Raw genomic sequence first — 69,492 nt, forward strand, 5'->3', positions numbered from 1 at the left:
TCCCATTATCTTAGGACGACCTTTCCTAGCTACGGCGAATGCATGCATCAATTGTAGGACAGGAGTCATGGACGTATCGTTTGGGAATAAGAAACTGAGACTGAATGTGTTTGGTGCTTCCCAAGGACCATCAATGGATAGTTGCTTCAAAGTAGATACACTAGAAGATATTATAGAAGATGCAACACCCACAATTCTAGCACCTGAACCCTTAGATACTTGCTTGGCTCACTTTGGAGTGTATGACTTTAAGGGATATATGAAAGAAGTTAACATATTGTTGGATACACCACATGATAAAACCACTCCTCCATGGACAATCAAGTATGAGCCATTACCCATCTTTTGTTGGTTTTATCGCATATGACGTCTGGCTGAAGACGTAAAACTTAGCGCTTTTTGGGAGGCAACCCAAATTTCGTCTATTTTGTTTTAACTGATCATCATTTTTTTTAAAAGAATAAAGGACCACTCTGTATGGAAGAGTCTGTTAATAAACTTGACGTCTGGCTGAAGACATAAAACTTAGCGTTTGTTGGGAGGCAACCCAACGATTTCATATTTTTTTTTTACTTTATCGCAGCTGCAGGAATTTAGAACAAGAGCCTATTAATCAATGAAGTTATCTTCAACTTCCGAAGCACAATTATCCCAGGTGCACTCTCTCCTTTTATTTTCTTTGCTTTCCTACTCCATTGAGGACAATGTAGATTAAGTTGGGGGGGGAAGGAAATTAATCAAATCCTCGAGTATGGTCAGAAATAATTAGTTTTGTGTATTCAAATTTTATTTTGATTAAGAGTCAATTAGGCATCCTAATAAATGAATGATTAACGGTCAAGATAATTTTAGAGATACTGAGAAATAAATTATTAAGAAAACCCAATGAATGGTAGGGTTTAAACTAGACCAAATTTTAGGAGTGATTCTATAACCCTCTTCTTACTGATCTCAATAAAGAATCTGCTTCATGAGAAATTGGGTAAAGATCGAGGTATTAAAAAAAAAAAAAAAAAAAAAAAAAAAAAAAAAAACATTGGTCTCCTACTGAGTAACCGGACCCTTTCGCCTAAGTAAGCGTTGTGGTTCGCGTAAAAAGGTAGGCAATGTTATATATATATATATATATATATATATATATATATTATATATATTATATATATATATTATATATATATATATATATATATAAACTCTTTCCCATTAAGTTAGAGAATTTAAAGAGTAAAGTGGGGAGTTGGTGAAAGAAAAGCTCTGAAATTTCTTTAGTTAATACTCAGCCACTAATTGGGTCAAATTGATAATCCAATGAAATATCTCTTTAATGGTCTAACCAAGTATCATCTACCTTTTGGAATGCCTAAACTAATTTTTGATTCAAAACCGAATTGGTACACAATGCTGATATATCTATTTTACTCGAGGACGAGCAAAATTCAAGTTCGGGGGTGTGATAAACACTTAATTTAAGTATTTTAAATTAAAAAATTATATTTAATTTATCTTATTTATTAAGAATTTGATGTTTCTTTCTATGTTTTACAGGAAAGGTGATCGCCGATACAAAGAGTCCGATTCATAGATCAAAAAGACTCAAGTTTGAAGAAAATTGGACTTAAAATAAAATTAAAATAAAAGAAAGACGCATCCGGTATTATAGAAAATGAAGATACTATGCAAGGAATCCAAAAAGGATATAGATGTCATTATGATGGAACTTTTGTTTCTTTTTGGAATATAAGAAAAAGGATTCACGTGAATTTGATCTGGGCGGTTTCACGTGATTCAAATGCTTTGGCGCGCGTAAATTCTTTGGCGCGTGAACACCCGCGCGCGGGATGCGGCGTGGACGCGCGGGACGCGGCGTGGACGCACGGGGACGGGCGTGGACGCGCGGGGAGGGCGCGGATGCGGGACGGGCGCTGATGCGGGCACGGGTGCAGCATCTCGCGGGTGTGGGCGCACTGCAGACAAATTCAAAATAAGGAAAAAAATAATATTTAGAAATGTTTTGAAAGATTTGTATTTTTTTAGTCCCACATCGAAAAATCATGTAAAACTCCTCCCTCCTAACACCTATAAAAAACTTTTGTACTCTCATTGAAGGGGGAGCCCAGAAATTCTTCTAAAGCCTTGCATAGAGGAACAGAAAGGGACTACTTCATGAGCAGCTAGGCTAGCAGTCTCGGGAGTGGAGAAGAAATTTTGTAACGACACAGAGATGGTTTATTGTTCTAAACTTTTCTATATTTCTTTATATGCAATAAAGATTATGCTTTTTATTTAAATTGTCATGAGTTCTTTATTTGCTCCCTATCATATGCTTTTATTTATGCTTTCTTGTTAGATTAATATTAGGAACAACTTTTACTTTTCGGAGACGCGTCGTGATCTACGGATACGGGGCGTGCCGAGGAAAGAAAAGTTGTGTACCTAGTCTTTCCGGAGACGCACCGTGATCTACGGGTACGGAGCGTGCCGAGGAAAGATAGGTATTTTTCCTAAGATTAATCACATCTATTTAGTTAAAAAAGAGATACAACTCTGCTAGTGCAAATTAATTCAAAACTCCCGAGCTCTTTTTATTTTTTAATTACCTCAATTTTACGATAATTTATTTTCTAAATCAAAAACAACGCTTCTTTCTTTTACCTTGCAATTTCAATTTAGCCCAAGATCCCTGAGGATACGATCTCGACTCATCCTACCTACATAGTGAGTAGAGTTACTTTTGGTGCTATCAACGACTACGCACCAGTTCTCCCTCATGATGCAAAAGAAGCTCGAAAGCTCAGAAATCAAGCCTCCCGATACATCCTTTATGAGGATAAGTTGTACAAGAGATCATACTCTTTGTCCCTCCTAAAATACCTCCGGCCTTCGGAAGCTGAATACGCCTTGTGGGAGGTGCATGAAGGAATCTGCGGAAGCCATCTGGGGCTAGATCTTTATCTCATAAGTTGCTCCACCAAAGATATTACTGGCCGACAATGCATCATAACTCGATTGGATACGTCAGAAAGTGTGATCGATGTCAGAGATATGCCAACATCTAGAGACAGCCCGCCACCAAGCTTACACCCTTGAGTGCCCCATGGCCTTTTGCGCAATGGGGGATGGATATCCTTGGACCCTTTCCTGTGGCATCGGGGCAGAGGAAGTTCCTCCTGGTAGCGATTGACTACTTCACCAAGTGGGTTGAAGCCGAACCACTGGCGAAAATCACAGAAGCTAAAGTGCAAGATTTCGTCTGGAAGTCAATCGTTTGCAGGTTCGGCTGCCAAGAATCCTAATCACTGATAATGGGCGGTAGTTTGCGGGAGCAAGATTCACCGAATTTTGTGAATATCTAAACATCTTCCACAACTTCACATCAGTAGCCCATCCTCAGGCGAACGGCGAAGCTGAAGTGACCAACAGAACCCTGCTGCAAGGGATCAAGACAAAGCTCGAAAAGGCAAAGGGAACTTGGGCAGACGAACTTTATCATGTACTGTGGGCGTACCGAACCACCCAAAGACTGCCCACGGGGAAGATCCCCTTCGCTCTAGCCTTCGAAACGGAGGCTGTTATCCCCATTGAGCTTAAACTCCTGTCGGCATGAGTCGTAGCATTCAACGAACATCACAATTCGCAAGGTCTTAAAGCCAACCTCGACTTACTGGAAGAAAAGCGGAAGGTAGCTCAAGTTCGGATAGCAGCCTACAGATAGAAAGTCACCTGCTATTACAATTCTCGGGTCAAGAATAAAGTCTTCAGAGCAGGAGATCTAGTGCTTCGACGAGCCGCTATCTCGCAACCTCAGGATCGAGGGAAGCTCGCCCCAAATTGGGAAGGCCCGTACGAAATCAAAGTAGTCCGGCCCAAAACTTATTACCTCAGGGAGCTCGAAGGATCAGACCTCCCGCGACCATGGAGCTCGAAAAACTTACGAATGTATTATCGATAACTTTATTTGAAATAAAAGTTTCATATCTACATGTCTCCTCTCTTGGCACGAGCCTATATCGACAGGACAGCCAAAATAAACCGTGTCGGGAGCAGGAGGAGAACTTCGTCTCGACAAAATCGAAGGTCCGATTCTCCTTAGATCGGATGGGGGGAGAGGCCAAACAGTGTCCATATGTACCCCCACAGCCCTGTTAGGGACAGGAGGAGGACCTCGCCCTAACTTGAGCAAAGTCGAAGGCCCGGTTCTCCTTAGATCGGATGGGGGGAGAGGCCAAACAGCACCCATATGTGCCCCCACAGTCCTGTTAGGGACAGGAGGAGGACCTCGTCCTAACTTGAGCAAAGTCGAAGGCCCGGTTCTCCTTAGATCGGATGGGGGGAGAGGCCAAACAGCGCCCATATGTGCCCCCACAGCCCTGTTAGGGACAGGAGGAGGACCTCGTCCTAACTTGAGCAAAGTCGAAGGCCCGGTTCTCCTTAGACCGGATAGGGGGAGAGGCCAAACAGCACCCATATGTGTCCCCACAGCCCTGTTAGGGACAGGAGGAGAACCTCGCCCTAACTTGAGCAAAGTCGAAGGCCCGGTTCTCCTTAGATCGGATGGGGGGAGAGGCCAAACAGTGCCCATATGTGCCCCCACAGCCCTGTTAGGGATAGGAGGAGGACCTCGCCCTAACTTGAGCTAGGTCGAAGGCCCGATCACACTTAGACTGGATGGGGGGAGAGGCCCCACAATGCCCATACATGCCCCCATAGCCCCGTTAGCGACAAGAGGAGGACCTCGTCCTAACCTGAGCTAAAATCGATTACGTCAGAAATAGGGGAAGAACCCCATCCTGACACCAATTAAGGTCTGGTCATTCAAAATTGGATGGAAAAAAGGGGACCTTCTCAGTGGCCCCTTCGCGCTCCCGCAACCCCATCAAGAGCAGAGGGAAAACCCCCACTCGAAAAAGAAAAAGGAGAAAGGGGAGGGGAGTTAAAAAGGAAAGCGACGGACTGCGTCAGTGATGAATGGAAAACAAACGGCATCAAAGATGCAGGAAACCTCGTCCCAGCAAGGATTGGGGTTCTTATCAAAAATCTCGGCCTTCAAGAAAGCCCTCAGTGCAAGCCCGAGATAAGACGACTTCCTCGGGGTGACGAGGAGCTCGGACCTCTGAGCTCGAACTCCGAAAGAGGGCGTTAAACCCGAGTGGCCCCAAGCAAATCTGCGGCCATGGATGAAAGGACGGGACAATACGACGGCAATCGGATACCTCCGAACGGCATCAATTTCAAGCAAGGCAAAAGCCGAAAGAAGCTCGACAAACGACAATTCAACACATGAGTAAAAGAGATAGCAGAAGATTCCCTTCTCTTGTTATTTATTAAATATGCATTACAGAGCCATTAAGACTGAAGAAGAAGGATGACTGGAAAAGCGAGCCGATGCGGCAACGATCAGTGACCTCTGAACGACGTCGAAAAGAAGAAAAAAAAGGGGAGAGAGAAAAAAAAAAGGGAATACAACAATTACAATGGTAAATGAAAGAAGTTCGGCAGGCAGCAATTCAACGCAAAATGCGGACGAAGTAACAAAATCTCCTTCTCATTCTTGATTAACAAAGGTGTACGTTACAAGGCCCTGGGGGGCCAGAAAAAAAAATACATTACTACAAGACTCAAAAGGGACACGTTGGAGACCACTTCGAGCCCCCAACTTCTCCTTCCGGTTCTATCCTTCTCGACAGTATTTTTTAGTGCGTGTGATAAATCCCTCAGCTCTCGCCCCCCGCCTCGTTCCACTCCATCGTCGAAACTCCAGCCCTAGGAGGAAAAGGGGGGGATAGAATTCAAGGGGCAGCGACGGCAACAGCAGCGACAACGACGACCTGCATCAAGAAGAATCGGAGGCACCCGGGAGGCCGCGATGGCGCCAGAGGCATGCACCACCATCGTGTGCTCCACGACAACCACCGTCCTAGGTACTCCGGCAAGGTCGGCATGCGCTACTTCCACCGTCCCCGCAACAAGTTCTACTGCCCCACCGTCAGTGCCAACCGCTTCTGGTCCATCGGCCCCGACGACATCGGGAATCCCGCCGCAGCTTATGACGACAACTCTGCCCCCTTGACCGGTGTCCCCCTGTTCAACTACTCCAAAATTCTCGGGTGGGGTGCGCTCACCGGTTGTCTCCGTTATTAAATCCCTATTGTTGAAAAAATTCTTCCTCGAGCCCCCTTTGAGGTGGTGGGGACCCTCAGTACCGGTTCGACGGTCGGAAGATTCGCAGGCCGCTATTTTCCCCCTCTTACTCCTTTTAATCTGTGGCATCCTCCCAAGGTTGGCCTCCGAAGCAGGGGCCCCGGTGGGAGACCCCCTCGAAGGGACTCGGAGGGCTGAAGGCGGCGGGGTGCCGACGGAGGTGGCGAAGACTGGTGCGAAGAATGCTTAGAAGGGCACCGAGGGAGTGGCTAAACCCTCAGGCAGAAGAAAGATATCGACTCTCAGGTGAAGTGAAACCCCTGGAGGGCAGGAGGGGGGCTTAAATAGGCGACGGGGCCTAGCGCAATTATGGCGGCAGATATCCCTAAATCAACTGGTGCCCGCCACGTGTCCCACTCACTGTGGCGTAAGGTTGATCGCTGGTGGAACCATTATGGTGCGGCGCTTGGGACTATGCTCCGGTGGGAATTTCGAAAGGACCCTTCGGATCGTTCCGATTCGAAAAGACTCCAGCACGCGCGCATTAAATGCCAAAATATCTGAGGACAATCGCGCACAGGATTCGAGGGAACGACTTCGACTGTGAGAATCTTTCTGTACTTCCTTCGTTCGAAATTCGAACTCGGAAGTAGGGGGACTGGTGTTGGGTATAAAACCTCCCTAGCCGAAGTTCGTGACAGGAGTGACCCTTCGGAGATTCTACCTGTGTCCGACTTCAAGTGCAGCCGGACTCCATCCGGACTCCTACGAGAGTCAGACTTTGCCCTCGACTTCAAGTGCAGCCGGACTTCGTCCTCGACCTCAAGTGCAGCCAGACTCCATCCGGACTCCTACGGGAGTCGGACTTCATCCTCGACCTCAAGTGCAGCCAGACTCCGTCCGGACCCCTACGGGAGCCGGACTTCGCCCTCGACTTCAACTGAGGCAGACTCCGTCCGGACTCCCACGGGAGTCGGACTCCATCCCCGACTTCAACTACGGGTAGACTCCGTCCGGACTCCTACGGGAGTCGGACTTCGCCCCCGGCTACAACTGGAGGAAGACTATGTCCGGGCTCCTACGGGAGCCAGACTCCATCTCCGACTTCAATTGCGGGCAGACTCCGTCCGGACTCCCACGGGAGCCGGACTCCATCCCCGACTTCAACTGCAGGCAGACTCCGTCCGGACTCCCATGGGAGCCGGACTCCGTCCCCGACTTCAACTGCAGGCAGACTCCGTCCGGACTCCCACGAGAGCCGGACTCCATCCCCGACTTCAACTGCAGGCAGACTCCGTCCGGACTCCCACGAAAGCCAGACTCCGTCCCCGACTTCAACTGCAGGCAGACTCCGTCCGGACTCCCACGGGAGCCGGACTCCATCCCCGACTTCAACTGCAGGCAAACTCCGTCCGGACTCCCATGGGAGCCGGACTCCATCTCCGACTTCAACTACAGGCAGACTCCGTCCGGACTCCCACGGGAGCCGGACTCCATCCCCGACTTCAATTGCAGACAGACTCCGTCCGGACTCCCACGGGAGTCGGACTCCGTCCCCGACTTCAACTGCAGGTAGACTCCGTCTGAACTCCTACGGGAGCCGGACTTCGCCCCCAGCTACAACTGGAGGAAGACTCTGTCCGGGCTCCTACAGGAGCCGGACTTCGTCCCCGACTTCAACTGGAGGAAGACTCAGCCTGGACTCCTACGAGAGTCGGACTTCGCCCCGACTCCGGCTACGGGAAGACTTCATCCGGGCTCCTACGGGAGCCGGACTTCGAGCTTCTACGGTAAGTGGTCCTCGCTTGCCGCCTTAGCGCCTAAGGCGCTCAATAGGATTTGCAGCATCCAAGCCCCTCTCAGGTGGGTAGCTAGCCACCCCTCTCCGCCAGACACCCTGACCGAACTTCGACCGACATGCCTGGACCCCCTGACAGGCCGCAGTAACGGCCACGACTCTGCTCCACTTTCTGCGACGGATTTCATGCGGCTCCATCACTCCCTGGCAGGCCGCAGTGACAGCAACGACTCTGCTCCACTTCCTGCGACGGATTTCGTGCAGCTCCATCACTCCCTGGCAGGCCGCAGCAACGGCCACGACTCTGCTCCACTTCTTGCGACGGATACCGCGCAGTCTCTCCACCCTCTGGCAAGTCGTGACAACGGACGCCATCCCACTCCCCACGACAGGCTCCATGTGGTAGGCCGCAGTAATGGCCACGATTCCGCTCCACTACCCTTCATAATAAACTTCTCCTGGCCCCGAACGGCCCACTGCCAGGCGGTTACAAAACGTCACCATCAGTCTATTGCACCCTCCGCCTATAAAAAGGGAAACCCCAGATACATTATTCTCTAAGCTCTCATTTTCTACCTAAAAACTCTACTAAAATTTTATTCGAGCACTCCATTCTTGTTGAGGCAGAGAACTGACTTGAGCATCAGAGGGTCTTGCCGGAGCAACCCCAACTCCGGTTTAGACTTTCTTTGCAGGTCCCGACGGCGACCGCGACTCCCTCGACTCCAACTTCTCCGGTGCAGGCGGATTTTTGCACCAACAGGGACATTAGATCATCAAATTTAATGTCGTATAATACAAAGCCAAGAAACATAAGATCAACATGTCGTTTGGCATAATTTTTATTTTTTTTCCAAATATAGAACATCAAAAATTCTATATCTATTTTTTTATACTATGTAAAAATATAAATACTTATGCTTAATATAGTCAATTTATTAAAAAATAAATATTTCAGTTATGATGGACATGACAGTAGTTGCAATAGAGATAGTAGTGACAATGATAATATTGCTAGTAAATATGATATTGATATGGCAAAGATAGGGATGATAGTAGTGGTGGTGTTGTGGAGGTGAGGCAGTGGCGGTGGAGATAGTGGTGGTTATGATGGCACTAATGATATCGTAAAGATGATGGCTATGGTGGGGGTGGTGTGTTGGATGCAATAATGGTAGTTTAGGTGATGGTGATGATAGTAGTGGTAAAAGTGTTAGAGAAACGGTGGAGGTAACAATGATGGTAGTGTAAGGATAGTAGCAAGAACAACGGTATTGGGAGCAGTGATGATAGCTAAGGTGATGGTGGGTGATTTAACTACAGTGATTAATTGGATTAAGATATAGCGTAGACATTTCTATGCCCATCCATTTTGATGGTGGGTGACTTAGCCTAAGAGCTCCCTCCGTTTTGATAGTGGGTGCCTTAACCATAGTGATTAGTTAGATTAAGATGCAGTATAGACCGATGCCCACCTATTCCTAAAGGATATCTGATGGATGGTGAGAGAGAGAATCTCATTCCTTGTCGGGCATACCTACGACAAGGTAAATGGCGTTACTAATTGAGTAGTATCCTATATTGTTGAGCACTTCGTCAATATTGTGCAGACCAATATTGTGATTTTTTTTTTTGATTTTATATTTATACTACAATAGTGTGCATCACCTATTCTATCCAAAAGAAAATGATTGTTTATTGACCTTTGTGTAGTGTAGAATTTGGATTGGGCCTTCAATCTTTTTATAGCACAACTTTTGATGCATCATGATGGATGGTTCATCCTTGAAGGATATTAACCTCTTATTTGCTCTTTTAAGATATTTGATCATCAAATATAATGTCATTAGATCATCAACATGTCATTTGGCATTATTTTTATTTTTTTCTAGAAATAGAAAATCAAAAATTCTATTTCTATTTTTTCTATTTTGTAAAAATACAAATATTTATGCTTGATATGGTCCATTTATTAAAAAAATAAACATTTCAATTATGATGGACATGATAATAGTTGCAATGGAGACAGTAGGGACAATGATAATATTACTAGTAGGTATGATATTGATATAGAAAAGATAGGGATTATAGTAGTGGTGGTGTGGTGGAGGTGAGGCAGTAGTGGTTCAGATGGTGGTGGTTATGATAGCACTAAAGATATAGTAGAGATGACGGTTATGGTAAGATGGTGTGTTGGATGCAGTAACAGTAGTTATGATGGCAGTGATGATAATAATGGTGGAGGTGTTAGAGATATCAAGATAGCAATAGTTGTGGTAGTAAGGGTAACAGTGAGAACAATGGTAATGAGAGCAGCGATGATAGCTAAAGTGATGACAATCATAGTGAAGAAAATGTTGATGGCTGTGGTCAAAATTATGAGTTTCTTATTTTTGAAGATATTGAAAGTAAGAATTCTTACTTCCAATTTTTCTAAAAATAAGAGAAGTTATTTTTAAAAATGAAAGCAGCAGTACCAAACATGTCTTTTATCTTTTTTTATAATTTTATTTTTAAAATAAAAAATAAAAGCGATGTCCAATAGGCCTTAAGCATTTCCAACATCCATCAAAGGGGTCAAAAGGATAGTGAGGCATCTAAAAATAGAAATTAATTGATGAAAAATTGCTGCACGTTAAATTTCTATTTTCTTGTTAATTGTCATCTTCTTGTATATGAATATGCACGTGTGATTATTGTTTAAGATCGATTAGCATCCAAAGACCTTCAAATTTTAATCTAAATACCTTATTGTAGTGCAGTTGTTCATGATAGATTTGTATACTTTTGTCCTAGTTTGTACTACATGGAAATTCCCCATGTCAAGCAAATCAAAATTGTCATCCTCTCTCTCTCTCTCTCTCTGCAGTCTCAATGAAAACATAATGCTCAAAAACTGTGGGTAACCTGCAAAGGTTTCAATTGTTTGTCAAAATGATTCATAGATTTCAAGCGATCGTTACATGTAAGACATTAGATAGCACAGCAATGGATTGCATGAACTATAATTTTTCAATTGTAACAAAATAAGGAAAATAAAACTTTCCCTAATTACATGCGTCAAAATTGAACAAGAAGTATATAAGAAAACCCAAAATAAGCTATGAATTACTCATTTTACCAATTAAAGAAGAAAAAGATCTGCAGGGCACGTCATGAGCGTGACATGGATTGCCAAGGTTAGGTGGATGGTGGAGTAGTTGGGATTGGGAAAGGATTATATTCCTGGAGAAAGGAAAGAAGAAAGAAGTAAAAAGATATGTGGGTGATGGAGGATGCTTATCCTTCTTGATCGTTGGAAAAGGAAGGTGAAGATGCCTCTCTACTACTGGATAAAAATGAAAGAGAAGAGAAAGAGATAAAAAGATTGACGTAGATGTTTTAGCCAGTAATATCTTGATTTGATGGATCATATCCAAAAGAATAAAAAATCAGGCTGATTGCTACGGTTTGATCCTGCCGTACTAAAATGGATATAAAGCTCTCATCTGAAGTTAGAATTGTCTATAAGGCCCCAATTCAGAAAGCTCTATTCCTGCTTTTCGTGCTTGATAGTTTTGCTGTCACAACTCAGTTTTAGGATAAGATGCATTCGTTTGACAAATCGACGAGAGCTCGAAAGATCTTGAATGAGTTAGAAATTTTAAGTTTTTTTGTCTATTTTGTATTCGAAATAAATCTGAAATATTTAAAGTAACTTAGATATCAAGTTAGAATTTTTCTTTTATAAATATGGCTTTTTAGTCAATGCTGTAGGCAGTCTATTTTAATATTAAATTAAAATCTTAGAAAAGAGTTTCTTCTCATATTTGATGTTCTCTTTGTTTTGTGCGTCTTCCTCCTCTATGACTATTAAAACATGATCTTAGCTGTGTCCAAGGTGCACCTATTTGAGGTTTTTTTCCTCTCCCAATTTGAAACGAGAAACCCCTACCATGCTAGGCTCCATGTCAATCTACATAGAGGGCTCTAGCACATGGAAATAGGGTGGGTGATGGAAACAAGTAATATACAGCATTATTCTTATTAGAATGAGACTCAAGAAAATGGTGTGACACAAGGGCATTAAATCTCACTCCTCATCCCTCATCTACTTCCCCAATACTACTTCTGATTGTGTTCTGCAGTCGTAATCTAAGTAGGAACTAGGTCACTTGCTGTTGTTTGATGTGGTAGGCCTCCATAGGTATTAGTGGTTGTTGATAAAGCCTCTCAGCCTTAGAACTAGCGACAGGTTCCTCATGGTGTGCCACCATAACTGCTGCAACGGACAAAATTATCTATATTTCAATGTAGGAAAGACATGTTAACTCCATTTGTCAATAAGAGCTGCAATAAGAGCATGTTGACTGCATATAATTAATATCCTGGGTTTAGATCGGATTGAGTTAAGATTTCATGGACATGGGTTAGGCTTCGGCTCAAAAATCTCAATGCAACCCCAGGTTGGATTGCATTATTTTGAGCTAAATGGTGATTTAGATCTAGCGAAATCCTTATCCAACTCCAACCTGCCTGACTGAGCTCAACCAAATTCGATAATAAGTACATTATACTTATATTTTATACAAACTTAATATACGATCAATTATGCTTTATTGTATAGAATGTTGATTAGTTAGAAAATAATATAAGCACAACATGACTATCGCTAAAATGAGAATATTGAAATGCATGAATGATAATGCACTAGAAGATAGAATATAAATGAAGCCATCATAGAAAATGTAAAGGAATAAATTGAAAGAATAACTATTTAGATAGTTTTAATATGTACAAAATAGATCAAGAGATGCATATATATACAAAGGAGTAATAATTTGACACATACAGAAAAAAAGAGATAGAGATAAACTGAAAATCACGTGGGACGAACATGAAATAAAAAATTCATGGAGCAAACTCTAACTAGTTTGAAATTAAGATGGTTGAGTTTTTGAGTTATATAATATATTTTGTTTCATTTAAGTATATTCTTATGTGTTTCATCTAACTATGTTTTAATCCTATAGTTATAGAACCAAACACATGCACCAAATAGTCTCCCAGCCACCCCCACCCCACCGCCACAAAAAAAAAAAAAAAAAAAAAAAGAGAGAAAAAAAAGAGAACTAACATAACATTTTGTCTTCAAATCTTAAATTACTCGTATAATTTGGTTAAACACAATAATACAATCTAGCATGAATATTATTGTGGACAAGACTCGACCCAACACGTGAGATATTATCCGCTCTAACCATGGGTCTCATAATTTTATCCTTCAAAAAATATTTCACGTAGAAAGAATGATCCCCTCTTTATAAGTATGAGTCTCCTTTAACTCCAATCAATATGGAGCTATTGGTATCCTCCACATTATTAGATCCATAATAGAGCCTCTAATCAAGGAGGACTCCGATATGTACAGTTCGATCAAAATTCCTAAGAACTTCGATGTGCATAGTCCGAGAAGCCCACAGTCAGCCGAGACGGATCTCGACTCCTACCTGGATGCCATTGTTGGGGATAAGGCTCAGTCCGACACGTAAATATTGTCCGCTCTGATTTATGGCTTCATGATTTTGTTCTTCAAAAAATGTCTCACGTGGAAAGAATGATCCTCTCTTTATAAATATAAGTCTTTCTTGACTCACAACCGACGTGAAATACTGGTGTCCTCCACATTATTAGAATCATAATAAATATAAATATAGCTTAAGATGCAACTAGTTTGGGTTGGAGAAGATCTAACCAAGATTGGATTGGATTAGAATTATAAGCCATAATTATTAGATTGAGTTAGGAATAGCCATCAACCCAGCCCAAACTCCAAACTGCAGCCATGAGTCTGGATTTTTATTCAGGTGAGACCAAGTCCATCTGACCCTTGCATCCAACCCTCTTGACGCGGCTTCTCCTTAATTACGTCAATGAATCTCCCACGTCTCTTGCATGGGTCAGTCTACAATGGACGCGCACCATAGACTCTTCTCGAGTCATCCTACCGACCCAAACCATCAGTCCAAAATGGGTGGAGAAAACTAGCGGCGTGAGCAAGTCAAAACGGACATCTCACCAAATTCTCACCAATCTCGCAATTCCCCTCCAAGCCGATTCAATGGCTTCAGTCCATACACAAGGTGAGGAATTCCTTCAAATCTTTCCGACGTTCCAACAAATGGTAGACTATTATATCGTGTAAGCGAAGGCATCAACAATTCCATTTGGAAACATGGTTCCAAAAATAAACGTGAATTGTGAATACTTGAAAATAAAATATCAATTGCTATAATAGTCAAATAAAAATATTAAGGATAATAACTTAGTAACTTTATATTGCGGCCAAGAGTTTATAGCTCAGTACATGAGATATATTGCCTGCTCTAGTCCAAGAGTTTGTGTTATTTTACCACAGATTGGTGTAACAGCTGAAGAAGCTCCATAGTTGCAAGGATGGTCCCCTTATGAATTTTAGAATTTTAGAATTTTACTCTTTAAAAAATATCTTACCTGGAATGAATAGCCTCTTGCTATATAAGTCAGAGTCTTTCTTAACTTACAATTAATATATGACTAATAATGTCTTCCATTCTATGTCGCAACACTTTGTTTTATTAAGTATTATTAATTCATTAATTTTTTTATTTTTTTACTTGCTGGTACTAAGGTTTTCTCTTTTGGCTTTTGATTTAGAAGGTAATGCCACCGGGGCTGAAATTGATTTGGATTGGATAGGGTAGGGTGGAATCAAAATCTGTCAATATTTCAACCAAGTTAAGAATAAAAAAATAATAATCTAAATCTTTCCTAGAAGGTGAAATTTGGGAGTCTTTTTCAATGATATATTTGTTATCATCTTATGGCCGAAGCTTGGTTGAGAAGGAGGAAGGGGCTGAGCTCCATTGTTTGAAGAAGAACAGCTGGGCCACGTCTCCCATCTTAGAAGCTAGGTTGCGTGCTTCTTCTGACCTAAAATTGTTTCAAACCGGGTCTCGGTTAAAGGCCAACTTGTTCACGTCCATTCAACTGTGGTCAATGACTGCTTGCTCCGGAAACATACCGCCATCTCTGTCAATCCCATGTGGGGTCCAATTTGTTGGCTTAGGTGTCGATTATTCTGATGGGAGCTTACACCAATGTTTCCCGACGAGCGTATCTCATTTGATCTGCTGCTTGGCTTGGACGGGTATCTGTCAAAGTCATTAGCGTTTTTTTTCCCTCTAAAGATACGTGCTTATCTTCTATTCTTGTTTTGATTAGGAAAAGAATTGACAAATATACTTCCTTCTCTAAAGAATGCAAAAAGAAATTATTTCCTTTCAACCTACGTGGCCACTCACACAAAAACTACTTTATGAACTTGATTTCTGGTAATTTTTATCTATTTTACATGTTATAAACGTATTTACTCAAAAATAAATAATATAATATATCTGATTTTACTAAAAATAAAGAAAAGAATCATTTCATATTGGGTCCTCTCATCTCCATCGCAGCTAGCAATTGGTGCAATAAATGAGACATAGATCAGTGTCACGTAAGAATTTAGCTATTTACCAGATGCCACGTCGGAGCAAAAAATAAACTAGAAACACTGACGATGCTTGTTTTTGATATAATCTATTCTTTAATAATTCTATGGTAAATAGAAATATCAAAAAAAAAAAAAAACTGAGTAGTCAAGATGTTAGATAGTTATGGCAAGAGTTTACATTCATTATGTATATCTTCTTTATTGGAGATTTTAATGTCACATCTACACTCTCTTCTTTTCTAAAGGATGTACTCTAGCTGTTACAGATGTTTGATATAAATTCCATCCATAATCAAGCATCCATTTGAAAGTTAATTGTATGAGGGAAAGGGATTCAAAAGGAAGGTATGACATTTGTTGCCTAATAAATATTTCACCACCATTTTCATCTAGTGTCAAGTGGGCCTAAAAGTTCAGCTAGGACAGGAAGCACCAGATACCAACCATTTCAAAATCTAATGCCCCAAAAGTTAAATTCCATAAGCTTAAAATGTACTTTTGTTCTTCATAGTTAATGATAAGATATGCTACCATTACTAAGGCCATGAGAATATATCCCTTCACACTTTTTCAACTTGTTACATGTAGCTTAGTTTGATATCTGATGGAACTGTAAAATAGGAAAAGATACTTGCAGAAGTGTCAAGTGTGTCCACCAACCTATTTTGATGAAGAAAATGATCATAACCGTCCATTCCATTCTAAGCTCATCATGGTGTATCTGCACTATGGACCACATACACCTTTGCCATAAAATAAGCACATGTTCATGTTGAATACCAGGCTGGCTATGAATCAAAAGAAAAAGAAATATGATCCTCCAGTAACCCTCAGGCTGTTTTACCCAAAAAAAAAAAAAAAGAAAAGAGCCTCGGGCTGCTGCAAAAGGTTTGTTTGTTGCCACTCCACGACTGGGATATATGAGAGTTTGATTAGAGAATGATTTGTGATTAAATGGATTGATTAATATCAGCAACAAGAATTCATACGGTGTGTTACAGATTCTTACAACCACCTCTTTTTTTTGGGATATTGCTTATTGTATTGTAATGTAGATTTTTTTTTTTTTTTCATGATTACCCATGCTTTTAGGGAAGTGAATGGGTCAGCTAGACCTTCCGAATCTATAATTTTTCAGTCCGCATCCAAAAGATCTCTAGTCTGGAGTCCCCTTTCTTTTTTGTAATTTTAATTTTTTTTTTTGTATTATATTTTTATCCATTGATGTATAAAAAAAATATGATAACCTTTTAATTAACATGATCACCACCATTAAATTTAATCTTCACATGTTCTATCATCCATCTTTATGAAAGTACTTTCACTTTTGAAGTAGAATTTTCATAGGACATTGAGATGAGATATCATTCTATATATCGGAATAAGACTGTTTTGCTTAGTATCAGGATGTTTTGGAACATCCTCTATTTTAAATATTGAAATGGGATGCGACGGTGGTGCGTTTCATTCCATAAAAAAATGAAACAGCTTCATCTATGAGATTTAAAATCTTGTCTTGAACTATTAAATATAGGGGTTGCAAAAATGGACTTCATATTGAAATAGATCATTTATTTCAATTAGGGTAAAATTAGTTGGTGAATTTATTTCTCCCTCGAATAAAATTTATTTCAATCCAGGGTAAAATTAGTCGGTGAATTTATTTCTCCCTGGAACAAAATTCTTGGTTGGATTTATTGCACCATCTGGTGCGTCTAATAACTTGTCTCCCAAAGAGAGTACCACAAGAACTCCATGCCATCATGGCATCGGGTAATCGGTGAAAAGGGTGGGTCATGGCGTGAATCTACGGTCTGTCTACGTTTCGCATGGCGGTGAACGATTTGGTACTATCCTTCGCCTACCTAAGAATTGCCCTTCTATTTGTGGAATATTATTCTTAGGAATCACTCGCTACAAATCACCGTGCGGTTGCCGAATTATGTGGCAGAAGACTATTGGTTGATAGAGGAGTTCGACCAGCTTACAACCAATCACCAACTTCCGCGTGCACCGCTCTCATGCTGCGGTTATGGAGGGGAATGATCTCTGTCTTATATCGTTTTAAAATAGTTTCGCGAGGAAATGGCGAGGAAACAATCGCGAATTCCACGCGAATCGGGCTCAGAGTCGGCGAGCCTTTTTAAATAGTCGGCCCCGAATCTTTTCCTCTTTTTTCCCTTATTAATCTCCGGCTTTTTTATATTTTTCGGCTTTGGGGCGGTTTCCAATCTTCACCCACTATCACCACCTCCTCTTCTCCCCCCCTCCCAATCCTTCGTTCCCCCAAAAACCCGGTCACGATTTCGGAGCGGCGCCGAGAGTCCAAACTCCACACGAATTATTCCTGTATAAATAGAGGAGGAGATTTAGAGAGAAGACGAGTCCTTGAGGAGTCCCAGTCCTCTGGTTCTTTGGAGGTCCTTGATCGGTTATAGGGCTTCTATCTTGGTAGATCTACTGTTCCTGATTTCATCGAGGTGAGTTTGATCTCATTGAGGCGAGTTTTATGGGGTATTTCTTTTTGATTTGAGTGATTCTGCTTGTTTTTATGGAAATTTTAGATGAGATTTGCGGACCAAGTCTTACCCCCAAAAAAGTCCTTTGTGTTTCTTTTGTTAAAGAAAAGTATATATGCATTTATTTATGTTCTTTGGAGTCGATTTTATTGGTTCTTTGATCGATCAAGACATTTCTTTATTCCTGTATTTATTTATTTTTTCCTGTCATATTTGTATTTTTGGGTTTGAAATGATTTGATCGCATGCTCCAGGAAAGGGTATTATTTATAATTATATTGATTAATTGCTTGAGGGATTTTTTTTTTTCTTCAATGAAAGTTGATGTTTTTGGGGATAAAAGAGGTTTTTCTTGTGGATCGCTTTTGATTGTACTTTCATCGAGTTGATTTGGAAGCGGTTGACTGTTGAATTCTGCTTCACGAATGCGATTGTGATTCTTAGATGGTACGTCGTTGCCCTCGGAGTGCTTCATGGCAGGCTTGAATAATGACTTGTATCACCGTGAAAATAAAACTGGTGAGAACTGTTGTATGAGCGCTGGAGCTTGAATGCGTTGCTTTTGTGGTAGTTTACAAGGCTTGGCAAAGTGGGTTGAGTCTTTAGAAGATCCCATCTAATGAAGATCATCAACTTACTATGGTCTAGCTCTATGGTAACAAGGCAACATGTTGTTCTGGATGAGTAAACTAGTCTTCTTGAATTCAATTATTGCAAGCATCAAGTATGGCATTCTTGCCATTTTTGTTCGCCTGTGCGTGAAAAGAAACGAGTCATGCCCAGTTGCGGTGGATATTGTGGAGATCTTATGAGCACTTCCATCTGTAAGGACTTGAAAAAAATGGAGGATCCATTTTAGTTGTTAAATTGCTTTGGAGATTGAGTAGTTTGATATGCAACTTAATCTAAACTAAAGCTATGGCACTGAGGAGGGTGGCTGGCTAGACTTGGATCTGCCAGTGCATTTTGTTTCATGGAACATTTAGTGTTGGCTGAATTCTAAAACTACTTGGACAACATGCTCAAGTTAGGCTTAACATTGCTTAAAGGCATATCATGGGGACTTGATTCTGTTGCTGGTGAAGCAGTGTAAAAGCTTAGGATAGTCTGTTGATGACCAAAGGGATACAAGTAGATGGTTTTTTTCATAACAGACTTGTTTGAGGCAGCTTTTAAAAGCAAAGCAGGAGGTTAAGCTATTTATGATGGTTGATGCTATATATCATAAAGAAAAGACATGTATGCAATTGAATTTAGCTTTTGAATTTATTGGTGGTGCCCTTGGGACGGCGTCATTATGCCAAACCTTCTTATGAGCTGCCTGTTCATATAGTATCAATAGTATTTGACTCTACCTGGATAGAATAGAGAAGAAAGCTTCATCCTAATGGAATTATGAAGAATCGTGGTTATTTAGTAATCATGTATCTTGCATTGGGACTAGGTCTGGTATTCTAAGCATTATAGCAATTTTTTCTTGTTACTATTTCATCTAAATAAGTTGTTTTATGTGCATGTCAGTTGACCCTTAGTTTGTTAGGCTGTATCATGATAATAGTGTGTGAAGCTTTGCAGATCCTGCAAATCTCCTCCCTTCCCTGGTGTGTGCAGTATTTTATGATGTCATATGAGATACATAATGGAGTAGTGTCCTAGCATCAAGATATCTATTACTTTAACATTGATAGAGATATGTCTTGTTTTCTTTTTTCTTGTAAGCACATAACTTTCTTCTGCTAGTTATATGTATACATATATATTTTTTTTTAGGTGTTGTTTGAAGGAGGATATTTATGATGAATGCTTACCTTCCTCAAAGTATGGTGTGAATAAGAGTGTGGTTTTGGGTTAAAGAGGGTGCACTCACTTAAGATCAGCTTCATTATCAGGGAAATGATATCATAAATATTCCTTGTGGCTTCTGAGTTTATCATTAGGATTCAGGAGGAGGTGAGCTTGGAATCATTTGAGTGTTTGGAAATCTCATGATGATGCAAATTGGGACTGTTTTTGGCCTTCATTAACACATTTCCTTTTCTCGGTTCACCCTTCCAGCTGTGGCAACCCTGTATACTGAGATCGCGTGGTCAATGGTTTTGGTAAAAAAGGTGCTTTAGAAGGATTTAAAATTTGGTTTGTAGAAAAAAATTCTTATTTCTTACTTTTGGGTTGTTGTAATCTTTTTCCTCCTCCAGCTATATTCGTGTTCTTAGCCTAGTTTCTCCTCTCTGTTTATGTTTATGTTGATTCCTCTTAGTCGTTGATGTGTCTAGTGGCCAACAGAGAGGACAAATGAGTGATGCTAACATGCACCCTTTTTTTAAGAAGATAACTCATCTCTCTCTCTGTTTTTTTTGGGATGTCAACTTGTAACATATAACAGAACTCATATTGTTTTATGTTGAGTGAACTGTATTCTCTAGCTTTAGCTCGAGAAGAGCTTGATTATTGGTTTGGAGCTGGTAAAATGCATGGTTGGATGTGATGATGTTATGCGCTGCAGAGTTGGCCTTGTTTCTTATTTGGAAGCACCAAAAAATTTACCCATTGAAAATGAGAACTTTTTTGGGATCGATTAGAGAGGTTTAGCAAATGAATTGTAGGTTAAAATGACTATTTTTTGGGTTGCCTTTTTATGTGTATTAGGTTGGTTTTAGATAACATCCTTGTAATATTTTTATCCATCTTTCTAGAACTGTTCCTGTGTTAACTGCAGTGGAATAGATCACAAGCTCTTTCAGTTTTAAGAGGAAAGGAATCTGATAACAAACACTATAATTTGGTATTATAATGGTGGTTTGCTAAGGAAAGGTGACTGATGTTTCAGTGTGAGGAAGGCAAGGGATTCTAGTTTCTCTTATCTTTTGAAGTGGCTTTGGCATCTTGCTAAAAGTGTAGGGTGTTTATGATATCATTATGAGGTCCTCCTTTTTTCAGGAAGCCTTTAAGCTCATGTATTTATTATCTTGCTCTGATAAATGGGCAATGGATGGTAAAATCAACAACTGTTCCAACAGTTGGATTCTGAACTATACCTTGACAAGTGAATACTAGAAAATTGTGAGCTTTAAATTGTGCAAATTCAGAACACATGCGCTGTAGTGTCATTAACATTAGAAGGAAAGCGCCTTCATTGAGTGTATGACACTAATTACTAGATGCAATCTGAAGGAGAACAAAAAACCATGGAGTTCAGATATAGCGTATTCCTATAAAGGAAGGTGTTAGAAATGGAATATGAAATTGGTGGAAGAACATAGAAATGGTTAAATTGGAGAAATTAAAGAGGGTGTGCTTATAAAATGAAATGGCAGGGAAGAATATTGTTATGGTTATAAACTTACCTGCAACATGTCCTAGGATTGTAATGCAGAATTAAGAACAATGTTTATATTCAGATGGATGGATGAGCAAAATGCTATAAGCAATCAGGTAAGGACCATAATTGCTGTTGCATAATAGAAATTCACAATCTAATACATTTTTAGGAATCAGTAAGATCATTTCTCTTGTGGCACATTAGCTTTAATATCATTTAAATGTGCATTTTTTATGAGGAACTGCAAACTAATAGAATGAATAGAGAAAGTAAAGAGTACAGTGGCATAGGCTTGAATGGTTAATTAAGCCAGCATGGTAACAGATATGAGGAAGTTCATGGGAGATAGAGGGGTTTGGAAGGAAATGTAATAGATATTTCAAATCTGGAATTTGGTGACTTCTTGCCCCTCTTAAAACTATCTATGAAGGAGAGATAAATACAGAGGGCCTTCAGTTGTAGGATCAAGCATGATGATCATAGTAATATAAGTTCCATAAAAGAAAAATTAAGGTGAAAGTTGCGAGTTTCGAAGCCTCAGTTGTTGTTATATTTGATTTGTAACCTTCCAAAAGATGTCATATTCGATTTTTTGAATTTTTCTTTTTTAAATTTAGACAAGTGAATCATCGATGCTTGTTTCGCTTATGCTATTTCTCAAACTCAGTCTTAGCCTGTTCATTATTATTTGTTTAGGAAAAAGTGCTTGCTTGTTTAGGAAAAGATGAGATGGACTAGTGGGATTTGCTTTGTAGGGCATGATGACTATGTGACGTTGAAATGTTAGAAATGAATAATGTTCCTGTTTTTTTCTTTGTTAAGAGTTAATATATGACCAGAATACTGGCCAAAAAAATCAAAATGTTTTGAGTTCTTAGCCAATGAGCAACTGAAATGATAAGTTGTGACCAATATAAGCTAAACTCCTTTTTTTTTGGCATTTGCCTTTGTTTTTATCAATTTCTTGGCTGAGGAACATATACAAATCCTGAAATGGTCCATTAGAAGCAAATGGTTTATTTTTCTCTGATGTTTCTATTCATTTATTAGGTGTATCTATCGGTGGATCATGTTTTGAATCTTAAGCAGTCTACTTTTCGAGCAGGCTTCTAAAATGTACAAAAAATGGTTTCTGCTTTGACACGAACACTTTAGAGAAGATGATCCCATTTTCAATGTGATTTAGAAGATCTTCTTAGGCCATCGATATCTTTTAATGAAACCTACCTGTTGTTAATGGTTTCTTACCCAAAAATTGTCTTTTCAACACAATAATAAAACAGAAACATAATTTCTTCTTTACTTTGTTTTTATGTTTTCTTCTCAACTAAAACATGATTGATATGTTGTTGGAAGTGTGCAGCAACATGATGTTTTCTTAAACTGCACTCTTGTTCTTTCATTGGCTCAGTTTTGTCTGGTAACTTGCTGCTTATGATGCCTGGTTGTGAAACTTTTGTGTTTTTGAGCTAGAACAATTTTATATCAAACACTTCTTTTGAACTTTATTTCATAATAAAATGTTCCAGATCCTGCGGGTTGTTGATCTTGTGTTGTAATGAAGACCGTGCTATGTTTTTGAAACTAGCAATTATGAACCTCTTGAACAATGTGGAGCAGCTTCCAGTTGCAAGAATCTGTCTGTCATTGCGATTTTAAAGTTGGGAAATCATGGCAAAACTTGGAAACACCAGCCGCAGGTTTATCAGTTATTGTGAACTGAGAGTTATTTGCATATCATCTCCTTCTTTTTCATGTATGCTGTTTTGCTCAAATATATTAGGGCTTGCAGTGGACTTTTCAGGAAACCAAATGAGACTATGAGGCTCATTATAACAACGATTGTAGGAGTTGTTCTTGGCTTTTTCATTGGAATTTCCTTTCCTACAGTAAGCATAACAAAGGTGCCATAACTTGTTCCTCCCCCCCTCTCTAAATTTGTGTATGTCTAAATTATGCAAGTAACTAAAATATTTACTGCTTGAATTTGGCAGCTCCACTTTCCTTCTAGTATTATTTCATACATTGAAGACAGGAACTCAGGTCTCGCGACTCAAGCATTATTAAACCATGCTTTGACATCTGCAAGAAATCAGAACAGAAACAATTCAAAGGATTTCAATGATACTTTAAAGGTACTCCTATACTATATTAACTTTTTAGTTTAGTTTAAGCTCTCTCATTCTACTTTTGTGCTGCTGTCACAAAATCTGAATGCTAATGTAGTCTTAATTTCTATTTTTTATTATGGATGCATTCCAATACTATATACAAGACTTGAATGGCCTTCAAGCACACCTTATATATTGAATCCAGATAGGTATAACAAGGTAGTCCACATTGTGATGAAACAACCATAATTGGATCCAGACAGAAATTTAAAGACATTAGTTATGTTCAAGGATATAGGTGCCAATAGCTATCAAGGTTAAGTTTGTCTGGCATACATTGTACAAACTAGGTATGGGCACCCTATGGCAAGTATGTGTTGCTCCTCTCATTTCTCCCCCACCACCCCCACGGTCATCACCCAACTGCCTCTTTCTGCCCCCACACTCTTGTCACCTGGTTCCACCACTGCACTGCCTGAATGCTGCACTGCTTCTGCTACTGCCCTCCTTTGTCCCCAGTCACCTCATCCTCACCCATGCCTTGAGGCTGAGGATGTATTCTGAGTGGAGGCCAAGATTTTGTATCCGAATTTGATCCAGTTTTGCTGGGTATTCTATAAGAGTTTCAGCCTGACCCTATGAGGTGGTGAGGTGCAAGCTCGACATACCATCAGTTAGCAGTTAGCCACCCTTTTAAAGTGAAAGAGGGAATTCTAGAGTTGTATGATGCCTTGATTTAAATCCACATATGATCTCTGTTTTGACCAACGCTAGTTACCGTGGCAGTAGTGCATTTGCCTCTAGTTGCTCATGCACATTTATAAGCTAAAATAGTCTCTCCTTGTGGTGCTACTGCTAGTATTATTAACATGATCCATAAATGGGGTTATATCTGAACTTATTTGTGCTTGATTGCTGTTTGGAAATTTGAATATTCATGATATCCATGCGAAACCTAAGTAATACTAACAAGTTTATAGATTTGTATGATCAGTCTGCTTTTTTTGGATTTGCATCAATTATTTGAAGTATTTCTCTTGGTTGATCCAAATGAGATGAAAACAATATTACAAGTAAATCAAATGAAAGTGTAACATGGAGATCACTTAGTGAATAGCATTTCAATAAATCAAATGAAAGTGTAACATGGAGATCACTTAGTGAATAGCATTTCAACAGGCAGAATCCATTATCGGTTTTTGTATGTGCAATGGCGATTCGAATATTTAATAGATTTTGGTCCCAATATTCAAGCAACTTATAATGATATCTGAGAACTTAGAAAATAATTTATGATAATATTTGCAAATTATATGGATGTGCCTTTTTATTTCCATTTAACATGAAGCTACATGTTAGCTCAACATCATCCTTGTGAATGCTACAATTCTGTAAATGAAGTGTGCAGTTTGCTGCAAAACATTACTTTTAAATCAGAATATTGTACGTATTCACCACCTATGTTGAAACTTTTTTATACTGCTTCAAGTAGAATGAATATTAGTCAGTATTAAGTAACAGTTCCAGGTATGTGGGAAGAACTGAACATAAAGCAGTCCTTATAAAATATTTTGGCATATGAAAAAGAGGTGAGTATAAAGCAAAGTTTAAGTTTTGGCCAAAAACAATCCGTCTCAGCCAAAATTGAACCAGAAGTAGCCCCTAGTTTTGGGTCTTGGTTAGTATTTGTGGTTTTGGTCAGTTTCAGCTGAAACTAGTGATAAATGCTTTTTAAAGCTTTCTTTTGATGCTTCTGTAATGTATCTGTCATTTCTTTGTTTATTCAAGCATATAAGCTATACATTACCAATTTTTAATGAATTTTCTTTTTTGGAGTTAAAAGGGGATATAAAATACATACAATTCTTGATGTCCAAGGCTTCTAATGACGCTTTATTTTACTACTTTACAAAGAGTTTCCTAAGCAACTAAATGGGATGTAGTTTAGGAAAATAATTTATAAAAAAATATTTATAACTTCTTGGATTGATGAGGAGCAATCTCATGTTTATACTCATATCTACAAATACTCCTACGCACATGATGATGATGATAATGGCCACTTGCAGTGGTATGCTGTATTGAATAAGTAAATTTATTTTACACTCCTGTGTACGTGTTAGTTTATGCTTGATTGACTGATATTTCATTTTTCCTTAAAAGATTATTCTATTCATGTAATATATTTACTGCAGATTCAACATAGTTTAGTTTCAGTTTGAGACTACTAAGCTATATTACTTATATTGGTTATGAACCTAGACAACTTAAAACACAATTAAATGATGCAAAAATAACTTACGTTGATTTTGTTTATTTTTCTTAATTTTTAAGAAATTTTTTCTAGCTTTTTTGGCCCAAACCCAAAAACTCAGAACGAAACTGTGGAAACCAAAGTCTGCCCAGCGGACCAAAACCAAAACTGAAACTGAGTTTTAAAACCGTGGACTATAAAGTGGTTAATTTCCATCTCAAGACTATAAGCCGAAACTGACTTTGGCGAGCAGTATTATTACAATTCTTCATTGCACATATCCAACGATGCAAAGTGATCTTGTCTTGACATTTTTGTCATCGTATGACACATGGAACTTCTGCATGAGTCTTCTTGGCTAGTTGATGTCATGGAAATAAAGAAAATTGAGAAAATAATAGACATGGCTGAGATACAGAGAAACTCGATGCTAGAAATCAGAGATCAGATGTAAATTGTGACTGCATGAAGCATGTGTTTGAAAAGTACTGGAGAATTTTATCAGCATTTTAGGTTCAAAAATCTAATCACCTGAATGTCATGATATTCAACACTCATCTGCTTCACCTAATCAAGAACAAATTATACAACTCCTTCATGTTAACCCTCTTCAGTTTGCATCTTTTCTATCATCCTTTTTTTTTTTTTTAAACTCAAAGCATTTGATCCTTTCTTGTAGCATTGGTTTCATTACTGACTAACTATTTTAGCCTATTGTATTTTTAATAATAACTTCAAATTTTCTGTTTTTCTTCTATAGATTTATGTTCCGACAAATCCTCGAGGTGCAGAAAGATTACCACCAGGCATTGTTGTGTCAGAATCAGATTTTTATCTTCGCAGATTATGGGGGAATCCTGATGAGGTATGTCCGCGTTTTATCCTTAAATGTGGATTTTTTTTTTTTTTTTTTGGGGGTGTTGCAATCATATGGTAAGTCTTAGAATGCACAAACTTTTTGGAATATTCGAATCAGGATATAGTCTTATTGGTAATCTTTGGCTACCATTGTCCTTTGTTATCATTAGAAGGATATGAAAGTATTTACCAATTCAATATTTTTATAGAAGTACATGCATTGAATGCTTTTTTTGTATATGCTAGAGTTTTACTGATCATTATTAGGATAGCAGAACTAGTTTTATCTTTTTTGTCTATGCATTTTCATATATATGGCAAATATCCAGTTACTACATTTTCATATTTTTATTAGATAAGAACCAATAACAGAACATTACTGCTATAGCTTTAGATAAATATATGTTTCTCTTTTCTTTTAATTCAAATGTATGTAATTGGTATTATGTTTTAGTGCTGTATTAGATTGTTTTCAAAATTAGTATAATGTATAGGCATCGAATTAGATGTGTTCTGTGAAGTCAGTATATTCTGACAAACTGATCTTGTTCTGTCTTAAATTGATCTTGTTTCTTTAATAGCTGTTTGTTAATGAACCTTCAGCTTCAAATTGTGGATCTGATTAGCATGCCGTTTTTTCTGATTTTATGGTATGGATCTTCAAAATAAATAACTCTATCTAGCTTCATTTAATGTTTAATCTTCACCTTATTGATCTCCTAGACTGCTACATGTGGTTGGAAATCTGCCGTTGGATTTTAAACTCTTATGCTGATAAGTTGGCAGTTACATAACAACTCCTCACTACCTTATCTTGCATAGCTGTTCCGGCTAATCTAGAAAACCATCATGTGATGACCCTTTGGATGATTATATTGTGGCTTTAATTTTGTGACCACATGCAGAAACTTGAAAAGTAAATGGTTTTCAAGCTATACTGCATGTGTGGCGCTTAGCCTCATTATTTGTTGTTTAACTAATATAAGGTTTTGTTTGGTGATGTGCAGGACTTAAAAATGAAGCAGAAGTACCTTGTAACATTCACTGTTGGATATGACCAGAAAAAAAATATTGATGCAGCAGTCAAAAAGGTTGGTGAAGGACCATCTGTGGTAGAAGTTTCTTAGAATAGAATCACTTGCATATGCTGTCAACATTCCAATTCTAACCATTAGGTGTGATACTGTGATTGCTTTAGCTGTTTTGAGGAAAGAATGCATAAGAATGTATTGCAGAAAGAAACTATATGCAATTCATTGTTCAGTGGCTGTCTTAATGGTTGATCTCAAGTTAATATAACTACTACAACATCATGCTTCTTGATTTTAGTTTTCTTTTAAATTTTAATTTCTAAAATAGGAATGGGAGTTAATCATAAGAATGATTCTTAATGGTGCTAACTTTGTTGAATTAGGAGGTGGTTAACAATTTCTAGCACTTGTAATAATGCTCATTAGTCTTTTCTCACAAGCATTAATATGGGGCCACTTGAGGAGACATCATCCATGTTGATGTGATACTTATTGTGATTTCTTGACCATATACGTTTATGAAGCTGCATAAACCAGCTCGTTAGACTTAATTTTTCTTGCCTTCTGGGGATTTGGACTTGCTATGATTATATTCTTCGCTTTTTAAATAGTTACTCTTATCATCAGTTAATGCTAGGCTTGTGAATCTGGGCGGATTATTCTGACATTGATATCCAAATTCTTGCGTCTCTTTTCAGTTGTTCTTGCCTGACTAATGATAATCATGAAATTGCAGTTCTCTGAAAATTTTACTATAGTACTATTCCATTATGATGGCCGAACAAGTGAGTGGGATGAATTTGAATGGTCAAAGCGGGCTATTCATGTGAGCGCCAGGAAGCAGACTAAATGGTAAGAAAAGAATGCTCACAGTTTTAGCGAAGGTTGTTGCAGCATGGTTGAAGACATTGGTACTGATGTCTGGTTTTCAGGTGGTATGCGAAACGATTTTTGCACCCTGACATTGTGGCTTCATATGAGTACATATTTATCTGGGATGAAGACCTTGGAGTAGAGCATTTTAATGCAGAAGAGTAAGTGTTGGCCTTGTTCCTGTATGCATACGATTCAGAAATTTCTGATGACCAGGAGTTGGTGTCTTTTTATCCCAGGTATATTAAACTGGTTAAGAAACATGGGTTGGAAATTTCACAGCCTGGTTTAGAACCGAACAGAGGATTAACCTGGCAAATGACCAAGAGGAGAGGGGACCGTGAAGTCCACAAGTGAGTTTAGAGTCAATTTATTTGGTTTTATGTTCACCTACATATTTTATACTGAATTATGAGATATACTTTAGCCTACTAAATAAATATTTGGTTGGTGGTTACGTTGGCAACAGAGAAACAGAGGAGAGACCGGGCTGGTGCTCTGACCCTCATCTTCCACCATGTGCTGCGTAAGCGTCCCTGGTTCCTTGTCTTGTCCATACTGCATCACCAGTGCTAATTTACTCCAAACCACTATAATCTCATTTGCCATCCCATTTACAGGTTTGTGGAGATTATGGCCACTGTCTTCTCCCGAGATGCATGGCGTTGTGTATGGCATATGATTCAGGCAAGTTCATCACCATGGATTCGTGCAATAGTGATCTTTGTCAGTAGACATAAATTAAAGGCTATTGTTTACTGTTGCAGAATGACTTGGTCCATGGATGGGGTCTTGATTTTGCTCTCAGAAAATGTGTGGAGGTACTTAGTTTTTGCCCTTTTTCTTCTCCACTAGTAGGCAGTGAATTAGACTTGGACACGAAGCAGTCATGATACACTTGATACTATATAAACACTCCATGCATGCACTTGGTTGTCTTTAAGGACCCCACGTTCTGAAGTATAAGCAATATGAACTCTCTTTTCTTGGTCGCATTTTTATAAATCTCCCTCTCTTTTAGCTACATATATTATACTCCTATTGCTTTTAAGCTAAGCCTAGCTGAGCTTTTTGTCTGATTTCATGTCACAGCCAGCTCATGAGAAGATAGGAGTCGTAGATTCTCAGTGGATCGTTCATCAAGTGGTTCCTTCACTTGGGAACCAGGTAGGACAATGACCAATTATCCTCTTTTTTTCAAGAGTAGATTCCTGGGAAATGAATATATGATACGCTTCCTGCTTACTTTTGTTCTTTTGGTGTTACCACAGGGTGTTGCTGAGAATGGAAAAGCACCATGGGAAGGGGTATGGGACTACAAATTTTTATTACTTTTTTGCTAGAGCACATTCTCTTCCTCCTCGACCTTTTAGAGGCCTCAATTATGCGGCATGGGTTCATTGTCTTGTTTGTTGTCTGGCAATTTCAGGTGAGGGAGCGGTGCCGAAAAGAGTGGGGAATGTTCCAAAATCGAATGGCAGATGCAGAGAAAGCATATTACAAGGAGAAGGGGATTCGTCCCCCTAACACTACAGCTGTTTAGATTAGTATGTTGATTTTTTTGTTCCTAAGTTGGATCATAGTTATCGATGGAGATTGATATGTAGAGCATAGAGTTTTTTAAATATTAATGTTAATATTGTTTTATTTTTTTGAGTTTCAACTGGAGCATGACTGCATTTTGCATTGGATTTAGAAATTTAAAATTGCTAGCATTTGCTTGGCTGGATTCGAAAATTAAATTTCCTCCAGCAACAGATGATTGGAAATTGGAGTATACAACAGTAGGATGTGGGGGGGAGAGAGAGAGAGAGATGTGGTTGCTCCAACCCTTGCTACCCTTGCTATATTTATGGTCCTACTGCAGCCTCCGTTTGCCATTACAATATCCATGCAACATAAATGATTGAATCAATGGCCTCGCTAGAACCGCTTCCCCTCTAGAATCTCGTCCGTTTGACCCATTCCCCGTCTATCGTGAGATCCAACATGAATCAAGTGATTGAGTGAATCAAGCCATAGCTCCACCCATAGTTATTGAACTCAGCCCGCCCGGTCGGTCGGATCAGAAATCCGGTGATCTGATCATGGGATCGGATCGGTTATCTAATTGACCTGTTTATGCTTAAAATTTAGTTAAACCTGTTTGAACCGGTCGGTTGGATCGTGAATCGCTTAATCCGGTCTAATCTGGTTGATTTAAAATCATTTAACCAAATTTTTTATTGTTCATTGGTTCATCTCATCGACTTCTCGAGTTCAAGACTGAAGATCCTGTTGGCTCATTTGGCTTCTTCATTTTTTCTTTTTTTGCCTTCTTTTTTCTTAGTGACGAAGTTGGCAGTGGCGATAGCGAAAGAAGAGGACCGAACAACCGACGGTGGTGATTGGTGGAGATTGAGGCGAATCGATGAGGATAATCGGAGCCTCCTCTGATGAGTAATCGTAAATTTTTTTTTTTAATCTTCGATGAATAGGACTCGGGATCGGCCCCTCCTCTTCCTCCATCCACGACCTCTTTCCTCCGCCTCCTCCTCCACTCGGCTCGCTCCCTCCTCCATCTCCTCCTCCTTCGCTTAGCCCCTTCTTCCCTCCACCTCTTCTTCCGCTCGGCCTTCTCCCCCTTCTCTCTTCCTCCGCTCGGCTCCCTCCCCCCTCCATCTCCTCCTCCGTCGTCCAACAAGACATCCTCCTTCCGCCTCCTCCTCCTCCGCTCGACCCCCCTATCCTCTGCCTCCTTCTCCCCCATCCTAGACATCTTTCCTCCACTTCCTCCTCCGTTCGGCTCCTTCTCTCCTCCGCCTCCTCCTCTTTCGTATAGGATCTTCTCCCTTCGCCTCCTCCATCTCCAGTCGGCCCCCTTCCTCCTCCACCTCCTTTTCTTCTGTTTGTGCATTGACCCACCGGTTCAACCGTTGATCCGACGGTTGGACCGTGAATCCACTAATTCGATGTCTTGTCTGGGTCAAGGCCCGAACCGAGTTTAATAACTCTGGCTCCACCTTTTGGTGGATAAAATGTTTCTGTTCCCGAGGTTTCTAAGTGAAGCAAACTAATAAGCAGTGTTTGAATCCAAAATTTGCTATTATATTTAGGTGTTTCCTAGTAATTGTTATCCGAACATAAGGCTGTCATCTTGGCTGGAATATTGTTTTATCAGTATTCTCGAGACGTCATAATGTAGACCTTGTCCATGAAAACGCGGCCAAGAATATTTTGTCAGTATTGTTGAGATGTCATAAGCTATACCTTGGTCCATGAAAACGCGGCCAAGATTTCTTAGTCAAGCTTTTCCAGTTTTTTTAATTATTAAATTTCAACTTGATGTAAAAATCAAATGACGCCCGCCGGACACATGGAAAAATAATAAAATTATAGAATTAATTTATTAAATATTAAATAAAAATTATATAAAATAAAAAATATCCATAACAAATGGAATTGTTTTGGTTCAATGGATCAAATTGAACACTTAGAGAAAAGATAAATTGGCCAACATATTACTAAAATTATCATTCATGTTGATTTGATATCGATTCTTTGGGTATTGTATATATATGCTACGATATTGTCTGACGTAAGGAACACAGGTCAAGAAAAAGAGATCAATTCATCCATTACAACGACGAAAGCAATAACATATTTTCAAATGTCATGTTCACGTGGTGTTGGAGAATAATTTTTTTATCGGGCGAACGATAAAATAAGAGAGAGTTTGCTGCTTTATATTACTAGTACTATCAGAAGCAAATCTAAATCTTTTAGAAAAATTCATCATCTTCGCAGGCTCGTGTCTTTAAACCTATTCAATGTGCCACACCTAAGACATGCATCGGCTTCAGTCCTGTTGGGCATAACTCGACTAGAACTGCGACCCCGACCTCCGACTGGTCGTACTCTTGAATGATGTGATGGAATTCTCACCCTTGGGAACCTTGTTGCCCATGAGGCCGACGTAGCTGGCCACGTCTTTTGGGGCATCGATGAACATGAGCCGGCCATGGGCCAGCATGGTGAGGTGGTCTAGCTGCATCTGGGTGCGGTGGGACTGGTGGATGGTAAGGAAGACGGTGCTCTGACACGTTTGATGCGTTGCATCCACTCGGTCACATTATGCCATGGGCGTTGGTGCAGGGGTTGTTGCTCCGCTCTATCGGATGCTCGACCCTACCGATCAGATCCTAATAAGATGAGTTCTATCTGATAGCAGTAGATTAAAGGTGGATATGAGTAATGATAAAACCCATTCATCTACAAGGCAAAAAGGTTGATTTGTACGTAAAAAAATAATTTTTATGATTTTCTCCCGATCTGATCCATCCAATTTATCTCATCTAACTCTATACATTTTATTTGGATGAAATACCTCATTCTAATGAGTCTACCTAAAGATGCAACGAGTTGAACCACTCGCGAGCTATTCGAGCTCGACTCGAGTCAAATTTCGACTCGAGATTGAGTAGCTCAAAATAGTTCCTTAAGTTGAGTTTGGATAGTAAGATACTTGACTTGAAAATTCGTATACCTACTCGAATTTATATATTTTTTTAATAATATTATATATATATATATATATATTATTAGTAGATTAAAGTTCGATTTCGAATTTGAATTCGAGTTTAAGTATAGCTCGATTGATATTCGAATTGAATCGATCTCAAGTTTTATTTATTTTTATTGAGCCGAATTTGAGTTAGGGATGCTACAGCTCGTTCGATCTTGAGTTGAATTTCAAATCCGAATATTTTGAGTCAAATCAAACTCAAATTTTTAATTTTTCAATTCATTTAACTCGACTCGATCGCACCCTTAGGCCTAACAAAGGCAGGGTGTTGAGCGATTAAATAGACTCCCAAACAAGTCTTCTTCTTTCTGCAAGTGAGGCTCCGATTATGGTACAGAGTCGGAGTTGGACTTTTACCAGCTTTCATTCTAATTTGCCATTTATTTAAGGCTTAGGTTTCTTCCACGGAGGCTCCGTTAAAGATCGCCATTGATTAGCCGTCATTCCCTTCTTTTCTTTATTCCGATTGCCACCGTGCCGACTCTCAGTGTTGCCTTAAAATGCCATTGGAGCTAGGATAAAAGACTTTCAATCTCTGATTATTTTTCTCCCCACCTTTCTTGATTCTTAGGCTCCCATCGTCAGTCGGCACATCACCAGAAAAATTGCAGGGTTTTGGTCAGGATCATGAATTCTCGTTTTTGTTTAGACATTCCATGTCTTCTTTCCTTTCAAAACTTCGCTTGACCGCTATTTCTCTGCCACCATGTTTGGCCACCAGTCTTCTGGCAATGAAGCCTACCACCAGCAGCAAGCCACACCTCTTCTTTTTTTCCCTTGTTTTACCAAAGAAAAAAAAGAAAAGAAGAAGAAAAAGAAAGAAAGAAAAGGAGAAGAAAGAAAGAAAAAGAAAATAAAAAAAAAATCTATCTTCCCCCACTTTCTCTCTCTCTTTATATTGTTTTTCTCTCCACTCTCTGGGATTGTTGGATCTAGTAAGGAGGTTTCGATTAAACCACAAAACCAATATGAACCACTAATTTCAATTTGGTTTGGATCGCCTTTTCGAGACTTGGTTTGATTTTGGTTTAAAAATTTTGAAAACCAAAATAATTGCTTCGATTTGATTTCAATTTTGAAAAAATAGATTTAAACTGAACGAACCTGTGGGTATGTATGTGTCTTTATACACACATCCACCACCAATTCACTTATATTTTGTCTTAATCTCGATGGTTTATTGCTTCTATATTAACCCATTTAGCCCATTTCATAAACTATCCATTTAATCCATCTCATAAGCTACCTATTTAGCATGATTAGAAAAAAATAAAATGGATGAAAGCCAATTTAGACCATCCCATAATTTGCATATTTGACATAAGCTAAATAGCTCACAACTCGATAAACTAGAACGAACTAAAACAATTTTTTCTGTTTGATTTGAGCCAATTTTTCTACATGGTCGGTTCAGTTTCGATTTTAAAAAACCAATTCAAGTCGGTTTAGTTTGAAAATTGGCCCAAAACTGATTTGAACCAAATCATGTGCACCCTTAGTTCCTAATCCATGGTAGCCGAGTAGTGTGTGCCGGTACCCACCTTGATTGTTATTGGATTTTCAGATTTGATTGTCCTTGATTGCTATTAAGTCATTTATACCCTAGCCTAGAATTTAATCGGATACATTTGCTTTGATCAGATTGATTGGGATGTTCAGCGATATCATTTGGTTAGCTTATTTGACCTTCTTAGTTTCTTTCTCTTCTTCTCTATCATTCTCTCTCTACTTGATTTGTGAACCCAATGAAGGATCCCGAGATTTCTTGCTTTGAATTCAAATTGATCCCGATAGAGAAATTTTGAACCATCATATTAGTTAAGTAGTATATCTACACCATCTGAGCTTTTATCAAGTATCTTATGATCTAGTTTTTATTGATCTCTATTGAGTCTTTATATCTTGAGCAATCCTGATTGGATAAAGTTATTTGATTGAATTTATAGTATATTAACATCCAGTTTGGCTTTTATCAGATACCATTAGATTTTATTATTTTCGATTGCTATGGAGCTAGCTATACTCTAATTTGATCTTGATTAGATGAAGTTATCTTCACTAAATCGACTCAAACTATTAAATAAAACTATCCATAAATCCTATTTTTCTATAATTTTTTGTGCCTTTCAATTATTGGACTCGATCCTATATGGAGGTATAATCGTCCGACAAGAAGATATCCAATAATAAGATATTGCAACACAATCTATTAATTAAAGATTTTGAAAAAAATTTTAAAATTATTTAGATTTATCAAAATATTTATAAGGTAAATAATATTTCACTTTTTCTAGATTTACCGATAAATTATTAGATTGTTATATCAATAACTTTTGAATTGTATCATTCATGATGCATGAATTTAATGAATAATATTTTTATTATTGATTATATCTTATTTTAAAATATTATGATGATGCATGATTGAAATTATTGATTTTGTATGGATTACACTCGATTGATTTCGATATCGAATGATTATGTATACTCTTATCAAATTGAAATATGAAATATGATTTATAAAAAGAATTTTGATTCAAGATGACTTGGATTTTCAATTTAAAAATGTTAAGGATCCCACCAAAGAGGGCTAAGACATTGGCATTTGATTGGTCTTGAGAGGTTTATGCTGCAAAATGATAGGTAGTATGTTATGAGCAGAAAATGGGGTCCCAAAGTACTTAGCTACAAGGTGATATGCAGCACATCACAAGAAGAAATGTGGTATGATGATCTTACCATAGGGAAATGTGGTTGTAGTTGTAGTTGATGAGATAAATTTGATATTATGAAAGAAATTAGATTCATAAGTGAAACTTAAATTTTGAAAAAGATTGAATTTGGTATGCATAATATTTTGATAATGCTGCATATCCAAGTTTGGATTTGAACTAATAAATTCTATATGTGTATCGTTTGGCCATGCACTATATATTAGTATATATTCTCAAAATTGTGTATCTATTTATCTAAAGGTATATATTGAAACATCGGATGAATATTTTGCTAAATATATCAATTGACCATATACTGTCTATTAGAGAACATCATATTGGAAAAACTATATATTAATTATCGATAGGTATATATTAGATCATTATTAAATATGTATAAAAAAACTTAAAGTATGTATTAGTAAGATATCATATATGTATTATTTGATTATATACTGTGTATTGGTGAGCATCATATTCTAGAAATTATCTATCAATTTATTTAGTGTGTATTAGGATGTCAGATAAATATTTTTTTAGGTATATATCCACTGGCCAATACATTGTATATTGGTGAATGCCATGCTCGAATAACTATATACGGAGTTATATATAAATATTGAATTGCTGCTGGGTATGTATTAAAAAAAATTATAGTATATATCAGTAAGTTATCTAATGTATGTCATCTGACTATATACTATGTACTAATGGTGAGTGATATATTCTAGAAACTATGTATTGATTTATCAAGAGGTGTGTATTGAGATATTGGATAAATATTTTACTAGATATGTATCAATGAGCCATACACTGTAAATTGATAAATTTATATTTAGAAAATTATATATCAATTTATTTGTAGGTATGTATTAGATTCGGTAATGAAAAAGAAATTGGTGCTCCATGTTCGTAGGAAGAGGAAATGACTTGAGGATGAGGAAGAAGAAAGGACATGGGCGATCACTTTTTGTAGGCATTCTTTCTTGGTGGGTGAAATATTTTTTTATTTTTTTAACTTATGAGATCGATGAACTCTTTAGTTGAAGGAGTTCTATTGCTATATTACTTTTGAATTTTCTCTTTAACATGGGAGTCCCATATGATCTACCATGTGCCCAGCCCATGTTTTTGTCTGCCATTGGGTTTCCGCTGCCTCAATGGCGTTATCTTCAGGGTCCGCTGCGTTAAAAGTAAAAGAACCAATTAAAGTAGGTCTTAGATGACCTGCTAGTCTAACAAAATGCGGGAAATATTTGTGGTAGTCTAAGACAGTTTTAGAAAACGAGCGCCCACTGACGTGGCAATTAGAATCTGATTTGCTAGTCTAACAAAACGCAAGAAATATTTGTGGTAGTCTATAAGACAGACAGTTTTAGGAAACGAACACCTGGTAGTCTATAAGACAGGAAGCGAACACCCACGTGGCAATTAGAATCAGAGTTTGATTGGTATTACCTCAATCAAACCGGAGTCGCCAATTTAGTCTGTTAGAAGCTTTGCGAAACTTTTCTTATTTTTTAGGGTTGCTTTTCCTTTCCAACTCTAAGAAGCAAATCTGCCATTAGGAATACAATCGTTGAAGAAAAATTTGTGCTAAAGAGACATAGACATGGCTGGTGGTGTAGATAGAATCAGCAACCTTCCATTGGAGATCCTGGAGCACATATTTTTCTTCATCGGGGTGAGGCAAGCCGTGCAGCTGAGCGTCCTGTCTTCGAGATGGAAGGATCTGTGGAAGTCCATGCCCGATCTCTACTTCGATGCAAGGGACTTCCCTCCGACCGGCGACCAAAACTGGCGCCTTTTCTGTCTCGCGCGCAGGGTCCTGGGGCTCCAAACTTGGAGAGTACGGAAGCTTCGCGTTGTGATTTGGGAGAACAGGCATCAATCGATTCCAATATCTGCGTCCCGGTGGTTCAATTTTGCAGCGCAGTACCACGCCGATGAGCACTCCCTGTCCTGTCTTCCATACTCGTCCTCATCACCCATATCACGGTTCCTTGGTGAATGTCCTACCATTATCATCTTTGGCATGCTGCGGAGTCTCTCTATTTCCTCGATACATGAACCTCTTACTGCATTCGAACCACCTTCTGATGCTTGTCCATTGCTTGAAAAGCTTTCCATCGTCGGCTGCAGTTTTGATTCTATCAATATCGCCTTTAGCAGATTGAAGGAGTTGACGTTGCACGATTGCAGTGTCTTTGGAGGCCTCCGTGTTGCCACTCCAAGTCTCGAATCGTTTGATTACAGACATGGTGTTTCTCCTGTTTGCGAGTTGGAGGACCAGCCTTCTCTTAGACATGCTTCGATTGAGATCCACCGTGGAAACTGGAGTTGTGATGCTTTGGTTGGAGTCCTCCGAGCGATTCAAAATGCTACTTCCATAAATCTGCCTTTGTGGACCCTTGAGGTATGCTTCTTTCGATCGATTTTAATGCAAGAGTAGAAATTTCGCTAACACAACTGCAGGTTGGACGAAAGGACAACCTTTTACTTGGACCTATCTTTAGTAATTCTTGATCTTATTTTAATGAAGCAGAATATAATGATCTTCTTCTCATTAAAAATGATAAAAAATTATTAATCTTGATCATATTCTCAGCAACTTACAGTCGTTGTACATTCTTCCCTCATTGAAATGAAGCAGAATGGGGCATCTTTCCCTTTTCTTACAGAGTAAGAAAAAATAAGCAAATAATTCAAGCGAATCGTGGCTCTCGAGATTTTCTTGCAATTTTCTTTTCTGATATGATCGCTTGGTTATAATAACATATTTCAATAATTTCTCAAGCAATCCGTAGTTGTTTTACCTCTTGTTGTTCCAACTTGACTATTTACGAGCTTGTATTTTGGGTACCTCAATTCTGTATCTTGCTTATCCTGGCAGGTTCACCACAAACAGCAAGGTTCATTTAATTGCCTACCAACATTCCATAATGCAAATGATAAATTCTTATTTTAATGAAGAAGAATATAATGATCTTCTTCTCATTAAAAATGATTAAAAATTGTCAATCTTGATCATATTCTAAGCAACTTACAGTCATTGTACCCCCTAAACAATCAGGCCCGCTGAAGTAACATTGCATAATCCCTTCTTACTTGAAACTGCTTAGGTCCTCCTTTTAATCTAGAATAATTTTGTAGAAGGCGGTATCCCTTGATCTGGGAATTATTTTTTTTCCCCATGTTGTTAGTTAAAACTTTGTTATTCAAAACAAGCTAATTCACCATCTTCATTTCTTAGTTTTTATTTTGATAGACTGATTATTTAGCATGGAACGAGTGCATTCTTCCCTCACTGAAATGAAGCAGAATGGGGCATCTTTCACTATTCTTACAGAGAAAGAAAAAACGAGCAAATAATTGAAGAGAATCGTGGCTCTCGAGATTTTCTTGCAATTTTCTTTTCTGATATGGTAACTTGGTTATAATAACATATTTCAGAAATTTCTCAAGCAATCCGTAGTTGTTTTTCCTCTGGTTGTTGTAAATTGATAATATATGAGCTTGTATTTTGGTACCTCAATTCTGTATCTTGCGTATCTTGACAGGCTTGCTACAAACAGCAAGGTTCATTTAGTTGCCTACCAACATTCCATAATGCAAAGCATGTGACATTGGTAGCGAGTGGTCAAGGGAATATAACAACATTGATAAAGGATCTGCAGCAGAAGTGGCCCAATGTAGAGACTCTGACAATGAGATGAGAAGGTAATGAACAGTTATATTTGCTAAAAAGTATCAGTTATACTCTGTTTTCTTCACTCTAGATAGAAATTTCTCTCAATTGGCCTATCTTATCGGAGCTTCGGATCTCCTAAAGGAGATGGATTTAAAGCTTTAAAGCAAGCATGATCACCAGTTCCCATGTCAGCATTTTCTTTTTTCTTTTTCTCTTTTTCTCCGATGTAGTATACAATAGTATAGAGAAGACTTGTTTGTATTTAACAAAACTTCCATGAATCTTTTTGCACTTTTAATTGATGACCAATCATGGCAAGTTCAAATTATTCGTAGAATGTATCTACTTTATTTTTTATTTCTCTGAATTTTTCTTTTCTGAACCATGATTATTGAGGATCTATAACGTTTTTGAGACAAAGGACACGTAACATCCAAATTAAACATCTTAAAGCTTCCGAACAATGTTTGAATGTTATATCAGAAGTTGTTCTAGAGATGCCTGCAGTTACACTGATGGTAATGTAATCAACAATATAGAGCATTGGTTTGGGCAAAGGGAAAGAAGATAGAAAGAAAAGAAGCACTTTGATACATTGGAGAGTTCAGGCGATGAAGGGAGCATATTAAGATTGACATTTGTAAATTGTTGTTCTCAGTTTATAAATCTATCAGCAATTTGTACTTGGAATTTGTCCCTCTTCAAGTACATTGTCCATCACCAATATGTCATCACAGTATTTCTTGCTCCTTTTTCTAAGGCTGTCAATATGAACAAGAAGCGGTTGCAAAACTCATTTAGTTCCCTAGGTTTAAATTAAAGTTCTTTATCTAAAACATAAAGACCATTAGAGTTCCTTTGGAGTTTATATACACCCAAAGAGGAAGCATGTTTCTTGGAATCTTGTGAAGTTTCCCATCAAAGTTGGCTAGACAACAAACTGACATTCAAACCTGTATAAAGCTTGCTGTTTTAATAAGAATTATAGTCTTTCTACATTCTTAATGTTGAAGTCTCACATCAAACTTTTACTATTTTAAGAAGGAAGAATCGTCGAACACTTCAAAGAACTGATGTTATCTTTTTTCTATTGCTTGAGTAATAAGGGTGGGATGTACTCACCTTTGTATCATCTTCTGAGATGTAAAAGAAACAACAGCATATCTCAAAGTGAATCCCTGAAGGCCACAAACAAGCCTCGGAACACCAAATCCCATGTCTACAAAATGAGAACAAAATGGATATGTGAAGCATGATAAAAGCAAATTAACTGTAATTCATAATCATAATTGCCATAATCATCATGGTCGCCCAGACTTTTCCCAACAATTTGGGGAAATGAATAGCAATTAATGAAATTAAGAATATCCATTCTATGGGATCATCAAATTTCTTAGGGTCTTGAAACTTCATGGTGATATAATTGTTTAATTTTTTTTCAAAGACAAAATTGCCTTGATCTCAGGACTTGTTATTCTTGATCTAGCATTCTGAGAGCCTATGTATTTACCTCAGTGTGTGCTCCAAAGCCTTCAAATATTGCTACCCTAAAGTAGTGCATGCCCACACTACAAATATAGTGCAATAACACCATGGAAAGATCTATTTTTAAGGAATCATGATTAATGCACTTGCAGTCACTTGCAGCATTGGGGTCTAGTGACTAGACAACACTCAAATTCACTAGGAAAATCCAAAAATGACACAAAACATCGAAATATAAAATACTCATGATTGGGGCTTCCCCCTCTGATTTCTAATGCCAAACTTTTAGGACCTGGCAAGTGTTGAAGAAAATTAGCTACACTTTGATATTAGACTGACTTGGTCTCTTTTTCATGCTCGTATCATATTATATCAATTGATGACCTAACCATATGGATGAGGTCCTGGATAAAAACTTGGGTGGCAGCATCCCCACCATTTTTCTCACCTAGTTCAGACTATCAAATGTAGGTTGACATGCAAAGTCCACCATATTGGAGCATTGAGTGAACAAGCAATTGATATATACATGTAAATACTCAACAGATATATATACACGTACATGCTTCTCCAAAAACCAAGCAATAATTTACTGGTCAATAGTCTGAAAAAATGTGTCATTTATAAATAACCATTTGCCATAAATGACATGCTTCAAGCAATGGAATATTTTATTAACCATGGCAATGAAAAGTTTGACAAACAGATTAAACAGAACAATAGCTCTAACTTGTGTTTCTGATTCACATCACATCAAAATTTTGTATTTTTGAGAATATAAATTTGGCATACAGATGGCTGAAGTATCTATGGATTTCTATAAAAATAAAACAACATAAGCACTTGATACAAACCGGAGAGACAATATTTCAATTTGAAAACAATAGAATATTATCCCTTTAGCACTATAGATAGTCCTCTTATGGAGGGCGATGGAACTAATCAAAAGATGACAATTTTTCCATGCAGACGTTGTCATGTTGTAAGTGACGATATTTTTTAGGAAAAAAAGACAATAATAGGCAAGTTATCACAAATCTCTAGAGAAAATACAAACTATAGGGGTATGCCATGCTGAAGTGTGTAGCAAGATTATGATGTGTGCAGCAGATTGCTGCAGCATAACTACCGTGTACATTGGTAAGAACAGCAATATCAGCAAGCAGGCCTGTACTGTGTACTATTTTTGCAGCACACCCAAGCAAAAAAATTAGCTTTGTGATTTCTGTGATAGGATGGAAAATATCTTTAGAGTTTGTTTGGATAGCTGGCTTAGAATTATATAAGATTCGTGAGCAAGAACAGTACAATCACTAAAAATATTGAATTAGACGTTGCACTAAGCCTATGTTTATAACTATCTAGGAAAAATATTTTGAGTGGATTGGCTCGAATCCCATGGGGAAAAAAAAAAGGACTTGCTATTTCTCCCTATGAGACTTGAGCCAGTCCACTGAAAATGTTGTGCAGCGTAGTTGTAAATATAGATTTAACCCATCCTATAATTTAATGCTTATGATGGTTAACCTACGAATCTTGTAAGATTATGGATCCAACCATCCAAACTGGTCCTTAAACTTAAGTAAGTCCTGATCTTCCTCGTAGACATTTATTTTAGGGTTAGCCTCTTTAACAAGACATTTTGGGTGTAGAACTGCTCAAATCTTAGGCAGCCTATTTGGCCTATCTAAGCTTAGATCATTTTGGATGAGCTTGAGCATGGTTTTTAAGCTCTATTAAATAGGCCGGGCTTGGATTCACATCGACCTAGCCTGAATGTAGCCATTCCCCCTCCCCCCACCATCCTACATTGAACCCTTCCACATCTCTCTCACCCCAGAACCCCAACCCCCCGTCTCCCTCCCTCCCTCCCTCCCTCCGCCTTCATTTTTTATATCTTTCTGCGTCATTATATATTATGTAGATTGATAATTTCAAAAGCTAGATCAGTGAGGACTCTTTTGATGGAGAGCAATAATGATAAGGCAATACAACATGCATCCCAATGTTGTCTGGTGACCACATAGGATCACCAAAGTGAAAAATCGCATGCTTGTGTCAGTTATATGATATATTGTACTTTTGTTGGATCATGTCTTGGATAGCCAATGCGTGACATCTCCTCCTAAGTTACGAATACATTTGGATGTCTCCTCCTAAGTTACGAATATGTTTGGATGTCTCATCCTAGCTAGGTTACGAATACATTTATTCCTTGTAACTTGGGAATACATTTGATTGTCTCCTCCTATGCTGTGATTTAATTTCCTGTTCCCAAGTGATGAATTCATTTGTTATATTTGATGTGTGTTGCGGCCAATCCTCTCGTCGCCTGGTCGCCAGGAACGAGCGCCTGCAAAAGAAAGTCCGCGCTGACCAGAGGCGGCTCCGGCGGGGACCCTCCGACGGTCAGCGCGGACTTTCTTTTGCAGGCGCTCGTTCCCGGCGACCAGGCGACGAGGGGATTGGCCGTAACAGATTGGCGCGCCAGGTAGGGGGGGCAGGCAGCGTAACGGTACTTTGTCCCCACGGAATTCGAGATGACAAAGACAAGAGCTCAGCGATCGAGGGTCACCAGGTCGGCGAGGCGCTCTTCCCGTCGGGAAGAGGCCTCTCCTCCACCCTCCGCGGCGGAACCCAGTTCTCCACACCCCGCGGTGACCACGGAGGCGCAAATCGCGGCGATCGTGCGGCAGATGACCGTGCTGACGGACGCGGTCAAAAGCCTTCGGCAACAGTCGGTCCAGCTGCCGCCATCACCGGCCGGGCAACCGACGGCACGTCTGATGCCCTCCAGGAGCAGCCGCCGACGCCCGCGTCGATCTCCGTCGTCTCCGCAGGAGCACCTGCCACAGCGCTCCCACAGAGAGGAGGAGGGGCGGCCGCGGCGTGACGCCCATCAGTTCCGACAGCATTCTCCCTCCCAGCGGGAACGAGCGAGGAAGGAGAAGCGACCGCGAACGCCATCCGCCTCTCTCTCGGATTCTTCTGGAGACTCCACTCCTGGGGTCTCCCAGCACCGACGGACAGACGACTACGAACGCAGGTTCGAGAAAATCGACCGTCGGCTCGCGCAGCTACAGGTGGACGGGCAGAAGTCTTCAAACGACGTCGATTTCCAGACCGCCCAACCTCTCTCCCGACTCATCCTCGACGAACCGATCCCCAGTCGGTTCAAGATGCCACACGTGGAGCCCTACGACGGCTCCACCGACCCAATCGACCACCTGGAGAACTACAAAGCTCTCATGACGATTCAAGGGGCAACCGACGCTCTTTTTTGCATCAGCTTCCCCACCACGCTTCGCAAAGCTGCCAGGGCCTGGTACTCCGGTCTTCGATCGGAAAGTATCCACTCCTTTGGGCAGCTCGAGCACTCTTTCGTGGCTCACTTCAGCACCAACCGAAAGCCGCCGTGAACGTCGGACAGCCTTTTCTCCCTCAAACAGGGAGAAAACGAGACGCTCTGACACTTCGTGACGCGGTTCAACGCGGCCATCCTTGAGGTCCGGGACCTCAATGAAGACATGGCCATCTCGGCCATGAAACGGGGGCTGAAGGCATCCCGATTCACTTACTCCCTAGACAAAACCCTCCTCCGAACGTACGCTGAGCTGCTGGAGCGTGCGTACAAGTACATGCGCGCAAACGAGGGAGCTTCTGACCGGCGCTTGGCCGAGCCCAAAGGCCCGAAGGAGAAGTGGAGAAAGGGTCGGGACCCTGCTGTGCCTGGCAGGCCCCCGACCGTCAGTCGGGTCTCGCCCCCACGACGGGACCAGAGGTCGCCCCAACGGCGGAGCCCGAGGCCGACACGCTCCAGGTACGATTCCTACACTCCCCTCTCTGCTCCTCGTGCGCAGATTTTGATGGAAATCGAAGGGGAAGAGTACCTGCAACGGCCTCCGCCTCTGAAGGCAAAGGGCCTCGACCGACGGAAGTATTGCCGATTCCACCGGGGCCACGGCCACAATACCGAGCAATGCATCCAGCTTAAGGATGAGATCGAAGCTCTCATCTGCCGAGGGTATCTCGGTAAATTCTGGAGGAACCCGCCGACTCAACCAGTCGCCGATCGACGACCCCAGCCGACTGAGGAAGCGACGACTAATCAGCCAACGGCCGGGGTCATTAATATGATTTCCAAACGACTTGGCCCAGCGACGTCTGCTGGATGAGAGCCGACGAAGAGGCCGCACCCGGACGACGTAATTATCTTTACGGAAGAAGATGTTCGGGGCATCCAAACTCCCCGCGATGACGCTGTTGTTGTCTCGGCAACAATAGCGAACTATGATGTAAAAAGAATTTTTGTAGATAATGAAAGTTCAACGAACGTTTTGTTTTACTCGACCTTCTCCCGGATGCGACTATCGACAGACCGACTCACGAGGGTTCCTACGCCCTTGATAGGCTTCTCCGGGGACGCCGTCGCGATGGAAGGAGAAATTACCCTGCCCGTGACGGTCGGCACCGGACCACGACAAAGCACGATTCGTTTGACTTTTGCGGTCGTCCAAGTACCCTCAGCCTATAACGCCATACTTGAAAGACCCGGACTAAACACCCTCAAGGCGATTGTCTTGACGTACCATCTCTTGGTTCGGTTTTCGACTAAAAACGGAGTCAGGGAGATGCGCGGAGATCAACAGCTCGCTCGCCGATGCTTCCAGATCTCCGCTCAAAGTGACGAGTTGAAGAGCTCCCTGACGATCGACAAATTAGACCAACGGGAGGAGGAAGAACGGGGCTCGCCGGCCGAACAGCTCGTGTCAATCCCGATAGCGGAGAGCCCCGACCGAAAGGTATGGGTCGGGTCTCGACTGCCCGACCCAGAACGACGACGGTTGGCAGAGCTGCTGAAGGCCAACGCCGACATATTTGCTTGATCGGCGGCGGATATGTCGGGTATCCCCCCGGAGACAATAACGCACCGACTCAACATTGACCCGACGATGAGGCCGGTGAGATAAAAGAAAAGGTCTTTTGCTCCTGAAAGACAGAAGGCCATCGACGAAGAGGTGGACAAGCTACTCGAGGCGGGCTTCATTAGAGAAGCTACATATCCCGAGTGGCTCGCCAATATTGTTATGGTCAAGAAAGCCAACGGGAAGTGGAGGATTTGTATCGACTACACCGACTTGAATCGGGCCTGTCTGAAAGACAGCTTTCCACTTCTGAAGATCGACCAGCTGGTAGATGCGACGTCCGGGTTTCGACTGCTCAGCTTCATGGACGTCTTCATCGGGTACAATCAGATCTGGATGGCGCCCGAAGACGAGGAGCACACTGCCTTCGTGACCCCCAAGGGCCTCTACTGCTATCGAGTAATGCCCTTCGAGCTGAAGAATGCCGGTGCCACCTACCAACGACTTGTCAATAAGGTCTTCAAAGATCAGATCGGGCGCAATATGGAAGTATACGTGGACGATATGTTGGTAAAAAGTGCGCAGACCGCAGACCATATTCGAGACCTCGAGGAGGCTTTTCGCACTCTACGACAACATCGAATGAAGCTGAATCCGACTAAGTGCGCTTTTGGAGTGACCTCGGAGAAGTTTCTCGGATTCCTCGTTTCTCAATGAGGAATCGAGGCTAACCCTGAGAAAATAAAGGCAATCATCGATATGCGCCATCCGAACACCAAGAAGGAGGTCCAACAGCTGAACGGAAAGATCGTCGCCCTCAGCCGGTTCATCTCTCGATCGATTGAAAGGTGCCTCCCGTTCTTCAAAACTCTGAGGCAGACGAAGGGCTTCTCTTGGTCGGATGAGTGCCAACGGGCCTTCGAGGATCTGAAGAGGTATTTGGCTTCCCCACCATTGCTTGTGAAGCCTGGGATCGGGGAGACATTGTATCTCTATTTGGCCACTTCCCCCGAGGCGGTCAGTTCGGTGCTCGTCAGAGAAAACGAGAGCCGAACTCATCAACCTATCTACTATACCAGCAAAGTGCTCCGCGGCGCTGAAGCCCGATATTCGGAGACAGAAAAGATGATTTTCGCCCTAACCGTCTCCGCGCAGCGACTCCGCCCATACTTCCAGGCGCATGCCATTGTGGTTCTCACCAACCAGCCCCTGAGGGCGATATTGCGTCGACCCGATACATCAGGACGACTAGCAAAGTGGGCGATGAAGCTCAGCGAGTTCGACATACAGTACCGACCGCGACCTGCCTTAAAGGCTCAGGTCCTGGCCGACTTCATCGCAGAATGCCCGACGGCCGACCAAGGGTCGGAAGATGCGGACCCCGGACGGGACGCTGTCTCTGAGCCTGACCCGGCCTCTACCTGGGTACTGCACATCGACGGAGCTTCAAACGCTCAGGGGAGCGGGGCTGGGTTCCTGCTCACCAACTCGGATGGGGTAGTCACCGAGTACGCCCTCCGATTCGACTTCAAAGCCTCCAATAACCAAGCCGAGTATGAAACGCTCCTCGCCGGCTTAAGGATGGCAAGGAAACTTATGATCGACAGCCTCCGGGCATTCTCCGACTCTCAGCTGATCGTGGGGCAGGTCAAAGGCGAATTCGGGGCGCGAGATCCAACCATGGCAAAATATCTTCAGAAAGTGAAGGATCTCGTGACGCGCCTCGAGTATTTTGAAATCTCCCACACCCCCAGGTCAGAGAAAGCCCGGGCCGACGCACTCTCCAGGCTGGCGACCTCGGCCTTTGACTCTTTGGGCAGGACGTTCGTGGAGAATCTTGAGCAGCCGAGTATCGACAAGGTCGAGGAGGTGCTACAACTGACGGCCGAACCAAGCTGGATGGATCCGATCGTTCGGTACCTGACCAACGGGATCAGCCCTGAAGATCCCATGGAGGCCAGGCGGCTCCGATGGTCGGCCTCCCAATATGTGATCATGGATGGCCGACTCTACAAAAGGTCATTCTCCCTCCTCTTGCTCAGGTGCTTGGGACCGACCGACGCAGATTACGCACTCAGAGAAGTGCACGAAGGAATCTGCGGGAGTCACTTGGGGGGCAAATCCTTAGCCTACAAGGTCCTGTGGCAGGGTTACTACTGACCCACCATGAGGAAGGATGCGGCTGAGTTGGTCCGAAAGTGCGAACCATGCCAGAAGTACGCCAATGTACAACACCGACCGGCCAGCCAAATCACTCCTATTGTCGCTCCATGGCCCTTCGCTCAATGGGGGGTCGACATTCTCGGTCCTTTCCCTCCAGCATTGGGCCAAAGGAAGTTCATAGTCGTCGCCATCGACTACTTCACCAAGTGGGTGGAGGCCGAACCCTTGGCGCAGATTACCGAACGGAAGATGGAGGACTTCATCCAAAAATCCATCATCTTCAGGTTCGGATTGCCGCATACCATTATCACCGACAATGGGCGACAATTCGACAACCAAGACTTCAGAGACTTCTGCGCGAGGTTTCACATCACGCACCGACTGACTTCTGTCGGGCACCCACAGTCTAATGGCGAAGTCGAGGTGACCAACCGGACCATACTACACGGGCTCAAAACCCGACTAAATGAAGCTAAAGGCCTCTGGGTCGACGAGCTGGGCTCCGTTCTGTGGGCCTACCGAACGACCCCCCGCGTTCCGACCGGGGAGTCGCCTTTCAGTTTGGCCTATGAGATAGAGGCGATGATACCACTCGAGATTGGACTGCCATCTACCAGGGTCGAGCGGTATCAAGAGCCGGACAACTCTGATTGCCGGAGAGCCGACCTGGACCTCCTCCCCGAACTACGGAATGAGGCTCAACTTCGCATGGCTTCATACCGACAGAGGGTAGCCCGATATTACAACGCCAAGGTCAAGCCAAAGCTCTTCAGGCCTGGGGATCTAGTCCTAAGAAAGGCAGAGGTCTCGAAGCCTCTGGACCAAGGAAAGCTAGCTCCGAACTGGGAAGGGCCCTATATGGTAGCGAACACCTACGGGCCAAGGGCTTACCGACTGGAAACCCTTGGGCTTGCCCCCTCTCTCTCTTTCCCTCTCTCGTTGAGCTCCTTGTTTTCTTTTCACTGTTGCCTAGTCTCCTCTCTGACTTGACCGTCGGAGGGTCCCCGCCGGAGCCGCCTCCGGTCAGCACGGACTTTCTTTTGCAGGCGCTCATTCCCGACGATCAGGCGACGAGGGGATTGGCCGCAACAATGTGTACGTTAAATGCTAAGTTGTCAAGGACATATGAAGTAATATGCTATGTCTCCATAATAAATAGAAATACCATCATAGTAAACACAAAGCTCTCCACAATAAACAGAAATTGGGTACCAATAAATAGAAACATATGTAAGAGCTCATTGTCTTCCTCATTCCCTTCAAAAATGTGCATAAAAAATTTTAAAATAAACATAAACCCCTCCAAATAAATGGAATGTCTTCAAAATAAATACTTAGTTGGCAGTGATAAATGAAAACACCGCGGAAATAAATACAAATTGTACCTCCAACGCTGGGTCATTTTAGGCCTCATTCATGGTAAATAGCAGGAATGAAAGATAAACACTAACTTTGAATAGAATAAATGCAACTGTTTTGAACAAATACAAATCTTACTGGCATAAACATAAATTGGTCACGAATAAATAGAAATAGATGTGTACCAAGGCCTCATTCACGATAAATATAGCAGGAATGAAGGATAAACACTAATTTTGAATAGAATAAATATAAATTGTTTTGAACAAATGCAAACCTTACTAGAGTAAACATAAACTGGTCACGAATAAATAGAAACAGATGTGACTACTCTCTGCCTTCCTTTCTTCTCTGTAAAAACAAACACAAAAACCTTAGAATAAATATAAATCCCTTCAGAATAAACAGAGACACTTCAAATTAAGCACTTAGTCCACAATGATAAAAAGAAGTACCATAGAAATAAACATAAACTCACTCCTAACCCTTAGTCACTTTAGGCCTCATCTATGATAAACAACAAGAATTAAGGAGAAACACGAACTTTGGAAGAAATAAATACAAAATTCTCTAGAATAAATACAAACTAGGCTCCAATAAGAAGTAATAGATGTAAGAGCTCACCGCGTTCCTAGCTTCTTGACAAAAATAGACAGATATTTTCAAAATAAACATAAAACATTCTATAATAAATAAAAACTCTAAAAAATAAATATCCAGTCTGCATGATAAATAGAAACACCACAAAAATGAAAATAAACCTCACCCCCGACCCTTAATCACTTCAAGCCTCATTTATGGTAAAGAACAGATATGGAGGATAAACACCAACTTCAGATGGAATAAATACAAACAATCATAGAACAAATACAAAACACTTAAGAATAAACACAATATGGGCTTAAATAAACAAAAATAGATGTAAGAGCTTGCTACTTTTCTCGCTTACAAAAATAAATATAAATATTCTCAAAATAAATATAAATCTCTTCAGAATAAATAGAAACTCTCCCAAATAAATATCTTATCTGCAATAATAAATAAAAATACTATAGAAATAAACACAAACTTTACTCTCAATCCATCGTCACTTTAGACCTCATCCATGATAAATAATAAGAATAGAGGATAAACACTAACTTAGGATGAAATAAATACAAACTATTACAGAATAAATATAAATATCTTTAGAATAAATATAAATTAGACTCCACTAAACTATTGTTTACTATCTTTCTTGCTCCCTTGCAAAAATAAATATAAATATCTTAAGGATAAATACAAATCCCTCCACAATAAACAAAAACTCTCTAAAACAAATATCTAGTTTGCAATGACAAACAGAAACACTATACAAATAAACTCAAATGTCATCCCAAGTCTCAGTCACTTGAGGTCACACCCTAGATAAATAATAAGAATGAAGGATAAATACCAATTTTGAGTGAAATAAACATGAACTATCACAAAATAAAATATCTCTAAAATAAACACACACTAAGCATGAATAACTATAAACAGACATGGTTGCTCATTGGTTTCCTTTCTCTACTCGAAAAATAAATATAAACACTTTTGGAATAAACACAAATTCCTTCAGAACAAACAAAAACTCTCCAAACTCAATATCTAGTCTACGGTGATAAACAGAAATAGTGCAGAGATAAATACTAAACTTGACTTTTATTATAGAGCTTGTCCTACTTTCAGATTTTGTACGGAACAATGAATTTTACTGTGAAATGATGTTCCTTTTGGAAATCATGTGCTATTAGTTTTCTTGCAACAATTATCCCTAACAAATAGGTTTACTTGCTATAAGTTTCTTTACGACAATTATATTTATCAAATAGATTCATCTACAGTAAATTTCATTATAACAAATAAACTCAATAAAAAGATTTATTTTGCTAAATGTGCCCTATATGATTTCTCGATTTGAGAAGAATACTTAGCCTGCTAAATAAAGTACACAAGTTATAAAATGGATGATCTATCATAATCAACAATGAGGTGGAACATCCATTGCATTGCAATTACATACAGTATCTTGCCAATCATATCCAAAATATGTTTTATTTCATTTAAACACAAATGCACTCCAAATAACATACATGTACATTAGGACTCTTCCAAACTACAACTTTGTACTATAAGATTGTAAAAGAATAGTCCAAAAAAAATATTGTAATATGACAAATCCAATAGATATAATCATACCCCTTCTTGACCCTTCATTATGATCACAACAGCATTTTTGGCATGCAATCGTAACATTAGCTTCTATAATGATAATCTTCTAGCCAATCGCTATGCTCTCAATAAAATGTATCACATAAATACCACAGTCTAGCCTGCAAAATGGCAAAATGGCATATTAAATAAGATGGTATAATGTCACAATCTATTAAATAGCATAATGGGAGAACAAATAAAATGGCATAGTGCCACAGTTAATACAATGGTGCAAGGACATGGTTTACTAACGGGCATATTGGCGCAATCAATATATATTAACTGGCATTTTGGCGCAATCAATATAATAGCAAAATGGCACATCCCATTAGTTAACACATTGGCACAAGCCATGAACTGGCACATTGGCACAGTCAAGACAATGGCACAGTGGTACGGCGAATACAATGGCATAATGCAATTGTTGATTAACTGGCATATTGGCACGATCAATATAATGGCAGTGGCACGACCAATAAAATAGCACCACAGCATGATCATAAAAGTGGCATAATAGAATAGTGAAAGAAATGGAATAGTGGCATAGACAACTCACCCTTCACCTTGCTATGGGCAGTTATCAATATATTGAAGCTTCCAACTATCTATATCAGTAATGGAATATACTTCTCATGCCATCATGCCTAACCAGTTCACCTACAACATAAAATCAGAAATGATGAAATGCATGACTAAGATGTCGAGCATTTAAAGGAAAGACACATGTTCTATCAATATCCTATAACCATCCATCATAAGAATGCCCCTTACAAAATCGGTGTATCTCTTAAGATAGCACCAATGGTGTATTAAATATGGGAGAGCTTTATTTTGCTTCTACTCTTTGAAAATTCGGGAGCTCTCCCCTTGGGCTTTCTTACGAGATTTCGCATGAGCCATCTGCATATGTGTGAAAGAAAATTGATTAGTTTGTTGCATGAGACTACTAAAATAAGTAATTAAAAGAAATAGAATTACTTCTAATTAAGTTTAGGTCAACATGGAAAAGTGTGATATTGATTCAAGTGATTATATGAATTTTGGGATGATCATCATATGTAGCACTCTTCTATGATAAGGGATCAGCGAATTGGTAAATAAAAATTACAAGGAAAATAATGGGGTGTTCATAAGCTGATTGGAGTTAGATGTGCTCACGAATATGATATCATGTGCAGATAGACTCTATGAAAAATAGTCTTGGAAAAGCCTAGAAGGATGATGTCTACTAACATCCAGTGATGGGATCTGCGATCTATGTTGCCTTTGGTCATCTTGCTCCCAATTAAAGAGAACAAAAGGGTAACCATTTTAATTTACCTGTCCCTCACTTGACCTTATTATCAAGAGAATATTGAGATTCCAATTTATCTCATGTAGTATTATTTATCATATTGCTCCTTTGAATCTGAAGCAAAAGTTAATAAGATGGTAACTGAAGCTAATAGAAACTGTGGCTTGATTTGTGATTGAAAATATTTAACTTAATTCGCAATCAATAAATAACTGATAGAGAAGCACAAACATTTGCTTTCTGCCACATGCTCCTGTTGCATGAATTAACCACATTATTGTGGTTATTGATTACCCAACAAATTTGAGGATTGCCAGGAGATGGCAAATATTGTATGATAATTATAGAAGGGTGCTTAGTCTTATATGCATTAGTATAAATAACTAGTACATATAACCAGTCCCTAAATGCTTAATCACCAAAAATAATATGTGAAAAAAATAACTAAAAACCCAGTACATGGTTGTGTGCTGAAAAATTTTACATCAGAGAGACTGTGGGAACATGCTTAACAAACTGAAGAATTAAGAAAAGAAACTAGACAAAGTATTACTGGCACTTAAATTGAAACTAAGGGGGTTACATGGAAAACTGTGTTGGTTAAGCCCATTATACAAAAACTAGGCTGGTTCATGGTGATTAGATACCTGGAGGAAGATAAGCAACATGTAATGGAGTAATGAGCTAAAAAAAATAATAGATCACCTCTCATGCATAAGTTTAGTGATTTAACAATATAAACCATATCAAATAGTACATTAAATTAAGTTAACCACTTAGATAGACTCCATTAGATGCAAATTGTAGATTTTTTCCCTTAAGCCGTTGGCTAGAAAATACAAAGACAACTATCTTAAAAGACAACATAGATTAAACAAAATTTGAACATTATGGAGAGATGTATGTTGGGATGGTGGAGCTTGATCCATTTCTTTGATCCGAGTCTTATTTGTGCACTATGGTTGGTAGTCACGGGTGCTGCTATGCGATCAGCGAGGTGGGGGTCAAGGGGGCAGTGCCCCCTTACTAGAGGGGTCTAGGGGGTGGAATCGCGCCGAACAAACGATAGAGGGTATACACTGTGGATAGTTGTAATTCTCTTTTCCTATCTCATTGGAATAGAGGGCGAATCTGGAAACATCCCTATCAGCTGTTAACCCTAATTTCTGATATAAATAGATAATTATTCGGTATCCAAATATATAAGAGCCAATAGCTGTGCTGTGCAAAAGAGAGGGTGTGTGAGACAGAGTTTCTTCCCATCTCTTGTACTCTTGTAAACTTTCTGATTATATAGTGAAAATTCTCTGTACAATCGTGGATGTAGGAGCAAGAGACTCCGAACCATGTAAATTCCTATGTTCTTGTGTGTGAGCGATTTGTTATTTCTTATTTTTTCCTCCTGCTATTCTTCGCATCTCACTACGCGGAGGGCCAAGCCCTAGTTTCTAACAATGTATGCAAAATTGTTATCTTTGGATTACTAAAATATCATAGAGGGAAAGAGGGGTGTCTTTTGGTGAGGGCAAAGAGGGCTGCTCTTGATGAGAATTAGGGGGTTCAACGAAGAGAGAGGATTTCTCTCTAGCCTCTTTCAAAAAAATTCCTTGCTTTCTTTCTGCATGCCCTAGATATTGGAGATGTCTGACCCGGACACCACCTCTACAGGATCTTTTCGATACCACGCATCGCAGTAGGAAGAAAGAAGAAACAATACAAACACAATCAGGTATGTGGAACAGCCCAAGCACTGCCTCCACGAGGTATGCAAACTTCACTATGAGAAAGAAACAAATACAAGAGGAGAACATCCACTCTCAACTCTCCGTATATCATCCTCTTTCTACTAGAAGCACCCTCACAAAAGCTCTCTCAACTCCCCCAAGAAGATCCTCTCACAGGCCTGCCAATACCAAAGTCCTCGATGCCCCTGGATGCTTTATGTGGAGCGAACCGCTATATCATGCTTCTCCGCAGCTGCTCTGTCTGATGCTTTGCTCTGCCTCCGATCCCCTGTCGGTGCTCTGTAGGGTCTGGTCTGCCCGCTGCGCACACTTGGAGCTCTGTCGAACTCCTTCGGATGGTTGCACAAGCCTCCGTCGCACTGATGTCTCTGCTCATGGCTCTCTGCCGTGCTCTCAGCATGTTCTTCTTTCGGTTCTGTTCACTCACAGCCTCTTAAAGACCCTAAAACCTAGCTCAGATCGGAATCAGACTATGAATTGAACTCCTGTAGCTTCTTGACCATCCGATCGCACCTCAAATCAGAAACTGAATGCCGGATCACATCCCATCATGCCAGATCACACCTCTAATCTCCTTGGGATGGCTCATAGCCATCCGATTGTGACCACGATTATCTGAAGCCACTCGATCGTGCATCGATCCATGAGAATCCATCGTGGACCACAAGAATCGGCTCTGGAAATGCTCCGGTCCACGATGGACCATGCAAAACAGGATAGGAAATACCCATCCAATCCACAATGATCTCCATGGACTGTCGGTCCATGCACCATGCATGGACCGCATGAGGATCCACATGGGCCGTGCCTGCGCACTCCCGCTTGGGCCTGGGCCGCACTCACGCACGTGCCCGCCTGGGCCTGGGCCGCGCACCGCGCACGCCTGTGCGTTTGTGCACTAGGCCATGTGCTTGCAGCCCGTGCACTGCCGCACACGCTCACTCCACCGCAGCCTCTGCCGGTCCATCACTACTCCGATCTCCGTGCAGACTTTTTTCGAGCGTAACTTCTTCATTCGGATTCCATTTGGACTAATCTTGGGCTCGTTGGACTTCGTTCGTCATCCTCGATCTTGCTGTGGACTTCTTATGGATCGAATCTTGAGATATATTTTCTAGCACTAGATCCATGGTTCTTTTAAAATATTCTTATAAGTACAGCATAGGCATGTGTTTAGTCCCAGATTGGGCATGCATTTGAGAGATATGGGATACTTAAGCAAGTTTTTTTTTTTTGATGTAAAAGGAGGTTAATCTGCCCTATTTTATTGAAAGATGAAATATACACAAGGGTAGCCAAAATCCAAACATGCCCGTCAATGATGAGGCTTCGTTGACACAATTCATGCTAGGGCCATGAAAGGGAGCTACATGATTTTCCAATGAGGTTGTGAGATTGTCTATCTTAAAACTTAGATTGTGATCTTCTAAAGGGTCAAATGAGCTTTGGCCACACATGTTAACTTTTCTCCATTTTTTTGAGCAGGCCTTCTAGTGCACTCCTAAACTTGCCAGAGTAGGCACTAATCCAGCTTCTGAAAAGAAAAGTGGCTTGTTGGACAACCACTTGCGGTGCTGTTGCCTCTCTCTTAAAAATCCTATGATTTCTTTTAAACCAGATGCACCAACAAACAGTTGCTATTAGGCAATCCAAAGCAACTCTTTGTCTTTTGTCTTTAATGAACCTTCTCTAGTTTGTCCGTAGATCTTCAATTGTTTCAGGCGGTCGTGGTATTTTATGTTTTGATGAGAGTGGAGCCCAAACATCTTGAACAAAATAATAGGTTGTAAATAGGTGATTTGTTGTTTCTTCCTCTTCACCACACATAATACACCTTGAAGGGCTTGCCCATTTCTTCTTCTTCAGGACTTCTGCTGTTAAGATTTTGTTATGGTAGGCTAACCAATTAAAGAGCTTTATTTTTCTGGTAGTGGGAGTTTCCAAATAATCTTAGCTATTTGAGCACCATCTCCAAAAGAATTTACCAGATGAGCACCATCTCCAAAAGATTTCATCCTTGTCATTGTAGTTGCTTAGGGTGGTTAGAAAGATCTTGAGACTCTGGAGCTCCTCTCTTCCCCTTGGGCTTAGGGGATTGAAAATTTGATCCGCTTGATTGATTTTTTTCATGAATTCAGCTATTGAGAGTTCTGATGATTTAGTAAAGATGAAGAGAATGGGGAATAGAGATTTTAATGGCTCTGAGGAAGCCCAAAAATCATGCCAAAATGCAATCTCTTCACCATTGCCTGCTTTGAAGGTCACACTATTGAAAAACCACTGATGGTTTTAAGTGGTTTGATCCAAGAGGGTGATGCAAACCTTTTACTATTTGAAGGATACCTTGGAGGCTGGTTTTTGAAGTAGATATTCTTTATGATCCTCCTCCAAGGTTTGTCATGCTCATGGTAGTATCTCCACCACCATTTAGTGAGGAGGCAATTGTTTAGTAGTCTGAGATTTAGTATTCCAAGTCCACCTAATGCTTTAGGGCGGCATGCTTTGTCCCAGCTAATGAGGTGTTTGTTTCCATTGGAAGAAATTTCATCAGACCATAAAAATTTTTTTCTTTTCTTGTCTATTCTCTCAATAACTTCAGCTGGTAATTGCATTGAGGCCATCCAATATACTGGGATAAAACTTAGAACAACATTGATAAGAGCTATTCTCCCTGCCAAAGTTAAGATCTTACCTTTCCATGCTGCCAATCTTTTGTCTATCTTCTCTTCTAAGAATTTCCATGCAGCATTTTGAGGTTTACTATGGTGCATAGGGTAACCTAGGTAGGTGAATGGAAGAGATGATTCAATACAACCCATCAATTCTGCAAACCATTTGATGTCTTTTTTTTCCATCTTGATTCCTATAAGTGAGCTCTTTTCAAAGTTGATCTTTAACCCTGTAAGAATTTCGAAAGTGCATAAAATGAACTTGAGCTTTGCAGCAGATTCTTTCTTAGGATTACATAGGATAAGCGTCTCATCAGCAAATTGAATACTGAGGATATTGTCAAAGCCATTTAGTGTTCTGATGCCTGAGATTATGTTGTTGGAAGCAGCAACTTGAAGCATCCGCTCAAGAATGTCCATGACTAGGATAAAGAGTAAGGGGGATAAAGGATCCCCTTGCTTTAGACCATTTTTGGGAGGGAACCATTTTGTTGGTTCTCCATTAACCAAGAGTGCTGTCTTACTGGAGCTTAGCGAGGCTGATACCCATCTGCACCAATTCAACCCTAATCCCCTTACTTGCAGGAGCTCAAGGAGGAATGCCCAATCAACGTTATCAAAGGCTTTTTTGAAATCTATTTTGTACACCAATCCCTTGTGTTTTTGCTTGTGATATTGAGAGATTATTTTTGAGGCTATGAGGAAGCTATCATTAATCTGTCTTCCTTTTATGAATGCAGATTGAGAGTGCATTACCAGAGAGTCAATAACTTTTGCCAATCGAAGAGAAAGGACCTTAGAAAAAATTTTCAATACTCCATTGATAAGGCTGATAGGTCTATAATCCCTGGCACTCAGACAGTCTTATTTTTTTGGGATGGGGCTCATAAAGGAGTAGTTTAGTCTATCTAAATTTGTTGTGTTGAGATAAACAAAATTGAAGAATCGACAGACATCCTCTTTGATCGTTTTCCAAAATCTCTGATAAAAGCATGCTGGAAATCCATCTGAACCTAGTGATTTTTCTCCTGAAAGACTAAAGACTGCATTTTTTATTTCCTCCTCACTAAAAGGCCTTTCTAGAATTGAGAGATCAAATTGTTCCTCATGTAGAAGGGCTTGCCACTCTGCCTTGATATTTGCCTGATTGTTGGCTTTGAACAAATCTGCATAATATCTGAAAAGAGCTTCTTTTATTTCTTCTCTATTTATAATTACTGAACCTTGATGCTCTAAGTAATGTGATTCTTTTTTCTTCTGGAGCTTGCACAAATGTGAAAAAATCTAGTGTTACGATCACCATTTTTTAGCCACTGGATCCTTGATCGCTGTCTCCATAGCATCTCCTCTTGGTCTAGTATCTGCTCAAGTTGAGCCTTTAGCTGTAGTCTTTCCTCTTTCTCATATAGATTTAAAATTTTCTCTTCTTCCTGTAGGTCAAGCCAAGTAATTCTATTCTTGATCAGTTCCTTTGTAGCCACAATGTTGCCATTGCCATTGTTGATACTTAAGCAAGTTCAAGGGATGTCACTGATAGCCTAATCTCCTTTTTTTCATAATAATAATATATTTCTACCTAATCAAGAGGGTGAAAATTCTATGCAATGTACATGATATATTTCCTTCGTCCGTAAAGAAGTTTTACGCCCTTAGCACCAAAAAAAAAAAACCCTCCACGACAAGACCTGCTCGTGTGTCTATGTGATATATTTTCTTTGCTCGTATAGAAGTTTTACCCCCTTAGCACCAAAAAAAAATGCTTTATGCAGTGGATGCAGTGCTCCATGGCAAGACCTGCTCGGGTGTTCAAAATTTCCAAAGGCAACCTCCACTCAAAAGTTAAAGAATTGGAATTAAAGACAGTTTCAGATTAGCTGCTAATCTAACTATAAGCGAATTTGATCCATGGCAGGAAAAATTTATCATAGTTGACAATTAATTTCATGATTTCATTAATGAAAATGATCAAACACCAGCCATCACAAATTAGAATCCGTATATCAAAAAATAAATTAGAATCCGAATTTGATTGATATTTCTTTCAGGAAATCTGGGGGGGTGCTTGGTTGGGGGTAATCAAGGTCTGAAATGAGAATCAGAATGGATGACTCCCATTCCAGCTATTTGGTTGGAGGGGAGTCCCATTCCAATTTTTATTTCAGAGAGAAATGAGAAAGATCCATTCCTTCCATAATCAAATCCGAACTCACCCTAATGAAGTCAAAATCTCATTCCAGTAGAATGAGATAAAAAAAAAAATTATCCGTCCAACTCAAAGAAAGGAGCTTGGATGAAGTCCCTCACCTCGCTCTCTCCATCGAGCACCTGGAAGGTAGACCCAGGTGTCAGCGCCGGTGACGGTGCTTCCATAATGTGGTACCACATGGAAGGCATAGAACTTTTGATTGAGCTTCTCCCGGCACTGCCTCTCGACCTTAATGTGGTTGAGCGACTCCTGTTCATTGGCTGGCTTCCAACTGTGCTTCCTTGGTCGCTTCTCTAGCTCCGCCATCCTGCTGCTCTCCACCTCTCGGACTGATACTTTGAGGTCGAAATGGTTTGAGTCACTGGCGAGAAGCTCGATGGTGCAGCCATCGAAGGTGGGGTGGGACTAGTCCGACAACCGCCACCATGGCGGCCAATGAGAAGGAGAGCATCCCCTTGCTGTTGCTCCCCTTGGATGTTGCCCTTGTGGATTTCTTGTTTTTGTTCTCAGTGGAGATCGAGTGGTGGAAGAAGAAGCCGCCGTTGGCAGCGACGGTGGAGGGACTCTGCTTGCTCTCATCGTAATTTGAGAGGTCGCAGGCTTTTGACTTGCAGGTCGGGGCCGAAGGGAATGCTTTCAATCCAAATTCGGACCAAGAGAAGTCTAGGAAGGATTGAGTTTGTGGATTGGTACTGCTACTCTGCGGCGGCGGTGGCGGTGAGTGTTGGAGATTCGAAAAGGAGCTAAAGGATCGACGATGGTGGTGATTTGATCAAGTTGGGCATGTCTATCAATTGGTGGGCATGTGGGATCAGCTTTCAGCATCCCATGGGTGTAAAGTGGGGTATGTTTTTATGGGTGCAAGGGCTCCAATAGTTGGTGCCTAATTGATTTTCTAAAGAAAGTCAAATAACTAAAGAAATAAGGAAACATAATGCAAGTAGGACTTGTATTAAGTATTTGTTTGGTTTTGAATAGGATTCAAACCTTATGTCTATTTAAAGGAGCCTCCCCTAAGGTCTCTAAGCACTTCAACCAGCAGCCCCACGCCCCCTTAGGAGAGCCCCACCCCCCTCTTTTCTTTTTCCCCTCTCTTCTCCCTTGGAGGTCCAACATCCATCATCTTGGACGTCCTCCATCTTCACACCCAAAAGGGGTTTGGGCATTCCACTTGATTGCTGGTTTCTAGTCCCTGATTGCTTCATAATCTAGGAAAAAAAAAATAAGAGAAGAAGAGAAGAAAAAGATCAAAAAAATGATCAAAGAGTTGATCGCGATTCAAACTTCTTTCAGATTCATAGGCTAATTTTTTTTGAAAAAAAAATTAATATTAAGAGGACTATTCTAGATTGATCCTGAGTAGATATCCATAGAGGTTAGACCTTACGTAGCTAAGAGAGAGCCTTTTATCTTCTAGATCCAGATTTGAAAAAAAAAATTACGAAATAGGTATGTGATTCGATCACATATTCAATTTCAGCATATGAAGTAAATCCTTGTGGTTTATGTTTTATGCATGCATGATCTAGACTAAAAAAAAATTTAATCTTCTATTTCACTATCATATTTAGAAAAATTTTTTTAAAATATACATGCATGCCCCAACATAAAAATTTCAATAGTGGTATCAGAGCCACAGGTTTCATATGCATAAAATTGACATACATGTTTTGAAAAGAGTTTCAAAATCTGATTTTTTCTTTATACATGAGATATATAGATAAATATTTTGAATCTAAAATTTATTTTAGATTTAATTATAAAATATATAGTTGATATGTAAAAGCATGCATAGATCTGAATTTTATTTTAGAACAATTTTTAGTTCATAATTATGTGATATATAGATGCATGCATAAATCTAAAATTTTATTTGACCTAATTCATGATTCATATATGAGATATATGATTACATATTTAGATCATAAAATTATTTTTAATATGATTCATGATTTGTATATAAGATATATGATATCATGTATCAATCTAAATTTTTTTTTAAATCTGAATTTTACATATATATATGAGATATATATTTGTATGTTAAATCTGAAAATTAGTTTGATGATATAAAACTTATCTTTCATGTAAAAAATTTAGATCTAAAATTTAATTTTAGAATTTGAAATTTATGTTTATGCAAGAAGATTTTAGTAATGAATAAGTCAAAAATTAAGTCATATAATTAGATTGTGTTGGTGCAGAATTCCACCAAGGCCGGAGTTGCTGGAGTCGAGATGACCACGGCCGCCGTCGGAACCTGCAAGAAAAGTCTAAATCGGAGTTGGGGGTGCTCTGACAAGATCCTCCGACGCTCAAGTCAGTACTCTGCTTCAACATAAATGGAGTGCTTGAGAAAAAATTTTAGCAGAATTTTGAGATAGAGATCAGAGCTTAGAGAATAACGTATCTGGAGGATCCCTTTTATAGATGGAGGAGCATAACTGATTGACAGCGACATCCGTAATCGCCTGGTAGTGAGTTGCTCAAAGCCGCACGAAGTTTGTTACGGAGAGCAGTGGCGTCAGGGGTCATTCAGGGCCATGTGGAGCTTGTTACGGAGAGTGGAGTGGTGTCCGTTGTCGCGACTTGCCAGAGACTAGTGGAGCCCGGAGAGTGGAGCAACTCCGTTGTCGCGACTTGTCAGAGAATAGTAGAGCCACATGTAATCCGTTGCAGAGAGTGGAGCAGGATAGTGGCCATTGTCGTGACTTGCCAGAGAGTTCGGATCTGTCGGTCAGAGCTCGGTTGGGACATCTGATGGAGTGAAATGGCTCTCGATTATTGGTCTGAGAGAAGCTCGGATGTCTTCAAAACTGCTGACGAGTCCACTGTTGTCGGATATCTTAGACGCTGATACTACAGGTGGGAGCCATCTACCGTAGAAGCTCAGATGGAGACTTTCCGTTGGCGAAGTCCGGTAGAAGTCCAATTACTAGAGAGGTCCGTTTGAAATTCGCCTGATGCGGAAGCTCGTCTGAAGATGATTCGTTGGAGAAGTCCGATTTCATGAAGGATCTGGTGGAGGGTCGGTCGGTGATGGACTTCGGATGGCGTTGGGGAGATTCGGCAGACATCGGAGGCGATCAATCATTGTAGGAATCCAACTGCCGGAGTCCGTCCGTCGTAGAAGCTTGTCCGATATCCATCCGCTATGGGAGTTCGGATGGAGCCCGGTTCTTGTAGAAGGTTGAAGGGAGACCGATTATTGTAGAGGCTCGATCGAAGATCGATTGTTGTGGGAGCTCGGAGTAGCAACCTGGCTGGTGGGTCCTATCCCATTGTAGAAGCTCATCTGGGATCTGGCTACGAAGAAGCTCGACTGAAGTCTACCTGTAATAGAAGTTCGGAAGAAATATGTTTACAGTAGAGGCCCGAATAGAATTTGCTTACAGTAGAGATCCGGGATAGACCGCCCATTGTAGGAATTCAGAGTAGCCCACTCGTAGCAGGAGTTCGGAGTAGACCGCTCATAGTAGAAGTTCAGAGTAGACCGCTCGTAGCAGGAGTTCGGAGTAGACCACTCGTAGTAGAAGTTCGACTCTCGCTGGAGCTCGGTTGGAATCCTGAAGGCGGTCGATCGCTGTAAAAACTTGGATGGAATTTGATTACTGTAGAAATCTCGTTGTCGAAGAAGCTCGGATATTGACGAAGTTCGGAAGGAGTTCGGAGAATAGTTGATCACTGTAGAAGGTCGGCTGATAGTGAGGCCTAGAGAGCCTTTGGAGCAGCCCAGTAGATGGATGGAGAAGCTCATTGCCGGAGAAGTCCGAAAGCTCGGACGGTCTAGGGGGTTCAGAGAGATGCCACACAAGGTCGGAAGCCGAAAAAGCCCTGAAAGGGTCGGTCTTTTATAAACTTCGACCGGAGGGTATTTTATTCCCAACACCAGCCCCCCTACACTCGAGTTCGGGTTTCGAATGAAGGGAGTACAAAAAAATTCTCACGGTCGAAGTTGTCCCTCTCGATTTTCGCACTCGATGGCTGTCAGATATTTTGGCGCTTGATGCACCGATGTCGGAGCCTTTTCAAATCAAAGCGATCCGAAAAGATTTTTTCGAAATTTCCACTGTGGCATGGCTCTAAGTACTGTACAATAATGATTTTGTCAGCTGCCAGCCATTTTCAGCAACCTATCATAGTGAGCGGGACACGTGGCAAGTGTGGGTCGGTCAGAGGAGATCCATGATCATAACCGCTCCGGGCCCTGTTGCCTATTTAAACGCGTCCTCCTCCTTCAAGGGTTTCACCTTGCTTGAGAGAGTCCTTCGGTCTCCTCTTCTTCCCCGAGAGCTCCAGCCTCCTTTAGCATCCTTCTCGACCCTAGGCGTCCTCTGGGTCTTCCATCATCCTTGCCACCTTCCTGCACTCCCCAGGCCAACCTAGGTTAATTCCGAAACTTCTTGCTGTTTTTCTGTTCTTTCTTCTTCGTATTCCCTTCGTTTAGTTTCCTCGAGAGCTTGTTTGCTGTCTTTCCTGATTTTTTCTTTTTCGGGATTCTTTTCCTTCTCTTTTGTCTTCTTGTACTAATTTGAGTTGTGGCGTCTTTGCCTCCCAACGACAGTGCCCTGCCGAAGCTCTTCCCTTGCCACAGGGGATTCCTATGAAGTCGATGATCCGAGACCTCAGAAGGAAAGTTCATCAGTTGACGAAGAAGTCCGAGAAACTGGAAGGCGAACTTCACCGGCTGAGGAAGAGCCATTCGGAAGTCACTGCAGAGGCCACCTGCTTTCATGACCTCCATAGGAAGGGTCTCACGGAATATACCCAGAGGAAGGCCGACTTCATGATGGAGCTTGAGGAACTCCGGAAACGTGCCAGCGATCGATCTTGGACTCAGACTTCCAAGATCAGCTCCCTTAAAGTCAAGCTGGCGGCCGTACGGGAGAAGATCGGCCAGCTGGAAGGGAGCTCATCCTGGCTCACAGTCCAAGCCGACCGTGATCGAGACTGGTCAAAAAAATTCTCTGACCTTCAGAAGCAGCTGCAGGATGTCGAGGCGAACTACAATGCCTACTGAGTCAGCTGGAGCGGGCAAGTAGAGGACTACCGAAGGAAGCTCCAGACAGCGACCGACAAAGTTGCCCGCCTTCGGAAGCAGTTGTCCGGGAGAGTCCAGCCTGCCTCTGCACAAGGCTCCGATGAGCTCTGCTCCTTAAGGGAGACCATGGCAGAACTGTCTGCAGCCCTTGGGTGGGGGGAGGCCGAACTGCAGCAGTTGAAGATTCAGCTAGTCCACGAGCAGCAGGCGGTCAAAGATGCCGAGGTGGAGTCCGAGGTCCTGAGGAAGCGGCTTTGAGAGTCGGAGGGTGAGAGCCAGCAGTTCCATCAGATGTATCGGGATATGCTGCTGAGAAAGATGGAACTAGAGGAAGAAGTTGAAAACTTGAGGCAATCCCTTACAAGGACCGAAACTGAGAGCTTGAAGTCAGAAGAAGCTGGGCTTCCTTAGAGCTTTTTCCTCTTTTTCTTTTCTTGTCGTCTCTCTTTTTGGCCTTCAAGGCTTTGTAATATATACTTCACTAATGAAATGAAAAGAAAATTTTTCATTACCTTGTCCATTTGGGTATTGAATTATCGTTTACCGAACTCTTTTTGTCTTTTATCTTGTTCGACGCCATCGTTGTTTGGGAGTTCCCGATCGTCGCCGTGTTGATTTGCCTTTTGTGACCGTAGATCTTTTTGAGGCCATTTGAGTTTGACACTTCCTCCCGGTGCTCGAGCTTGGGGACTCGAGCTTCTCATTACTTTGACAAAGTCAGTTTCTTCTCGGCCTGTGTTGAGTGCCCTTTTAGTGACTGAGGGTTTTTTGATAGGAGTATCCCTCCTCGTTGAGGCGAGGTCCCTTATGTCTTTGACGTAGCTTGTTTTTCATTTATCGCTGGTGTAGTTCGTCGCTTTTCCTTTTTATCTCTCTCTATTTTATATTTACTTTTTTTTTTATGTTCGAGTGAGGGTTTTCCCTCTACTCTTAATGGGGTCGTGGAAGTGTAAAGGAGCCATTGAGGAGGCTTTCCTCCTTGTCCGGTCTTGATCGACTGGATCTTCATTTGTGTCAGGATGAGATTCTCCTCTTGTTCCCGACACGATCAAATTCAGCTCATGTTAGGATGAGGTTCTCCTCCTGTTCCTAACAAGGCTGTGGGGGCACATAAGGGGCGTTGTAAGGGCCTCTCCCCCCATCCGATCTTAAATAACCGGGCCTTTGACTTTGCTCATGTTAGGACGAGGTTCTCCTCCTGTTCCTAACAAAGCTATGGGGGCACATAAGGACTGTTGTAAGGGCCTCTCCCCCCATCCGATCTTAAATAACCGGACCTTCAACTTTGCTCATGTTAGGACGAGGTTCTCCTTCTATTCCTAACAAGGCTGTGGAGGCACATAAGGGCCGTTGTAAGGGCCTCTCCTCCCATCCGATCTTAAATAATCGAGCCTTCGACATTGCTCATGTTAGGACGAGGTTCTCCTCCTGTTCCTAATAAGGCTGTGGGGATACATAAGGGCCGTTGTAAGGGCCTCTCCCCTCATCTGGTCTTAAATAATAGGGCCTTCGATTTTACTCATGTTAGGACGAGGTTCTCCTCCTGTTCCTAACATGCTTAATTTCAATTGTCGAAAAGAGCTGCTCCCTGTCGTTATGAGCTCAAGCCAAAAAAAAGACATACAAATATGAAAGAAACTTTTATTTGAGGTAAGGTTATTGGTAGTACATTCGTAGATTTTTCGAATCTCATTGTCGTGGAAGGTCTGCCTCCCGTCGGGGTCCTTCAGAGATGGAGTTGATGATCCCGATTGGAGGCCAATCTTTAGGCTGGTCCTCCCTCCTTAGCGGCTCTGGCTGTGGCAGGGTCCTTGGCCGATCTTCCCTATCCTCGGGTCAGTGTCGGATGAATCTGTCGAGCCGACCTCGTCTGATGAGCTCCTCGATCTCGTATCGAAGCTGGATACACTCCTCCGTGTCATGGCCGTGGTCGCGATGATAGAGGAAAAACTTGTTAGGATTGTATTTTTCGGAGTGTGTGCGCATCCTTTCTGGCCTTGGCAGCTGCTCCCTAACCTCCATCAGTACTTGAGTCTTTGATGCATTGAGAGGGGCATAGCTGCAGAATCTTCTCGGGGGAGAGCCCCATCGAACTTTGCAGTCCGGGCTTCCCTGCCTACGAGCCCAGGGAGGAGTCTGGACATGCTTGTGTCTGAAGGGAGTTCGAGAATGCGGCCGAGCTTCGCCCGACCCTTTTTTAACTGCGGGCTTGCTGGAGTCCCTTGCTTGCCACTGCTTCGCGGTCTCTTCGTCCTTCATCTTGAAGGCTTCTTCTGTCCGGGCATATCCTTCGGCACGAGCCAGCAAATCGGCGAAGTTCCTGGGATACTTCTTTTCCAAGAAAAATAAGAGATCGTTCTTTTGAAGGCCGCCCTTCAGGGCGGCCATCGCAATTGATTGGTTCAAGTTTCGGACCTCCAATGCGGCGACATTGAAATAGTTGACGTGAGCTCGGATGGATTCTCCCTCTTTTTGCTTGATGTTAATGAGGGACTCCGAACCTCTTCGGAGATGCCGGCTGCTGACGAAATGAGCAACAAACTGGTGGCTCATCTGGTCAAAGGAGAAGATAGTACCCGACTTTAGTGCTAAGTACCAGTTCCTTGCTGCTCCCTTCAAGGTAGAGGAAAAAGCTCGGCACAAGATGGCGTCCGGTGTGCCATGGAGCAGCATTATTTTCTGGAAAGCCTCCAAGTGGTCAACCAGATCTGAGGTCCCATCGTAGCTTTCAAATTGGGAGAGATTGAAGTTCGGCGGGATCGGTTCCTGCATGATCATTTGAGAGAAAGGAGGGTCAGTACAGATATCCTCACCATAAGCAGGGGGAGCGTGGTGGAGCTCTTCGATCCGTCGGTTCATCTCTTAAAGCCTTTGATCCAGGAGGTCCTCTCGACTGCGAGTCTCGAGGGTCTTCCGGTAGAGTGGAGGTAGGGATCCTTCGGGAGTAGAATCGTGATCAGACTGAGGGCTCTCCACCCTCGGATTCTCCTTTTCGGGGAAGACAGGACGACTGGCCCAAGTGGCCCGCCCTACTGCCAGATCTTGGAACTCTGGTGATGCCCTTTCCAACCGCACAGACGCCTGCGGCTGTTGCTGCTGCTGCTGCATGGCCTGCACTGCTTCGGTGAGGCCTCTGACCTGCTGAACCAGCAGGTCAAACTGCTCCATATCGACCACCGTTATCGGAGGAGGAGGAGCCTAAAAAATTGGAGGCGAGGTCGGAGCCTGAGATCTGACCGCAGAGGTCGTGGATCGCCTGGTGGATGCCTTTCTGGGAGGCATCAGGTGGAGATCTAGTAGGAGAAGGAGAAGAGAACGTCGGAGAAGATGATTGGAGATAGTCCAGTTGAGCACTCCTTTAAGAACAAGGATATTGCAAAGACACAGGCCCCTTCCTCTAGTGCCAATTCTGTTGGTGCAGAATTCCATCGAGGTTGGAGTTGCTGGAGTCGAGATGACCACGACCGCCATCAGGATCTGCAAGGGAAGTCTAAATCAGAGTTGGGGGTGCTCCGGTAAGACCCTCCGATGCTCAAGTCAGTACTCTGCTTCAACAGAAATGGAGTGCTTGAGAGAAAATTTTAGCAGAGTTTTGAGATAGAGATCAGAGCTTAGAGAATAATGTATCTGGGGGATCCCTTTTATAGATGGAAAAGCGTAACTGATTGACAGAGACGTCCGTAATCGCCTGGTAGTGGGCTACTCAGAGCCGCGTAGAGTTTGTTATGGAGAGCGGTGGCATTAGGGTTCGTTCAGGGCCACGTGGAGCTTGTTACGGAGAGTGGAGTGGTGTCCGTTGTCGCGACTTGCCAGAGAGTAGTCGAGCCCGAAGAGCGGAGTGGCGTTCGTTGTCGCGACTTGCCAGAGAATAGTAGAGCCACGCAGAATCCGTTGCAGAGAGTGGAGCAGGGTAGTGGCCATTATCGTGACATGCCAGAGAGTTCGGATCTATCAGCCGGAGCTCAGCTGGGACATCTGATGAAGCGGAATGGCTCTCGATTGTTGGTCTAGGAGAAGCTCGGATGTCTCCAAAATTGCTGACGAGTCCACTGTTGTCGGATACCTTAGATGCTGATGCTACAGGTGGGAGTCATCTGTCGTAGAAGCTCGGATGGAGACTTTCCGTTGGCGAAGCTCGGTAGAAGTCTGATTGCTAGAGAGGTCCGTCTGGGATTCACCTGATGCGGAAGCTCGTCTGAAGATGATCCGTTGGAGAAGTCCGATTTCGTGAAGGATCTAGTGGAGGGTCGGCCGGTGATGGACTTCAGATGGTGTTGGGGAGATTCGGCAGACATCGGAGGCGATCGATAGTTGTAGAGATCCAGCTATCAGAGTCCGTCCGTCGTAGAAGCTCGTCCGATATCCATCCTCTATGGGAGTTCGGACGGAGTCCGATTCTTGTAGAAGGCTGAAGGGAGATCGATTATTGTAGAGGCTCGATCGAAGATCGATTGTCGTGGGAGCTCAGAGTAGCAACCTGGCCGGTGGGTCCTGTCCCATTGTAGAAGCTCATCTGGGATCTGACTATGAAGAAGCTCGGCTGAAGTCTACCTGTAATAGAAGTTCGAAAGAAATATGTTTACAGTAGAGGCCCGAATGAAATTTGCTTACAGTAGAGATTCGGGGTAGACCGCCTGCTGTAGGAATTCGGAGTTGCCCACTCATAGCAAGAGTTCGGAGCAGACCGCTCGTAGTAGAAGTTCGGAGTAGACCGCTCGTAGCAGGAGTTCGGAGTAGACCACTTGTAGTAGAAGTTTGGCTCTCACAGGAGCTCGGCTGGAATCCTGAAGGTGGTCGACCACCGTAGAAACTTGGATGGAATCTGATTATTGTAGAAATCTCGTTGTCGAAGAAGCTCGGATATTGACGAAGTCCGAAAGGAGTTCGAAGAATAGTTGATCACTGTAGAAGGTCGGCTGATAGTGAGGCCTAGAGAGCCTTTGGAGTGGCCCGAAGATGGATGGAGAAGCTCATTGCCAGAGAAGTCTGGAAGCTCGGACGGTCTAGGGGGTTCAGAGAGACGCCACACAAGGTCGAAGCCGGA

General features: G+C 41.2%; 2 protein-coding genes across 6 annotated transcripts; both read left to right on the plus strand.

Moving 5' to 3' along the window:
* The first annotated feature begins 17,637 nt into the window (after positions 1-17,637).
* LOC105033746 (uncharacterized) lies at positions 17,638-30,080 on the plus strand. Of its 3 annotated transcripts, none has more exons than XM_010908654.3 (15): positions 17,638-17,932; positions 22,820-22,990; positions 23,095-23,194; positions 23,285-23,425; positions 26,416-26,520; positions 27,521-27,604; positions 28,281-28,396; positions 28,477-28,578; positions 28,657-28,770; positions 28,887-28,943; positions 29,038-29,104; positions 29,185-29,238; positions 29,510-29,584; positions 29,689-29,724; positions 29,847-30,080. In XM_010908654.3, the coding sequence occupies exons 2-15, from the start codon at positions 22,962-22,964 to the stop codon at positions 29,958-29,960; spliced, it is 1,194 nt and encodes a 397-aa protein (XP_010906956.1). In that variant the 5' UTR covers positions 17,638-17,932; positions 22,820-22,961; the 3' UTR covers positions 29,961-30,080. The 3 variants fall into 3 exon arrangements, with proteins under 3 accessions (XP_010906956.1, XP_010906954.1, XP_010906955.1); XM_010908652.3 differs by having other exon boundaries at positions 17,639-17,932; positions 23,074-23,194; XM_010908653.3 differs by having other exon boundaries at positions 17,640-17,932; positions 23,083-23,194.
* Positions 30,081-37,187: 7,107 nt separating this feature from the next.
* LOC105037302 (F-box/LRR-repeat protein At5g02910) lies at positions 37,188-39,714 on the plus strand. 3 transcript variants are annotated; one of them, XR_012134517.1, is made up of 3 exons: positions 37,188-38,111; positions 38,964-39,120; positions 39,256-39,392. XR_012134517.1 is itself a non-coding variant. In XM_073243904.1 (2 exons), the coding sequence occupies exons 1-2, from the start codon at positions 37,308-37,310 to the stop codon at positions 38,958-38,960; spliced, it is 816 nt and encodes a 271-aa protein (XP_073100005.1). In that variant the 5' UTR covers positions 37,189-37,307; the 3' UTR covers positions 38,961-39,097. The 3 variants fall into 3 exon arrangements, 2 of the variants coding, with proteins under 2 accessions (XP_073100005.1, XP_010911285.1); XM_073243904.1 differs by lacking the exon at positions 39,256-39,392 and having other exon boundaries at positions 37,189-38,111; positions 38,949-39,097; XM_010912983.3 differs by lacking the exon at positions 38,964-39,120 and having other exon boundaries at positions 37,203-38,111; positions 39,256-39,714.
* Positions 39,715-69,492: the final 29,778 nt, after the last annotated feature.

The sequence above is a fragment of the Elaeis guineensis genome, chromosome 9, assembly GCF_000442705.2.
Source record: "Elaeis guineensis isolate ETL-2024a chromosome 9, EG11, whole genome shotgun sequence".
NCBI classification, from domain to species: domain Eukaryota; kingdom Viridiplantae; phylum Streptophyta; class Magnoliopsida; order Arecales; family Arecaceae; genus Elaeis; species Elaeis guineensis.

Bases quoted from the DNA above. Each gene is read 5' to 3' on its own strand.
- LOC105033746 (XM_010908652.3), top strand. From the start codon at position 22,962: ATGGCAAAACTTGGAAACACCAGCCGCAG. The intron at 28,771-28,886 runs GTGAGTTTAGAG...CGTTGGCAACAG, and splicing joins GGGGACCGTGAAGTCCACAA to AGAAACAGAGGAGAGACCGG. The intron at 29,239-29,509 runs GTACTTAGTTTT...TTCATGTCACAG, and splicing joins CTCTCAGAAAATGTGTGGAG to CCAGCTCATGAGAAGATAGG.
- LOC105037302 (XM_010912983.3), top strand. From the start codon at position 37,308: ATGGCTGGTGGTGTAGATAGAATCAGCAACCTTCCATTGGAGATCCTG. The intron at 38,112-39,255 runs GTATGCTTCTTT...GTATCTTGACAG, and splicing joins TGCCTTTGTGGACCCTTGAG to GCTTGCTACAAACAGCAAGG.